Source organism: Arctopsyche grandis, chromosome 9 (assembly GCF_051622035.1).
Source record: "Arctopsyche grandis isolate Sample6627 chromosome 9, ASM5162203v2, whole genome shotgun sequence".
Lineage (NCBI taxonomy): Eukaryota > Metazoa > Arthropoda > Insecta > Trichoptera > Hydropsychidae > Arctopsyche > Arctopsyche grandis.
Window position 1 is genome coordinate 17,431,952 of NC_135363.1, and position 72,089 is coordinate 17,504,040.

The following is a 72,089-nucleotide window of genomic DNA, read 5'->3' on the forward strand; positions in this document are numbered from 1 at the left end:
AAGTAATCATAATCTATGAAACATTTCCTTGATACGATACAAGTTTTCCACTACATTTGTCCGATTGCCATTTTGTCAAACTAAATGATATTTTATACTTATTTTCATAAGTAATTTCTTCATTAAGAGTCTACACACACCTACATATCTAATATATAATTTCGAAAGAGACGTTGCATATACATATATTGTATGTACATATGTATGTGTTATTCGTTCGTAACTTTTTAAATAGGTAAGTTTTTATGACGATATATTTTCTTTTCGATTCAAATAAATTCGCCCCCGGCCCCGGGGGGGACCGAAGGCTCCGGGAGCGCAGGCGCCGGATTCAGGTATACATATAATTTCGAAAGAGACTTAGTATATACATATGTTTGTTTATTTATTTTTATTTATTTATTTAATAAACAGAGAGAAACTTATAGCTAAAACCAAGATAGTAAAATAAATAGTTAAACATAAGCCAATTAAAAGTTTCTTCAAATAGCATAAACTTGAAAAATGGAACTTGCTATGAAGGCCAATAAAAAAGAAAAAAAATAACAATACAAAAAGAAAATAGTGACAAATTTATAAATAATAGTAGAAAGTAATAATAGATTATGTTGAATAACAGTAGAAAATTAATCAAAACGGATTAAGGTAAAAAAAAACAAAACAAAAAAAAGAGAAGAAATAACGGGTTAAAAAAAAAATCTTGCAAATAAGTTCCTAATAGTAATTGAACTATCATGAAATAGGTTTGTTCGTGACAGTCAATTTAATAAAAAAACAAATGAATATTCAAATAAATTTATATAAAATAAAGCTATTCAAATAAATTTAATAAAATGTTTACTATAAGATTAGTCATGTTTAAGCGGTTTATATTACAAATACCGAGTGATGCCGGGTAAAACCACTAGTATATAATAGAATCTCTATACGAAAAATCCGACAAAAAATCAAAATATTTTTTTATACAAAACAATTAGCTTTTAGTTCAACCCTGACTATTTTATTGTTTCGAAATCAAAATATCCTGTATGCTGTGTGTGGGTACGAAGTAACAGCAATAATTTGCGGTGGATCTGCGGTTGCTGGTGTGAGTCGAGCTCTAGTTATCAAGTGGCGGTGAGCAGCGGGGGTTGAGGCAGGATACGGAGTGGGAGTCTGGGGGGGCCAAGCGGGGGGGAAGAAAGAGAAAAATGCGGCGGCGCTCGTTTTATGCGAGCGGCGTCTTGAGGCGGGGCGCTCCGCCACCGTGGGGGGCGCAACAACTTTTTAATTCCATTTTATTTAACTTCTATCATACCAGTCGTGATGAAATACTGCAAAAATTGCAGACAAACTTAAAAAATACTGAAATAACAAAAATTCCAGTATAACAAACTATTTTCACGGTAAAATGTTCTCGTTTTATTATGATTGATTAATTATATGACGAAAAATCCTTAGAAGTTAGTTATAACAAAATGTTATTGTATTAAAAATTTAGAGGTGTTACGTGACAAATTCATCACTAAACAATTTTTTATATTTTAAATTTTATTTTAAAAAATCAATACAACAGAGACTTGAGAAGTAGCCCCAAAGCGTCACTGTGGTTTTAATACAAATATAAGTATACATAAAACAAGAATAACAAAAGTGATAAAAAAATTAAAAGCAAGTAAGAAATATGTATAGTTAAAAACAAATAAATAATAAAGATAATATCGTGCTATGTAGAATGTGTTCGAACAGCTCAACATAACTGGCATAAAAGATATCCAAGGAATGTGCCAGTTGAGTAGTCGGACAGCTCTCGAGAGGGGGGAGTTCATGAGCACGTTTGTTTTAGACCTAATTGGCAACAAGATATCATACTTTCCCAAAACTCTATGATTTTCATGTGTTCTGTTTAACGGCTCGAGAATCTGTATCTTCCTCTTGTTCCAACCACACCATTAAATACGGTCTGTATTAAATTTCTGTGCCACATGTTCAAAGATTTGAATAATTCTATTTAGGCATGCTTATAAGACCAAACTAGTTATTGTATGCCTGATAGCATCTTATTAGATGATAAACCAGTAGAAGTAGTAAATAATTATTTATATTTAAGGTCAAATAATTGACATGTCCGGTATTAAACATGGAGAAGATAAAGAGACGTATGAAATTAGGATGGAGAAAAAGAAAAGAAAAAGATCTTCGGATCAATGCGTTTTGCCAGTAATAAAGCATGGATCTGAAACTTGGACGCCAAGATCCTACACAAAGTCTAATGCACTCAAAGAAGTATGGAACGCTGTATTCTCGGCATAACGAGGAAATATAGGAAGTGAAACACGTGGGTGAAAAGTATGACAAGGGTAGAGGACATAGTGGATAGAGTAAAGATATTGAAATGTCAATGGTCAGGCCACGTGGCTAGAAGAATGGACGAAAGGTGGACAAAAGAAGTGCTAGAATGGCATCCGAGAGAATGCAAAAAGGTAAAAGGAAGACCGCAGAGAAGATGAGTAGACGAAATTAGGAAAATGTGTGGGGTGAGATGGATGAGATGATGACTTGCGCAAAACAGAGACGACTGGAAGCGTGTTGGAGAAGCCTTCATCCAGCAGTGGATGGTGAGTGGCAGTAGATAATGATGATGATAATGATGCTTTACAATGCTATAATGAACAGTACAAACAGGTCAAATTTCGTTCGAGTCTTAATATTATTTTAATAGGGAGTTAACTTGCCCTTTAAGAATTTTTGGTCCTAAATGATGGCTCATGAGATGTATTTAAAGAATAATCTAAGCCTAATTCCAGTTAAATTAATTAAAATTCAAATCATAAAAACACTTTTCTTATATTTTAAACATTCTACGTGCATTATTATTTAATGTATTATATGTGTGTAATATTTATTACAAATAAGTTTGGAGCGCTGTTTAGCATAACGAGGAGAAAAAGGAATCGGAATACATGGGTGAGAAATATGACAAGGGTAGTTGAAATTGTGGAAAGAGTGAAGAGATTGAAATGACAATGGGTGGGTAGAAAAATGAATGAAATAAGTGATCTTTGTTCAATGTGTTTTACAAGGGGTGACGTATGGATGTGAAATTTGGACATTGAACACCAAGATGTTCACCTTTCCAAAAAATAATGGAACGCTGTATCAGCATAACGGGAAGAGATAGGAAACGGAATACGTGGGTGAGAAGTATGATGTATTGGATAGAGTGGAGAGAGTGAAGAGATTTAAATGGTAGTGGGTCAAGTAGGTAGAAGAATGGACGAAAGGTGGACAAAATAAGTGCTAGAATGTTACCCGAGAGAATCTAAGATGGTGCAAGGAAGGCCAAAAGGGAGATGGGTGGATGAAATCAAAAAGATGTTTGAAATGAGATGGATGAGATTTGCAAAAAACAGACGAATGGGACCACGTTGGATATGCCTTCATCCAACAGTGTATAGTGAATAGCTTAAAAAGATGATGATGATGATATAAAAAAATCAACCGAGAACGAGTATATTGCTTAACATTTTTTTATTATTTCATATTCATATTTAACCAGCAACATAGATCAGTGGTTAGCGTGTAATTCTTTCGATTGTGTGGTCACGGCTTCTATCCTTGGCTTTGTTGCGGCCATACCTTGGATATGTGACTCTAGGGTCGATCGTTTCCTTTCAGATTTTGCAAATTTATCTGGTTTCGTTAGAAACGGTTCCAACAAATTAGTAATCCTCTCCTATTTCTCGCAAAATTTGAGTTTACAGTACATCTCATAATTTGTTGATATTTAAAATGCTGCAAAAATTTGTCCATAGATGTCTCTATGATGATTGTAATGTTTGATAATCGATGTTTGTAATTGGATAGTACTTATGTACGATGTTGATAATAGATATCGTGTTGGTAAAAATGGGTGTATGTATACCAAGTTTCTAGGGGATATTTTTTCTAGGGGAGGGGCGATAAAAAAAGTGCTATTAAAATCCAATAAACACACAACCCAATGAAAATAAAAATTAATATTAAAAACAATGTATCGATTCACTTTCTTAATACTATTGAGAATCCGTTTCCGTCCTTGTCGCTCTTACTTCCTAGAATCTAGGAATCACCCAGGTTGCACCTGACACCTGACAAATAACAACTGTTTGGCGTATTGACTGTCCAGCTGTAGGTAATAAAAAGATAACCATTTGTACGCCGCGACAAAAATATTTTAAATTAATATATAATTTTCAAACGGCAATGAAATTTAGAGGGGGGGGGGGGGGCGATTGCTCCCATCGCCCCACCTCTGGATCCGTCCTTAGTGTATACCTGTATATAAATTAAATAAAATATTCCATATAATTTTGTATAATATTACGAAGACAAATTACATATGTCAATGGATGATGAATGGCTGTAGGTAACGATACTGAATGTTTATTAACTTCTTAATAATTAACATATGCCTGGCTATAGAGACGTATTGGAAAAATGAATAAATAAATTTTCTTTAAATAAAGGATCGCCGAAGAGGCACTTGTTGCATTTTTCTATAATTACTGACTTTCATTATAATAGGCTCAATTGATTGACCATTTTTTTTAGATAAAAATGAATGGAAGATCTAAAAAAAAGTTTCCAAGACCAAAAGTGCAGCATCCCTGGCCAAGAAAAGCCGTAGACCGCCCCGTGCCCGCGCGCGCCGCGGCCTCTTCCCGTCTTGGGGCCAACCAACGACGTTCTTTCGGTCGTTTTATCGCCTTCTTCTTCCACACCAAACTGTGTGAAGGGATGGGGGTGGGTGGGTGGACCAGAGGGTGGCCTTCTTCACCCTCCATCCCCCCTGTCACACCGCCCCTCGCGCCCGCAATGAATGTATGGGCGGCTTTCTTTCGCCGCGTCGCGGAGACACGTTCACTTCTTTCTGCCGAGCGTTCTTGACGGCCGCGGTCTAGGGGTTGACGCCGCACCCCACTAGTCACCGAACAAAAAAAATTAACACAAGCATTAACTAATCTAATTAAAAATAAACCAAAAACAATACACGCTACAAATGTTCGCGATCGGTGACGTGCAACTTAGTTGTTGAAGTGTGTTTTGAATTTGGCGCGTTTCGTGCGTGTATGCATACGCGCAGTGAGACCGCGAAAGTTAGCCGTGCGAGTGCCAGTTGATGAAAGTTTATTGTGGCTTTGACGTTTTGTGAATTTCCACCCTACCCCTCACCCCCTCGGAAACTCGATTCACACATGGAGGTAAGGTTTTGTTGCGTGCACTGTGTGATAGTTACATTTCAAAAGTTTCAAACAAAGTTATTACATCCCAACTATTTATTTTTTGCCAACATAAATTTTGTATAAATTCAACAGTCTAAATAATCACTTTAGAACCTCACTTTAACTTGTATATAAAAGTTTTTTAATAATTTTTTATAAAGTTGATTCGTTTACCATTTACAAATACATACATTTATGTAGTTTTGTGTTGTTTTAAATATCTGAACAACAATACTTTTTATACTACAAAAATTAAAAATTTCTATGTCTATCAAATTCGTATGAAAAACATTCAACAAATTTAGCTTTGATAGAAATAAATGAAATGAGTAATTTGTATATTATTTTAGAAATCAAAAATGTATTGAATTTTTAAATTTATTATTTAAATCATTGTGATATTTTATATCTACATATAAATATTTATTTTATTTATTTATTTTATTCTAAACAGACCATTGTGGCATAACAGGAATTCCTAAAGCGCCACAATGGTCAAAAACATAACACAAAAAAAAAACAAAATAACAATTAAACACAAATCAATACAGAACGAAAATAATACACCCATCAATTATACATGATTATATGTTCGAGTTATCTTTCTGATAGGACAATTTTTTTAGAGACGACTTGAAAAAAAATATTTAAGTTTATTTTATATTTAATATTTAAGTTTACCTTCAATTAATTTTTGCCACTAAAAATAAAAAAAGTATTTGATTTTTTATTTTATTATAAATAAATAAATGTTTCTAAAAACCTACAAATTAATACAAAAGTATATTTATTACTATTTTATTTTATTTATAATACAATGAAAAAGTGCCTTGATAGGTTACCTATGTAAATACATACATTCGTCACTTTGAAAAAATGATTTGTTTTTTATTATTATGAAAATGAAGCATGCCATAGATTAAAATTATGTATGTAATAATATCTCTTTACAAACACATTTTTTTTAAATAGATATTTATGTAATACGTAGATGTATTTAATTTAAACGTATTCAACCGATTTGTGTTCTAAATTAATATTTATTTGTATATGAAAATTTAAAAAAATATTTACAATCCTCATGACATCTTAAGCGTATTTTACAAGAGGATTTTGGTGGTTATTAAGTATTTATCGAATTCTCACGGTTTGAGAACGCTTAGCCGCGGCGGCAAAACGTAGCGGTGGCTCAGAGCGCGATAATTTAACTTTCCGACGAAAGTTCGGCGAAAGTTCAACAAGTATGCATTATTGAAACCGCATTCGCCTTAAATCACCCGTAAGAGTAACGACCGGAAGTGTCTGACATTTTATGAAGAATTTAGATGGATTAAGAGCGGCTAATCTGGCAAAAAATCGGACTTCTATAAAATATAACAAATAAAATTTAAATATTTATAATAAGGTCTTACTGTTTAATTAAATGGTTCTTTTTAATAAGTAATACTAATTGTCGCTTAGTCAAAGCACAATAGTGGTATGTCTGCAAGATTTAATAAATCAAAGGGATTGAATATACCTATAGAAACAATAATACTTCATAATTATAAATTATAGCCAAGTTGACTTTCAATTGCAGCTTATATTGACTTTTATATTTTACTGGTTGATATTTAAATGATTTGGATTTGAAATGGAGTTGATACTTGATTGATACTAGTAAATACATAAATACATAAATACATACGTACATTACATTCTACATTGTATTACAAAAAAACAAAAATTTATCAGTATACTCGGATAGAATATGAAAATGCTAAGGAAACTGCGTTAATAACTCTATTTAGAAAAGTCGTGGATCTATAACCAGTGTGTCACAAAAATGAGATATGTTCATACATACATTATTTGTAATCGTGTCAGAAAATGTTATAGTAATATGATAGCAAACATTTAATGGATAGGATGTGACTTCGACGTGTTTAATACATTAAAACTTTCACTGTAAGAAATTAGATCACAAGCAACAATTTCAAATGCAGATTCAATTGCATATGAGATGCACGTTTGACCCCCAGTGCAACCGTTTTGGGGGCGGATTTCACTAGCAACCCTCACCCTAACCCTAACATTAGGTTCAAGCTCATCTGTACGGGGAGTGAGAACAACGAATGAATCATACATAATTCGCTTCATCCCCAAAAAACATCAAATCCAACGGTCTCTCAACATTTTAAAGATTAAGTTGTATTTTAAAATTCATGTAAGTTTTGGAAAAAAAATACATAAGAAACATAGACAAATACGAAAAATTCGATATGCTCTTATGACAGTTAAATACATACGGAATAAGATTTGATTGTGTTTGAATTCATTATCAGGTTGGTTTGATTTTTTTCTCCAGATGATGGTTGGGATGTTGTGTGAATATTCTGTGGTTACATTTGGCTGTGGTGAAATTGAAATTATGAACTCGAATTCAGTTTGGGAATCTGCGAGAGTGCGAATTGTTCGACGGGTGCATTATTTGCCAAAGTTGCAAGCACGTGCTGCCGTTTCATTTCACCAATCAGCTGTTGCAGCTCTGCCACGTGCCATAAGGGGACAAGGGGACATGGCCAAAGGTCGGGGTCGAGGGTCAAGGTGCAAATAGATGTTTCAATCGAGAAATTACATCATAACCATTATAGCACGCACGCCATGAATCTTTCCCCAAAGGCTGAATGAAAATAGTACAACTCAAAGCGAACGTTTGCATAAAGAATATGTCAAACATGTTATTTTCGAGAATACAATTGAAAAGCTGTAAGGATCGTAAACTCGGATTTAGTTCCGAGAAAGGGAAGCTCCCCACAAAGGAAAATCAGTGTCAGTTATTGTGCAAAAGTCATGTCGAATCATTGTTAGTATTCGCGCATTGTGATCGGTACATGGGATTCTGTTCAGAATTTCCGATGTAATAGAGGCGAATGTGGCAAAATGATATCGGTATATATTCGAAGAGGGAATTTGACGTTTGAAATATATGTTGACAGAATGTGAATGTTCAGTCAGACAGATCAAAGACATCGGGGAAAAATACAAGTGCGGGAGTTTCTTTTATCTCAGGTATACAAATTGTGGCATGCGATCTTATTTTTGATTTTTTATGCGAACATAAAATACAGCATAATAATCCAGTAGCAGTAAGCACAGAAATATTGTATTGAAACTAAAAAAAAAAAAAAAACATCAATCGCAATTGTAATTTATCCAAATTCATAATAATAATATCTCTAAGATAATTAAATATGTATTTAATTTATATAATTTTTTTACAGGATTCGTAGCAAATTGAAGAAGCCCGCACAATGTCCACAGTCGTCGGTAGAAATGCATCGCGTTGCAAGACCAAGATGAAATAATCCAAAACGATACGATTGTATAGCAATCGCAAAAGTGTGTTCACAACAAGTTTATAGTGATCTAAAATCATTGTTCGCCACAAAAAAATGCACTTGGCCAGCGAGGTGAGCTCAACAAGCGGTCCCGGTCCGGATGTGGGTCCTCCGCCGGGTACTCTATCTGCCGAGCTGCTGGCCGAGAGGACTCTCGATGGACTCATGGCCGAACATCCCGGTGAATTGGTCAGAACCGGCTGTCCACACGTGGTATGCATATATTTAATTATACTATTACAGACTTGCGGGTATGAAGTTTCATTGAAACTGAGGCCCAATTTTTTTTACGATCATAATTCATTGTAATTCATGCAATTTTGCATTGAAAGGTTTAGTGACGTAGTGACATGACTGTCAACATTATATTCAATGAATTTACGATTGTTATAAAAGGCGTTTAGTCAAATGATTTTTTTATCTCCGAAATTATAATATACATACATAGTATGCATCTAATTTTTCATAATTTTAATATTCCATACATATGTATTAGAGTTTGCATGCAATTTCGGAATGAATTGTTAAAGACTCTCGATATATTTTTAAAGAAAATTTCTTTAAAAATATATCGAGACATAATTTGTAAAATATAAACATTATAAAATATAAAATTTAAGATTATAGTACAAAATCATTATATTTGATATATCAATTTTATACAAATTTGAACTAAGGAACATTTTAATTTATAAAAAAATATATTTCCCACAATGCCATTAGGGTTGCTCCTGAGGGACATATGGTATTAAACTTCGGCAGCATGAAACATGTTTTATGTTGTCGAAGGTTGTCTATTAAATTGCGTTTAAGAGTCCTGCACTCCTATGTTTGGTCGGTGTTGCTGTACGGATGCGAAACGTGGACACTGTTAGTGGAATCCATGAACAGGATAGAGTCCTTTGAAATGTGGTGTTACCGGAGGATGCTAAAGATCTCGTGGAAGGAGCATGTAAGAAAAGAAAGTCCTCCAGCTTCTTCATAAAAAAGAGAGAGCTTCTTGACACGGTGAAGCGCCGTAAGATGGAATACTTTGGCCACATTATTCGCGGCCCCAAATATCGCCTTCTACAAACAATCATAGAAGGGAAAATAGAAGACAATCGGTGGCTTGGGAGAAAGAAGCTCTCTTGGCTCCGGAACATCAGGTCATGGATGGGACTCGGTCTCGAAAAGCTATTTCGGCTTGCCCATGATAGGGAAGAATTCGCACGGGCCATAAACGATGTCTGCCCATGGTAGTCGCCTACGTCTGAATACGGATTCGGCATTAGAAGAAGAAGATGTATACATTTATAGACTTTAAATTTGAAATCAAATCAAATTAGTACTTTCATAGTGGGTAGAATGGTTTTGCCGATTTGATGAGGAACTGTTTCAACAATGAAATCAGATAAATTGGCAAACTTTAATAGGAAATGATCGACTTGGAGCCACATATATCCAAGTCTGCCAGCAGCACTGCAGAAATGCTTCTGAATATATATTTTTTCAATCGAGATTAACCGAGGGCTTGAATCCGGGAACCGGGAATGATTAGCATTAGTGCAACTGCCGAGATGTACATACATACATACAGATATCAATTGCATTTCAATTTTGGGCCAATTATTAATTCCATTAAGTCAGTTACTTTCAAATTAAATGATCAATAACCAAGTTTAATTTAATAGTAGTATTAAAGTATTTAGAATTAAAGCCTACATCAGGTACATTTTATTTGGATTAAATTGATTTTTTTTATTTATTTTAAGTCAAAAGAACCGATTATTTGTTTTCTTTGAATACTTCAATAAACTTCTAGACTTTGTTAATAGTTTTTCTAGCATAGAAACTCTATGTATCCAGAACCGACGAGAAGGGGTGGTGGGGGGGGGGGGAGCTGGGGTAAAATTTCAGGGCCCGGACAACTCGAGGGGCCCCGTTGCGTGACGTCTGACATTCATAAATTGATATTTTATATTATTCTATATAAAAATATGTGTATTTAATTATTATTTTTCGTTTCACGCATTATCTGTGTCCATGTGAAATCGCTCCTGTTATACAATACTTTCTTATTCAATTATTTAAAAAAAAAATAGCAACCAACATATGTACACATATGCAGGTATTTTTTTAATAGTTCTGATAGATTTGTCGCATATTAAAAATATGTATTTATAAGATGTTTTTTTTTGTTTATCATACATAGGGCCTGAAAATATTTTTACCAGGGCCCGTGACTCATCTCAGTGGCCCTGTGTATTACTAAGGGATTTAAACGCGTTCCAATAAAAAGCTTAGCGTTGTCACATGACAACGCTAGCCATACTTCACATAGTATATGTAAATAATAAACATACATATGTATATGATATGTACTTAATTAATAAGCATACTTGAGGATATACTAATTCATTAGCAATACTATTTATATTAAAATCAATGATACGATTATATAGAGTAGTTCAAAATAGGCAAACCCTTTTTACGAAGCAAAATTATATTTTTTTATTTAAAAGTTTTGGACCATTGTGGCATTACAGGAAGAACCTAATGCTCCACAATGGTCTATATCAGGCCTGGGCAAACTGCGGCCCGGTATTTTGGTGCGGCCCGGAAGCAAAATTAAAAAAGTTTACTATTTTCTGATCTAAAAAATTTTTTGTTGATTTGTCAAATGTTTTATCGTTTCTGACATAAGATACAATTCGAATTTGGGCCAAACTAGACTACAAACTTAAATGAGCAATTATCATCAATATTAGAATCGATCACAAGGTACTCGATAGCTCTCGACGAAAGTAATGATCGAAAATATACCGCACAGTAATTAATTTTCATACGCGGATGTAACTCTAAATTTGAAATTATTGAAGAGTTTTTGTCATTTGAATCACTTAAAGATCAAATTTTATCCAGGATAAAATTTGCGAAAATTGTCCTGATTACAATTTAATTATAATTCATTGTATTATATGTACATCAACAAGTATTGTACGAAAATGTGTTAAAAGTTGAAAATGTGATATCTTGTATTATTAAACTTGTAAATTTAATACGTTCGAGTGGCTTGAAACACAGACAATTCATTGCTTTTCTTCAAGTTATTGAATGTGAGTTCACAGATATTATTTATCATAATCATATTCGATGGCTTAGCCTAGGAAAAATACTTCGGCAAGTATGAGATACAAAAGAAGAAATCGTTCTATTTTTAAAAATGAAAAATACTATCGACTTTCCCGAATTAACTGATAATGACTGGCTGTGTGATTTTGCATTTACTTTGGACATCGTGAGACATTTAAATACTTTCAACACAGTGTTCCAAGGGGAAAATTTATATGTCCATGATATGGTGAAAAGTTTGAATGGATTTAAATTAAAAACTACGACTGTTTCTTCAACATTTATCTATTAAACGGGTAGACCACTTTTCAACCATGAAATTGCTGAAGATACCAGAAAATAAATTTGAAGAATATGGTGAAATTATCAACGATTTAAGTTGCGAGTTTCCAATTGCAATATATATTGATAGCGTATCGACAGAGATATATAAATTAAGATTATATATGAAGAAATTTTTACAACGCCCTAATACGGAAAAATTCGACAAACAAGAGATTTTGCTCAAAAAATGCTGGTGGTTTTTTGATCAACCTACATTATGTAAACAAACATTTTCAATCGTGAATATTAATAAAAATTCTTTACAATCAAGCATCACAGATGAAAATTTACAAACATTTTTAAGAATTTCAACTACAAAATTTCCTCCCGAAATTAAAAAAACTGTTAAAGATGTAAAACAGTTTCATTCGTCAAAATAAATCATTTTTTTGTATGAAATTTAAAAAAAAATTATGTTTTAATTCCTTTTACGATAATGAATAATGTATATCTAAAAATAGTATTTTACTTGCGGCCCGCCGCTCATTTTTAATTTCTAATGTGGCCTTTCATCCAAAAAGTTTGCCCAGACCTGGTCTATATAATAAAACAAGAGGTAGAGAAAAACAAAAAATAAATAGATAGAACAAAAAGCAAAAGCAAAAAAATAAGATAAAAAACAACATTTAAACACAATCATAAAAAAAACAGTAAAGTAATAAAATAGCGGATAAATGAAAATTTAAATGAGTGACAAAATACAAAGATAATTCAATAAGTAGTAAAAATACAAAGAAGAGAATGTCTTGCAACTGCAGCCTGTTCCGATAAATAAGAACAAGCTACAAATTAGGGAGAATACAAAAATTACAAAATAAAGCTATGAGAGGTATTTTGAATGGTGGTAGATTAAAAATTATAAGAAGTATGTTAGATGAATTTGGGAGATATTCATAATCATTACACTAGAAATAAGAATAATTTAGTTGTAGGTAGAGTAAGAAAAATAAAGACAGCGGGGGTGTCTTTCACAGGGGTGTGCTAATGTATAACGCCCTCCTTGATTGCATCAGGTCTTCTAAGACCATGGATGCATTCTTGCGAGGAGCGAAGAGACACCTCTGTGAGGGACAGTATATATAAGTTAAATATATAATTTTAGATTTAAGTTATTGAGATGTATTTTTTTTAAATAAGCTAATAGCTAAAAGTATATATAAATAAATAAACAAATACAAAACATCCCTGCGAGGCCCAAATGGAAGAGAGTAGATTAATATTCCACTCATACATTACATTCAAATGAAGAAAATATATTATTTATTTATTTATTTATAGTAGTAGTTTTGGACCATTGTGGCTTTATAAAACCCTTTGAAGCGTTTGCGTGTCTTAGAATCAACTTACTAATTACATTTATTACAGATACAGATTTAAACTATTAACTGTTGTTTTCCCAGGTTTGTACGGTGCTACCACCACACTGGCGGTCGAATAAGACACTTCCGGTTGCGTTCAAAGTGGTCGCACTGGGAGATGTCGGTGACGGAACTGTGGTCACGGTCCGTGCCGGCAACGACGAAAACTACTGCGCCGAGCTGAGGAACTGCACGGCAGTCATGAAGAACCAAGTGGCCAAATTCAATGACTTGAGGTTCGTCGGCAGGAGTGGCAGAGGTCAGTAACACTTTCGCGTGTGTGAAGTGAAAGAAAAGTGGGGTGAGGAGGCGTTTAATTAGTGTGTGTTTTGACCGGTCGCGTGTAAGCGGATACAAAGGTGGAAATTGACCCTAACCTAACCCTCTGAATTGCCGGGGGTCCGTATGGCTTCAGGTCGGTTAGTGTCATCGTCGGCGAGACGATCGCTGTTTTTAATTATAATAACATTTTAATTCGACTCAATCGGCCGGAAAATTTCGATGATACTCGCCGTGATTTTTCGCCGCATTACATACGAACTATAAGTGCGTGTTTACTAATGATTATGGATTTTACGAACGTCGCATAAGCGGATGTAACGAGTGATTAAGATATTATAATGTAGATAAATCAGATAAATATAAATCGGTGTATATCAACAGTTTGAATTATTCACAATACGTACATATGTATATTGTGTAAAGTAATTACATTACAGCAGAGTTGACTAGTGGTTATTTATTTATTTAATTTAATTTATTATTTTATAATAATAATAACAATAAAATGAGCAGTGTGACCTGACAGGTTGCCCCAAAGCGTCACACCAGTTAGCATATATTGCTTTGAACAAAGTGGTCACGCGTTCAAATCCCACTGGTTTCTGATGGCCAGACCTTGGATCTGTGACTCCAGGTTTTATATCAGTTTCCTATCAGAGTTTGCCAATTCATCTGATTTTCATTGAAACGGTTCCAACAAATTGGCAACCTTACCCATTTTCTCGCAAATCGAGTTTTCTGGCCAGGAAGGCGCATTAGGGTTACCTGTCAAGTCATCATCATTAATACTATTAAATTTTTTGATAATCCATTTTGTATATAATTATGTTGTATTAAAATAAGTGTATTCACTTAATAGTACTCGCTGGTGCATAGAAGCAATATAATACACTATACATATATTTAATATCAAAAATGTAAATCGTATGTTCAATAATTAAGAAAACGTAAGTATATTGCTATAAATAATTAGCCAGCAGAATAGCTCGATGGTTACATTAATGTTAACCACCGAGAGTTTTCCAACACATGGGTTGAGATTGATTGAAGAGAATTTAATCGAGTATTTCAGCAATGCTGCTGGTTAGATTTAGATATTTATGACTCCGAATCGCTCTATTCTTAGCAGAGTTTACCAATTTAACTGATTTTCATTGTTGAAACGGCTTCTCATCATATTTGAATATGATTTCATATTTAATCTATAAATTTATAATGTTTAATACCATAGGCGTATATATGTACAAGTTTAATACCATTGTTCTTTATATATTTCATTTTACCATAACAGTTCGTCCCAAATGTATAATGCCCTTCCTGAAGGCATTAGAAGTTCTAATAACATTGATGCTTTCTTGAAGGGTGTTAATGGATACCTTTGTGAAAGATGATTTATAATTTTTTGTTATTATTTTGTTATTTTGTGTTATATGTATTAGCAGTTTGCTATATAAATAAATAAATAAAATAAATAAAGCGACACCTATGGCCAAAAATATTAAACACATTCTACAGTGTAGGTAGGTATACATACATGTGTTTAACAATCAATAAATTCGGGTTTTCGAAAAACAGAAGGAGGATGCCGATTTCGGATCCGTCACAATAATTAAATTAGATAAAATGGAAAGCTCTAATAAAAGCCGGTCGATTTGGATTTAAAAACCCATCCAGATCTTGCTAGCAGAATATATAAGTCGAATAATTACTCGATTCCAGGCGGGATTTGAACACTCGACCTCTCTACTTGAAAACAATGGCTCGACTAATGTACATATACAGTTCATTAATTACAATTGCGAGAATAAAAATATTAAAAATTATATCTCATCTCATTGCTGACTTTTTAAAATATTTTTTGATGAAAGATCAAAAATGCCCATTTAGGGTAAGTGAGGAACATTTAAATATTATATACTGTATTTGAATTAAATATAGTCTTCCACACAATTCCACGAAACACCGTTTGGAAAATGGTGGAATAGATTAAGCGATTGTAACTGTATTGCGGTAATTGGATAACAATTGCGTGCCCGCAAAGATTTAGATATGTTAGTTTGAATGGTTTGTGGTTATACGATTACGGGTCACGAATTTAAGCGAAAACCTCACACGCGATAGGTATACCTTACACTGTAAGGTTTACATAAATGATACATATTTAATTAAATAATAAAATTAAAAAGTAGGTCTTAACGCTTGGAATTTTCAAGAACAATTTATTAGAAGCGCGTCAAAGAACATAAATACCAAACTTCTTCAGCCTCACCGATTGTAATTAAATAGAAAACTTTCACTAATGCGATTCGAATACTTCTATAGATATTTGATATATTCGTATGTATAAGTATTAATAATTGCTATCAACGTATGTATTGTACGGACTGTAAATTAATCCTTTTCATGACACTATCTTTAAATGCACGCGAAGTCTTAGTAATCCGTCTACTCGGTGTCAAGTTCATCGTTTCGTTAATCTCTTAACAATACGCAGTATACACACACATATATAAATTTAAAATATTCGGCTTTCAAATGTTAAAAGGGGTCGCAAACGATACTATATTGTAATTGTATATATTTCGGCGTTTCAATGCGGTATCATAGCACAAACGGAATTGCAAAGTCGGTGAGCATTTTCGCGTCAATCTTCGCGTTGGCCAAGTAGAAAAAGGGGACGGTGCAAAAAAAAAAAGGAGGTGAATAATAAGGGCGGGGTCCCTCTGCAACTTTATCATTAAGCATTTCCGTGATTATTAAAAATTCACCACACGCCACTTTCGTACTTTAGACGTAAACCATGGAGCCTCGGTCCCTTCATCGTTCCCCTTATATTTATTTTTTCTACACAGTATTTACCTTCACGTGCTCCGCGAAAGAAACATCCTTAAAACAAAAGCGCCTAATGGGGGGTAAAAAGAAGGCAAACAGGTACACGGGGCGCAATAAATTTCGCAAATGTTCACCGTCGTAAATCTTGAACGTTTTCACTGTCGATATGCGAATAGCGTTAACCCATTACCGGCTTGGAAAATTCTCGGAAATTCAATCGAAATTGTACACTGACGTACCATTCGATACTATCGGGCAATTTCCGATACTAGCTGCATATTATATTAAAATCGATTTATCACACCCACCATAATTTACACTTATTTCATTTTTCATCACAAGCACACGTACTTCACACGGTTGCTATATAATTTTAAGTGAAGTATTTCCGTTAAAAAATAAAATCCGGAAATTATCGCAAACCAGATGGTTGACTGTACGTAACACTTTTTAAAAAGGCTCGTTACGAGTCTTCGTCCCCTCTGTTGGTTGCCAGTTAAAACGACGACTTTTCACTTTGTGTGCTTCTCATTATTATTCTTATATATATTTTTATCTACTTTTTTTGAGAAGACGTGCTTCAAATGTATAAGAAGATAAAATTAATAAATGATGACCCGCCTACTTGAAAATATATTATGTGTACGAAGTTGTCAGGTGTAAATCATAATATCTCTTATTTTATAAACATTAACTGCTACAATGAAATACTTTTTTTAATAACTAATATAATATGTATATATGAATAAATAAAATTCTCTTTATAGAGATATTTCAAATCGATTATATTTGTTTTTAAGCGAAAATTAATCTAAAATATAAAACAATGAATGTTTGTATGCATTCTGTTGTTTAGAGTCTTTCCGGTTGTTGTTCTTTCTCTGTTTCACCCTCAGAGCCCTCCCTTTTCCCCCTCGCAACCCCTATTTCGCTTGAGTGTCGCGCTTTTTCCATTCTGGATTCATTAACTGTTTAAATTGACAACAATTTCCCGGGTACTTCTTATCTGAAGCGACAGCAATACCGAGAATCCAGCTTCGATATTTACTTTTTCCGCTTTTTCACCCTGGAAAATAGCATTTGTATCCATCAACTCAAACCGAAAAATCTCCGTATATGAGATTCAACATTTTTTTTGTAATTAGCAAACGCGTAAAATAACACAGGCTTTTTTCCGCGAGTGCCTTTAGCAGGATTCATTAAGGGTGCACTGGGGGGTGGTTCTCACCACGATTGAATTTCCACCCTCCCATTCCTATTCTCCCTTTTCCCCGACGGAGGCTTCGCTTCTTTCCGTTTTTAATTATTGAACCACTCATTTCTAATTATTGTTATTAGGGAGCGGGGGTCGGCTCGGGACTAACAGTGGGATTATTTGAATTGAGAGCAAATTGGCCGGCGAAGGGCAAATTGAAAAGTCACAGCAAATTTTCCGGCAGCCGCGCAAAAAACGCGGTGTCGAATTTAAATGAAGCCGACACTCACATTATCGGTTACGTTAAATCTTTAATTAAAAACCTCCACATTCTATCCGATTGGATAATGAGCGAGCTAGGGTTATAAATCGGCGCCGATATATGTACACGCGGAAAATTCGCTGTTTTCCCGGGGTAATATTATGCGTATTTTTCCGACGCACCCTCTCATCCCCTCGCAGCTTATTTTGCGCCGACACTTGCTCTTGACATTTTTGACAAATGTTTTAACGACATGTCGACACACAACCCCGTTCACAGATATGGCAACCCCATGCTGTTTCATAGAATTCAAACATATTACATACACTGTAGATCCATATATTTTTATATATAGTAACAATTAAATACAGCTTTGAATAACAATAACATAAAAAAAGTAATGTATTAAAATATTTATGCACCTATATGTATGTATAACGGACACTAAATATTTTGAAAATAGATTCATTTTGCATTTATTTTTATACATTTTGAAATATCTAATGTGATTTATATGTAAAGAAAAGTTGCCCTGGAGATGAGTTGGCGTCCCGGTACACGATATCAATTTTGCATGCTTCTCTGTTACGACCACACAGAAGGAGCTAGCACACAATCTGTTTGGGTATTTTGCCGAAACCAAAAGCCAAAAGTGCTTCATAAAATATGGAAAATATTCTCCCGCTGTTTGCCTTATCTTCTTATTGCCATTTGTTGGTAGAAACTCCTGAATATGAAAAAGAATACGGAGATGTACAACCATTCCAAGCGTTCGATGTTCGGAGCGTTCAAATCTTCGTCGCATATATAGATATGTATATTCATTTTAATAATTAGCTTGAATTCAATTAAATATTGTCATGCATTAAAAGACTTAATTATATGAGCATTTTTATTAAAATAAATTCAATTATAGAAGTAAAATTCCGCTTGGAAAATCCCTCTCTAGTATAGCCGAGTAATGTGAACGCATATGTCAATTACGTGCAATTTCACGCCGTACTTATTATGGCCAGGTGAAGTGTACTAAATACGAAGGGGCTGGTAAAGCTGAAAGCTGCAAGATGAAAATAATATCCTCTCAATTTCGAACGACTGAATAATTCCTCACAAGCGGTCTTTTATGATGGCGCGGTATCCTGGATACGACTGTATGGGTGAATATTTCTCTCCAAAGGACCGACAAAAGAGATCGTGAAAAAATTCTAAAAGCGAGGAAGGGGCTGCAAAAAGAAAGAGCTCTCTTCTCGAAGTCTTATGAACTTGCCGACGCGGATAGTAAGAAAATATAAAATTCGTTTACGGTGGATGTAATATCGCGAGGCGTAAACGGAAAGATTGTCACGTGCGATTAGAATTTTGAAAGTTTTTTTTTATAGGAAGTTCGAAAGAGAATTTTTAAATCTGGAAATAAAATAAAATGCGAATCTATTAATTCGGCCGTATTTTTCTCTATTTTCCGCATTAAAATGTTAATGTTGGCATTTTCTCAAACCATTTTATGTCGTTCGGGTGGGCCGTTAATCCGGAAGGCTCCTCTTTATGCCGTCATATAATAGCCGAAAATAAGAGGTTCGCCATTCAGTTACGGAGAAGATAAGAAAGCGCCCATTTCTTCCTATTTAAATAAATATGCCGTGGGGGTCGGGGGGGGGGGGGTTGGTTTGGTGTAGAATTTCGGAATGGGGCGACAGTAGGTTGGGGTGGGTAGGAAGTTTGCAAGAACGTGGAGATCGCAAAATGTTCGCGTACCAACATTTTATTCATAGGTTCAAAACTAGAAAGCGAAAAAAACGTTCTCTTTTTGAATAAATATATTTCAAAAATTAAAATAAATATATATAATATACGATAGTCACACATATTATATACATAAATACAGTTGAGAACAAATGTACTAGGCCACTTTTAAAAAATAGTTAACCGAAAATACTCGGGTAAATTTGAGTATAAAGGACAATTTTGTATTTTTTTTAATAAGATGCAACCAAGGTTTAAATAATATAAGAATTGCTAGTAAGATGCGATGCAGATATTGAATGTTTCAAATACCCGAGTATTTTCGGTCAAAGCCATTTTTTATAAGCGGCCTAATATATTTGTCTATTTTCATTTCAATTGAAGTCTTAACCTTTAAAATTTAATGGTTGTTAAATATGTATCACTTGATAAAATTTTGTTTTAGAATCAAAACTTAAACATTCTTACCCACTGAAATATGAACATTGTAGCAAAAATATATCTACATATTATGTACATACATACATACATATATGTAGTGTATGATTGCGTAAGTTCATGCCTGATATTCATAGATGTCGGTATACGTTTTTTAACGGTAAACTAACATGAACTTATGCAATCATATAATACATATATTTTTAATGAAACTACATATATCGCTGCTATTCTGAGATAAAACATTTACCATAAGATTTTTGTCGATCGGATTTGATATAATAAATGTACTATCATTTTCATATGATAGTCAAAATTACTTGTAAATTTCTATGCTTGAAAGGCGAAAATTTTATCATGACTTTAGGTGATGATTTCTTGTTGTAACGTGTTGCTGGAATAAATATTTTTGGCAAAGGATGTCTGAAAAGCATTGTCATAGAAACTTAAAAATATGAGAACGGAACGGAGTTCAAAAGAAGTCAATTAAAATAATAAGTCGAAGCGGTGATCGTGCTACACTTTCGCCATAATGGACGAGTGCCATTTTGCTAAGGGCGCTCGACGAGGGAAAGGGTATTCTTTTGCATAAAGACCGAAACAATCACACCCCTTTATGTAGGAACAGTAGCTACCCCCAAAATGCGCCCCCAAATATGGCATTTTCTTGCCAAATGTTGCGGCCGTTCGCCGCTTTCTTGGCTCGGCTATGGTACATCGTAAAGAGCGACCACCCGTACAAGACAAGAATGACATACGACCGGACCGAAATATACCCGGTTTTCAATTCGGAATTAGATTTTAGACTATCTGTGTGTCTTCGAGGGTTAGAATAGAAAAGAATTTCAACTAGAAAATGCGGCGTTCCGTCACGTATACGGTTTTTTTCCGCGCGAATATCTCATGGAGAATGCCGCGACATTCCACGGACTTCTTTTCCCCCTTTGGGAAATGCCCCGGAGTCCTGAACGTGCCGGAGTGAAAGGGTTTATTTAATTGAATATAAACGCAGCGCACTCGAACAATAAAAATTGCCACGCAATTCAAACAAACCCCTCTTATATCATGTACAAATCGCATAAAATAACCAGTATAATTACTTGGAACAAGTATCATTCACATTCATTCAACTTTTATGTAGTAAAAAGTATTTTTTAATGTGCATACAAATGTATGTACGTATATATTTAATACTTCTTTATTATTGGTTGAGTGATTTGTGTACCATTTTGAATATTTAAAGTCAAACGAGTGCAAGCGGTCGCGAGTAGGTAGGTGTTGGCAATAAAAACTCGCCGAGCGACCCTCAAATATTTCCTTATTTACACCCCCCCGGGAACGGGCGGAAATAAAAAATACATTTCGAAAAATCAATGGCGCATATTCGGCTTTTGATATACGGCTCGGTGTCCCTTCAGAGACGGGCGTAACGGCAAAATTATTCGCAATCTCAGAGGCCTACCGAAAAGCGACACTCGTGAAGGGGCGGGTTTGAATGTTAATAAGCTTGCTGGCATCGCCCACCGCCTCTTGTGACAGGCTAAAAAATGATTTTTGAAAACAAGAAACTTTCAATAATGCATGTGATGCTATATATGAATGAAGATTTCAATTCAATCTGAAATAAAATGGTAATATCGACGCGAGCGACTATGCGACACGCTTTACGGCTTTACACGCTTTTAAATTTTTAAGGTTTTCAAATAAGTACAACTTTAGTGGTAAAAGTCAATTCATATACTATTCTAATTAAGACTAATATATAAATTGATCAATTTGTGAGTATTTGTGAGAATTTCAACCAAATAAAAAATATTACGAACTTAGAGCACAATAATGATCCAAACATAAAGGTAACGTCTTATATGTAGAATATAAAAATGATAATTCTCCATAGTTGTTCTCCAACTAACTGTTAATAATAATCTGTCAAAAATTGCCCTCTGAAATTTCAACGGTTTGCTAAATGGAATTGATACATGATTTAAAATTAAGGTTAAAGGTCCATTTAAATTATTCAGTACTTCAACAGCCTCGCACAACACTGCCCGGAAAAGACTACTTCTATTCATACAATTCAGCATCGTACATTTTCAGCACGTAAATAATTGTTTTGGACGAGTGCAAGGCAAAATCAGAGTACATTACAGAGTGTGAGCATGCGGTGCAATATTCCTTGCGTCGTATCGTCGAAGTATTATTGCCAGAATATGACGATTCCGAAAATATCCATATGCACATGGCAGCACTTTCATTAGTAAGTGTGCATTCGCCACAATAGTCGAAGGAAACCGGTTCTGCTTGATGCGTTTCTGTGAAATGCATTGCTGTATAATATGAAAAGATCGTGTCAGTTCTGTTGTTTCGGAAAATATGAATGTGTTAATATAGAATGTACTTCAGAATATTTTTTGTATTATTGTTTATTTTTAATTGCCGGCTTATGGTTAAACTGGTTAAAACAACGCTTAAATCTTGTAATTTTAAAAATAGTATGTCGTAGTTTTTTGATAAAATGTTGATAGATGAGCAATTTAGTGAATTGTGGATTTATCACTGCCTCAAGAATGCTTGAGTTTGTCTTTTTTTAATTTTCGACACTTGCATAATTCCACTGTTTTGAGGCTGTTGTACAATGCTCTAGTTAGGAGTATCTTGGAATACGCCTCTATGATCTGGAATCCTTCCACTAAATCCCTATCTATCAAACTTGAACTTATCCAAAGACGCTTTCTTCAACTGCTTTATAAGGAGAAATACGGGATTTACCCATATTTATTTCCTTCACAATTCGTCATGGGTATGGTCGGCTACACTTCTCTTGAACACAGGAGGAGTGTTGCCCTCATAAAGTTCTTGTTTTCCATATTTAGAGGCTTTATCTCCTGTCCGTCTATCCTGGCTGAGTTGGGCCTTCATGCTCCGGAGAGTGTGATATGGACCCGCCATCATCCCCTTTTTCACACTCCTCTGGCTAGAACTGTGGCTTATAGTTATTCTCCCATTCCTCGTGGCCTCCGTTTCTTAAATTCACTGGCTGGTGCCATTGACATTTATCACATCTCTCGTCATTTTCGGCACCACTTCCTAAGTTACGGAAGTCGCGACCAATTATAACGGTTGAGTTAGTTTGATCAGTTAACAATTTTTATGTCATGTTTATTTATTTTTCTTTTCTTCTATTTATGTATTTTTACTTGTATTTCATGAACTTTTTTCCTTTTGTCCTTTCTTTATCTTTTTAGCACACTCGTCGCTTTGGAGCAATCTGTTAGACGAGTGTGCTTGATTAATGGATGTATAATAACATAAAATCACAATTGCATTAAAGAACATATATATGTATATGTAGTGACTATGTAGTATTATCCAAAGTTTAAAAATAAAAACAGAACTGCGTACATACCTAACTTGACACAAATTTATCATTATTGTGCTCTAACGATGCGATATATAATTTTATCAAATTTGACATTAAACATATTTTTTTTTGCTTTAGGTAAATCGTTCACACTGACGATAATCCTGTCGACGTCGCCACCTCAAATTGCGACATACTCCAAAGCTATCAAAGTGACAGTGGATGGACCCAGAGAGCCGAGGTCCAAGACAAGACATCAAGGCTTTCACCCGTTCCATTTCGGGCCCAGATTTCACGATCCGCTGATGGGCAGCCTGCCCTTCAAGTTATCCGGTAAGTTTCTTGTAGGATTCGTATGAAAATCTTCCGACATTTACTTCTTCACCCCGGCGACACATCCATTTCCCACGTCACCGACGACGAGGGTTGACACTTTCATTCCGAATGTACCGTACAAGTTGACACGTGGATGTGACAACCTATCATAATCGCAGCTCCTACTATTCTAAGAACAAATCACGCAACACCCCATTAATACAAAATCGAATATTTTATAAGAATACAACCAAAAGAAACAAATATAATATGAATATTGATTGATTGAAGTACATACATATTATAAATGTCGTCGTTAAATTATCAACTCAATTCAGGGTTAAAAATCATCTCAATTTACTCTTTCTAACCACTCTAATATAAACAACAACAAAAAGTAATATATCTGAAAGTAACTGATGCGTGATTGATACCTAGCCGCCAAGGTTTACCTGAAGCTTTCGAGCTTAAATCAATACACTTCCAACTAGTTAGCACTTTCGCATTTGTTATGCGCAAAAGTTTACACGCTCCCATCAACTTTACAATATATTCCCTGTTCAACAGTGAACCAATTCTTAAAGCCTACCGTCTGTCTAAACTTTCATCAGCCTTAACAGAATTACAATTTGATTTTAGATAACACGTGAAAAAAAAAATACGAATTGCTCTGTATACAGTTCAAGTAGAACGTAACAACTCACGGTGTAATATTGTTAGTTTAAAATTTGTTGTATGGGAGGGCGGAAACGGAATATACACCTTACACCATCCCTTGTCACCCTCTAAACATATCAACACTTCTATAAGGCTCCCCCAAGTTCACATCTTAAGTCCAAAGTTAACCCAACCCCCCACAGTACGGCGGCCCGTACGAAAGTCGGCCTCAAAGTGGTGCTCTCTGCTTATATTTCCATTCAATATTACTTACATGCAAGGGTTGCTTTGTAAGTAGCTTCGAAACTTTAATACATCTAATGTATATTAATACGGCACTCTAGCCGAAGCGCTTTCTAAAGATCATTCTCACAAAATTGAAGTGAAGTTTAAGGTTATGCGAACGATAAAGCGAAATTTTCCACATACATATGTATGTATGTGGAAAAATTACACACATAAATGTGATAAAAAAAATAACAAAAACAAATATTAAATATTATATTTTCTATATTTGATAACCTGAGCAACTAAAAACCATATTTTTACTCACCGAAGCGCAGTTCGACCCACTGAATTCGAATATGACAATGGTTTTCGTTGGTGTCCTCTCATTTAATAACTTTAGATAAAAAATAAATATTGGGATAAAAAATCAATGCTAATAAACGTGGTAGAGTGAAAAATTAGTGAGTAATTAATATTACGGAAAAAAATGTGATAAAAAAAGTATATTTTTGACTTTTAAAATTCGCTAGATAATTTATTACAAGTTATTCAAATCAGAAAAATATCTTTATTAATATTAAAATAGAAAAAATATCTGACTATTGATTGCAATAATCACTTTTAGCACAGCAATACTATGTTTTTAATTAAAAACTGCAAAAGCCAAAAATCTGTAAGAATTGCCCATGTTGTATACACTCATATTCGCGTAAACGAAAAAAAACCAACAAAATTCATTGTCATATTTAAATTTAATAAAAATGGATTTGTCTTTGTTCCGATAATATTTTTGGTTGCTCAGTGTAATCAGCTTAAAATATTTAAGACTTTCGGTTAATTGAATATAATAAAAAATTTGTATGGAAAGTTTTACAATGTGGAAATTACGTTCATACTTGAATGCCAGAAATAAGAAAAGGATAAAAGTGCCATTAGATTTTAAGATACATCGGTTTTTGTCAACGCATTGTACAACAATAATATGAGCAATAATATGTACACTATTAAAAACCGATCTTGGGGACTTATCGCTGGCATATAGAACGTGTTCCTGGCATAAAACCGATTTTAGATTTTTTTGCAATTAGGCTCTTTTTTACTTCCGGTATTCACTTATGTTTGTAATGAACATGTTTAGTTAAAATTCGGAAGATGTCTACATAATCGCATTATCTTTTCCCAGACATTAAAAAAGTGATTATTACGTATACATCCATATAAATCGAAAAAAAAATTATATAATACATATTTCACGAGAAGATCCGTTTATTGTACAATTTCGTTTCGAACGCACATCAGAAGTCGCACAAGATGGATGAAGGGTGATGTTGCTTCGGCACCGGGAGAGGCAAGGTCCGTAACTCAATTAAACGCCTTATGGCACCCGAACTGTAACAGGTTCATCCTCATAGCGAAGTATTTTCCAAAGCCGGTGTCAATTTCGATTTAACTACGCCAAACTACGTATGATTTCATAGCATTTAATTGGGGCCTATAAACGCACTAGCGCGCTACGCATCCCCGTCTAATTCGCGGATGATGCGAAATTAACGACGCCTTAAATAAGACTCTCCAGAAATTGTGTCTGCGTGTAATTCGAAATTGCCTAGATAACGAGCGTGTAACTTTCACAATATCGCGAAACGATCCGGATCAGCCGATTGAGTGCGCGACGCGCGACACGCTCGATAAAACTCTAATTATCCGAATGTTCCAATATCATTACACGGGCGAAATTAGGCTGGAGACGAGGCTCGTTAGCTCTGTGCGAATCTGCGATTTACAAATTGAAAAAGTCGGCTTTAAAAAGTGGGTAAATAATGAGCAGAGTGTTGGGTAGCGCGCAATAAAAGGCGGGCATAACAATGCGCCGGGCCCCCGTAACCTCGCTCACACGTTTCGTCAGAACAAAGAGCCGTTTTCCCGAAAGGATTAGCTAACCCTTTCACGGCCCAAAACTTTCGACATGACAAAGTGAAACTGTTAAATGCCAAAGCCTTCTTATTAAGCCTATGATATATCTTAAAGCGTTTGTCTTTTACGTTGCGAGCGGCAGCAAATTTACTTTGCGTTCAAAGTCTATACTGCGGCCAACGCGCACAGACCGCACAATTTAAACTACACACACACATTCTTGAACATGCACTACAATACTATATCGATATACATACATATATATGTATAATCCTTAAATATAAGATTAACGTTAAATTTAAATAAAATATCGATTTTTTCATTGACCATTGTTGCGAAATAGGATTCACTGTATTCCACAGTGGTATGATTTTTTTTAAAAGACAAAGTAGCACTAGATGACAGTCATAATAAATAATACAATCCTTTTGAGAATGCTTGGGTGTAATTTCCTTGAACTTCGGAGAAACTTATCATTAATTTGTTTTGTTCTCCAGCTTCTACGTGGTAATACGTCATGCCCGTTGCTGGAACAGTTGGGACTTTATGTTTCTAATGATTGTATGTATAGATATAATAGTTTGATGGTAGATATAATCGTTTGATGGTTGTACCTCCTGCCCGCACAGTTCTTTATCGGATGGCTTCGATTCCAAGTGCTATCTGACTTCTCAATGAAATCGTTGCTGCTGAGATTGAATGTGATATTTTCCACCTCAGTAGCGTAGCTTATTGGAGATTACTTATTTATATGTCTGGTAACCTGCGCTCATCATTATTTGTATAATTGTTAATAATTTTTGAGTGGAGTTTTGATCCTTTTTTGACCTCGCAGGGATGTTTTGTATTTACGGCTGGATCTTTTATATCGGTGCTGGTTGTCGATGCAAGACATTCCAAATGGATATAGTGAAAAAGATATTTTTACTTTATCTACTATTATTATGATGCTATTGTTTGTTTACTAACCTCTTCTTACTTTCACTTATTATGATTTTAAATTTATTTTTGTCTTTATAAATATATTTTTACTTTTCTTTGTTATATTTTCGACCACTGTGGCGCATTAGGGATTCCTGTAAAGCCCTAATGGTCCAAATTTAAATAAAATTAAAATTATTATCTAATTTAACACTTTCATCTCATAGAGATCATATTTTAAAATATCCTCCCTTAACTTCTACTACTTCTGGCAGGTAAAAAATCTGTTCTGAGAAACCATCTAGCTTCATTTTATTTTACAAAAGTAGTGACAATGTGTATTCAAAACATTAATAATGAAATTTCCATGTACCGAGACATTTTTGAGAATTGGTCACGCCCTGGAGTGTTTCCGGTGATATTTTATCAATGACAGTGATCAATAACGGTGACCTCCATATTTGAAGAAATGTAGGAGAAACTTTTTAAAATAATAATATGTACGAATTAATAATGACATGAAGACACTCCCATTCACAGCTGGAGTTTGCCGAGGCATGCCGTGCCGTATGATTCTGTGTGTCTGCGCCTTAATGAGGCCCGTCGTAATCAAAGCTAATACAATTGTTAAAGCTGTCATGGTCTCGTCTCGGATAATAGTCTATCGACAACTCTCAGATATTGCAGGATGGAGGCAATGGTTCTTCTCGCTGTCCGGGGGATAAGCATCCATTTCCAGCACCACATCTCAAAAGCATTCTTGAACTCGCACCGTCCATGTCTTAACTCGGTGTAGAAGCTTTTTCGTAGATACGGCGATATCTGGCCTTTCCAAATTTTGTTCAGTTTCGACATAGAACTTTTTGCTATGTCGATATGTCGTTTTATTTCAATCTCACAACCTACATCGTCTGATAACGTTGATCCAAGCGATTGTTTTAAAGAAGATAAAGCTTCAAGTTTTAGTATGTTTAGTGTGTTTAAATTTAAGAAAGGGAGGAAGCCTTTCTAAATTTAAATTTAGAAAGGGAGGAAGCATGAAAAATAAATGTATATATTATACATATATAGATAAATACATTCATTAATCAAACATGAAAGTGATATAAATCAAAACAGCAAAAATATTTATATTATTGTTAAAAAATTCCACGAATTCATTCACTTTTTATACATATGTACGTTTTCAGAATTGTGCTTTCTTTTGAAGTAGTTCATCGTACATCGTACGGATGAAAAAAGCTTTAGAGTATCTACAGGGTCGATTCTGCAAATTCTGGCAGACGGAAAGGGATAGTCCTATATGATACCTACACACGTGTATGTGTGTGTTCTGCTACGACAGCTTTTGGAGCGTAACAATTTGTAGCAGGAAAGGTGTCATTAGTTAGGTGTCTTTCACACTGGCTGCTGGCTGCCGGCCCTCACCCCCAACGTCTCGCCAGAATCCTATTTAAGGTTTCGATCATGACTTTAAGCCTTAAACCAAAGACGACTTTTAAAGTATTTAGTATTTTACATTTGTTCAATCACAAAATTTAAGTAATTCATATTGCTAATTTGCTTGCTTCAGTTTAATAAACATGGAAAATAGAAACTTAGTAAAATCTAATATGTATAATTCTCATTTTATAAAGGTCGTCTTCACCCTTAATAGTATCGTTCCGTTGTGCACTTTACAAGCTCAGAGCCAATAAAATGCAAATCCGCCTGTTTTTTTCCCCGTCTTTTCTGATAGGATTATCACAAAACTTAACGGGGGATCCGAAGACAATTTCTTAGAGCGCATTACATTGTTTTCACAAACCCTTTACAATTTTTCAAAGTCAACCCCTTCGGCCATTAAATGAAAAAAATCTCCCCACCCCTTCGATTTCCCGAACGAAGGCTTCGTGCCCTTCGGAAAAACTCTTCGCAGCGAAAAGAAAAGACGACTCGTAAAATTAGCAATAGCTTAGGACAACTAAGCCGACAACTAAGACTCCCAGGGAGGTGGTGGGAGTACTTTAATCCGCATCCGTGGCCTTTTTCTAAATCTCCGTTCGGCGAGAATCCTTCCGAAATCCTTCAGACTTGACACTTGTAAACGGAAGAGGGGGAGGGAGACGAGAAAAAAGTAGCCGTGGATGATGGTGCGCGTTGGAAACCTTTGAACGTTTAAAAATTGTGTCCCTCGCCTTTTGCGAGGGCCGGAAGAGGAAATCAGTCAAGGGGTGAAAAAGAAAGACGTCTCAGAGCGGAAACAAAGGGGAAGCCCAATGAACCCAAGACGGAGCTGCAGCACAATAAGCTACCATTCTCTATCATTTTTAGCCTAGATATACATATATACATATATACGCACATTTTTTCAGCCTTTATACTACCTATATACTTACACTCAAAGATACGATTTAATAATAGAGATTCAACTTCATTACTGGTAATATTAAAAAAGGACAAAAAAAAACAGGTTGATTAAAAAGATCTAATAATATAATACTAAATACTTGCCCTAAAAACTTTTACAATTTTGTATTAAAAATCAATAACCAATAAACTATTGTTACAATTTAACTTATTGCGATCAAAGTAAGTGATTCTTAAATATAATGATAAATCTAAGACCATTCAATAGTACATATTCAATATACATACATATGTACATATTATGTATTGAAGTAAAATATTACAGAATTTCAACAACATTTTCAACTTTTTTCCGTTCGAAAAATACTCATGAAACATTGACCTAACATTCAAAAATGAAATGTTTCAAACATTATCCTACGATAAAAATGAAATGTAACATCTCTAAACGTGTTCTGTTTGTTATGAGGAGCTGCTATATACATACATATTTATGTACTTCCTGAATAAGGCATAAATTGAGACGGTATATTTGAAAGTGGCCATGGGCGCCCGCAGAAAACTTTCTAATGGGGGGGGGGCAAAATATTTTTAGTAATATTTTAATGTAGTTTTAATTTACTGTAGCGTATTTGTATGGTGAACGTCACGTAAAAACTAGTAAGGCATACCTGACACTCGGATAAAACTTTGTAAAAGGTAACAAGTCGATGAAATCTTGGCTACTTTTGTATTCTCGCGTTTTCCAAAAATCAAACCAACTCAAGGCTTCAGTTTCAAAATTATCAATGTGGTATACCTGATTAATAGTAGACATTATATCCATAAACTATTGAAGATTCAGTTTGCACAATTTCGAAGGATGTAGCAACGCTAAGTTAAATTGTGCACTGTTGGCTTCACAAAATCGACTCTCCATTGAGTTAATTAGAGAACTAAGTATGGAATGTAAACTATTTGTCTGAAGTACTCTTTAACACTTATGGTTCCCGGATTACTTCGATGCTTTTGTCTTCCACACTGTCTTGGAATAATCAGTTCAATATCCACTTTCTGTGCGAGTTGTACTGTTTTCTGAAAAATATCCATGAAATAGTTATCGGAATCACCTCGGTGAAGTTTTACTACACTGAGCAGGTTTTGAACTTGTAGTTGGACTTCTGGAAGATGTATGTAGCTCATACAACTAAATATTTGACTATTTTCAATCAATCCAGGGGGGGGGGGGGCAAGTGCCCCCCCTTGCCTGCCCTGCGGGCGCCCATGAAAGTGGTTGAAGTCCAATTTTCAGTTCCAAAAAAACTATTTATTTTTGACGTAATTCACAAATTGTTATCACTTCTTTTAATTCGATTTGTCCAGAATCTCGTATTGGAAAAACAGAATAAACGTATTGCAGGCCACCAGTATTTTTAAATATTGTAAAATTCAAAACATTGTATGTAATGTTTTGCGAGATATTTCTTGAAATGAAGAAAAGCAGACTTACGCCGATTTCAAATATAGCGGCTAAATTATTTTTAAAACACTACGTTATTTACATCTCCTCCTACGTATGTATAGGAGGTTAGATTTGTCTTTTTATTTCACTTACTTACGTACATACGATTATGAAATTAGAATGCTTTCATTAATTCCAGATTGAAACGCATTATAATCAATACGACTATCGCACAGTTTAATTTAATTGAAATGTCTTATGTATATAGCTAGCGGGGTGGTGGGGAGGGACGATTGTCTTGAAAATTCGCATATTCGGCTGCTGGGAGCCCAAAATGAAAACACTATGCGAGACCTAAATGTGTGCGAAATTGTCACTTTGTCGGCGTATTATCATTTCTTTCGCCAGACGGTGCGCATAATATGGGCGTGTTTAAACCCCCGGGGCTCTAGGTTAAAAGGGTTAGAAGCGGGTGGGTTTTCAGGAGGAGTGTGGGTTATACGGGAGGGTGTTGATGAGACCAGGGCCGCTTTATTATTTTAGAGGCACAACGACGAACCTTCATTCTTTCGGGATCGTGTGTAAATCTGGTGCATATTTAACGGGCGGTCAACGTTTACCCTAGTCTACTCAAAGCTAGATACTTTTTGTTGGATAAAGTCCATAATCTTTCTGACAATACGATGTGAGTCTACCTCAAGATCGGCACGCTTCCTATTTAGTCATCATCATTTAGTTTCTCATCCACCAAACCATCCTTTACTAAAGTATCAACATTAATCAATATACAGGTTACTCTCAAGCTTTCAATTGAACTTAAAAAAAAATTCTGAACTTTTAAATACTTAATAAGCTTTGGCTATTTCTACATATATATATATTTGTAAATATATTGATATATTCCTACTCTGCAAATGTTTCACATCTTTAAGGTCTGTTTATACTATCCAGCACTGCACGTCAACAGCTCGGCACAACAATGCACGGAAAACACTAGTTCCGTTCATGATATACAGCACCGACCGTTTTCGGCGCGTTCATGCTTGTTTTGGACGAGTGCAATGCAAAATCGGCTCACATATACATTACAGAGCGTGACGACACGGCGCAATATTGCTTGCGTCATATCGTCGAGTCAATATTGTCACAATATGACGTTTCAGAAAATATTAATATGCACATGGCAACACTTTCGTTAGTACGGGTGCATTTGCCACTATGAAGTCACATCATGCGTGAATATTTCCATAGTGTTCAAAGAAAAACGGTACATGTACTGCTGTATAATATTAATAGATCTTGTCGGTTGCTGCTGCTTCGAATACAACACACACAAATTACGGAACATATAGATGTATCTACGTATATAGAATGTACTAAATAATACTATTAGTACTGTTGTTTACGAAAGAACCTTGAAAAATATCATAAGAAATAGTTTTTGTTTTTGTTTTTGTATTTTTTCTCCGTCCATTCACATTCAAGCTAATTTTAGATTCTATTATTATTTATGACAGTATGTGTATTAAAATTTGTATCATTTCGCTTTATACGTAGTTATTCCAAGATCTTTTTGAGGCTTCAATTGTTTAGACGATTAATCTTTGATGGGACAATGTGGTCAATTTTTGCGTTGATATCTCATAATGAGAACCGGCCCTGAAATTCTAGAGGCGACCCCCTCTACCCCTCTCGCATCCCGTTCCTCAAACACCCTCAGGCCCTTCGCCAAGATCCCGCTTAATTCTAGTTGTTAAAAGGGTGAGAGGTGATTATGCTCAGTCTTAAAGCAGACTATGATTAATGCCGGGACCCGGAGTATGGCGGATGCGAGCCCGTAGTAGGGAGATCTGGGTTGTGTGGGTGGAAAGGGGGACGAAAATAATTTCTAGGATTAAGTTAACCGGGGGTTAACTAGGCTGAACTATATTTTACACGCCTTCCGACGCGACGTTTGCCATAGTTTACCGCGAAAGTTTCCACGACAAACGAAGATAAGAAGCGTCAAGTTACTTTGTGCCGCACACGTACGACGTACGAAACTCAATACAAGTAGACAATTCGGGATAACTTTAAACAGTTGTGTAAATAGCGGTAAGAGGAGTATAATATCAACGGAGACATGATACGAAACGAAATACATACATACATATGCACATACATTTATTTTTTCGAAAATAATATACGAACTAGAATAGACTAGCCAAATTTCCTAGAATGGTATTTGATATTTATAATTATAATAAGTTCATGGAGCATGAAAGATATAATGAGAATTGATTGATGGAATAGTGACTTATTATTATACATATATCTACATGTAGTGGATATTGTATTGTAGATGATCTACGTATATAAATGGTACCCAAGAGATGTGATAGATATTTTCAAATTCAGCAATCGTATGTCTAATTTCTGAGGATCATGATCGTGAAGTTTTTTGCCTGATTAGCTGCTTCCATTTAATTCTGGATTCGGCTATACGGAGGGCTGTCACTATATAATGTAGAAAAGCCTAAACCAGGCTCTCTTCTCCTCTTCGTGCTATGTGACCGAAGACCTGGAGAATGCGTCTCAGACAGATCGTAGACAATCTGTCCTCAATTTTGACTACCTCAAGACTTTCGTACCGCATATCGGTCTATATTATTCTTACATAGCTTGCGCCTTAAACACCACATCTCAAAAGCGTCAATTATTTTTCTATCTGCTACCTTCATTGTCCACGTCTCGGCTCCACATAGAAAGATAGACAGTCAGAGGAAAAAGAAGAATCCTTATGAGACGGATCTCGGTGACGTTTGTAGTAGTTCTGCTTTTCCAAATCTTTGATAGCTATGACAGTGCCGCTTTTTCAAATAGACTTACAAAAAGTATGTATGTATATGTAATACAATAAAGGTGACGATGAACGGTGCATTGACATTGGTTTGATTAATTTTCTCGTCTGCGAGCGTATAAAAAACGGCTGCTGGTTTTTTACTGGCTTAAATTATCGTAAAATCCTGATTTTCTCCATCGAGTTGTGTTGAATGTAAGTAGGGGTGGTTCAGGGGTGGCAATTGCACTCATCTCGCTGAGAAGAAAGGGTTTTGCACTCGTTATCAGCCCCTAACGGTGCACGGCAACTGGGTGGTTATAAAGAGCTAATAGAAAAGGGGATGATTTGAAAAACAATTAACATAAACTGGTATTGAAAGAATTAATCAAACAATCAATAAAACCTATATATTTTATAATATCGGAAAGATATATAATATAAACGTATATATGTATGTATGTACAAGACCTTATCAACTTTTTGTAATGATACAACTTTTTATAAGTTAGTAATAAAATTTTAATAGATTAACATCTTAACGATCCAATATTGTTTTATCTGTAAATAAGTCTCAAAGAAAATCCATTGATTGTTTGTGTGCAAATTTCGTAAACATAAACAAGTTAATGCAAAATGATTTTTCAGAAAGTCATCGACGGATGGGTAGGTACTTCGAAGTACCACCTTAACGTTTTCGCAAGATAAATTTTGAAAGTTTCGTCGAATATTATTTAGATGTTTGAACGGGTGCTCGGGGTAAATGCGTCGATAGCTCTCATTACGCTTCGGGGGAGGCCTAAAATAAATATTGATGTATGGAGGAGAGGCGAGCAGACAAGCTTACCCCGGACGAGCACAAAAGTCTAATCCCAGACAAAGCTTTTATGTTGATGACTGCTTGTATTGTTTAAAAGCTTCACAAAGTGAGAGGAAAAGTAGGGCGAGCACAGAGCGCCAGGCAACTCGCCAGTGAAAAGCCGCTTTTCGGATATTTTCAATTGAAATTTCCCCGACAGCAATACCCTAGTAGTACTTTGCAATATCCGTACCCTTGTACAAATAAATACTCATAAATATATTTTGAATAAATATAGACTCTAATAATAATGGAAATAAATGTAATAACCGAATGAAATAAATTATACCAGCTGTATGAAATTTGCAAATGTATATATGCACTATTTATTATTTTTTTATATTATTTGTTATATTTATATTTTAAATAAAAATAATAGTGTATGTACATACATTCTATATTTTCATACATGTATGTATTGTACGTATACAAAATTGTATCAAGCCATATACAATGCTAGTGAAAATTAGTTTGACTATTGTTAACGAGATGTCACTAGTAAAAGCGATATAACGCACATACATTTTCATTCAAGACGCGAACCTATACACCAATACTGTAATAAACAATATTTTTTTAATTTTATTTAACATTCATTTTTCGTTACAGGAATAGCTCAACAGCTTGCAGGATTGCCAGGACCAGAATGGGGAGCACTAGCCAGACCGGGAGCTCCTGGTCCATTCCTGCCGCCTCCTCCCCACTTCAGCCCTTACGTTTTTGCAGCATTAGACCCAACACCCAGAGCATCCAGCTTACAAGGAGGTCCTTATTCACTTTAATCTCTATTAATTCCTTACAACTATAATAAAACATATGTATATGTATGTATGTATATAATAAATCTGATTTGTTGACAGATATCACCCACCCCGATACTCTAGCACTGGCTTGCAACCCTCACAGTACGACGAGTCCCAGAGCTTCGCCACAATTGGATCTTCTCACGTCTACATCACAACTGTCATCACCTCAAGACGACGATATATCAGTGACGGCATCGTCGAAAGGAAGTCCATTACCAGACGATAGACCTGGAGCCTTTACGACAGTCCTCAAGTCGAAAAGCGACGATCTCAGCCTCATACTAAGCAAGAAGCACGAGTTGATACAGAAAAACCACGAGCTGTCCAACTTCTTCCACCATAAGAATCAAGATTTGAACGCTTTCTTGCACAACGGCAACCAACATGTGGGTCATCCCCATGGAAACTTGTTCAATAATGCCCTTGCAGCTCAGTTGTTCCTCAATACACCTTTACTACAACCACCAAATCAGTGGTTGTATTCTCAACTGTACCAAGGTGGATACGAATGGCCGTGGCTTCAGATGAGGCATCCTTCACTGATGCCAACGAATCCTAGAGCGAATACGTCATCTCCAGATACGATACGAGTCGAGGATTCGAGTCAAGAGAGCGCAAAACAAGAAGAGGCTAGTACAGTGAGCAAATCCAGCTCGGAGCATAAATCTGCTAGCATAAAGAATCCAGAAACGTGTGGTCACAAAACGAGCAGCACTCACGGAATCAATTTGAGCAAAAAGAAGTCGACGACATCCAGCAAATATGATTCGGAAAGTTCAAACGTGAGTTCCAGCAAGAGATCAACGAGTCCTTTGACGGCAAGTGGAAGGACGAAATCCGGAGGAGAGAGGAATACAACCACTCGACATTCTGATGTGTGGCGGCCATATTAAAGTGATTGATAATATACGCATAAAACTATAAATAGTGTAAATAATGTAGAATAAAAACTATTGTTGGACTAAGGGTGTGATTCATTGGTGATTTAATCATGAGAGCAAATTTAAAAATAAAATATATGGCTATATATGTATGTACATATGTACGTACGACAACGTTCTACAAATCGTTTAATTGCGTATTATTTGTAAATATATTTTAAAATGTCGTTGATAAGATTTATTTTTATTTTTGTTGGATTTCGACCCATCTCAATGAAATTTGTTAATTGTTAAATTATTTGTATTTACATACATAGTTATGTTTTAGCACGGGCTATTTGATTGCACAAAAAATAAGCTTTCAGACAATTAAGACAGTAAAATGACAAATTAATACACTAGAGCCGTTTACTTATATAAATATTAGACGAAATTTAATAAATTAAAACATTTATTTAAAAAAATCATTGATTGAAACTGGATTAGAAAACGAAATCCACTCTCCATATACTTGAATTCTGCAACAAATAATTTTTTTATAAATATGAGATTTTTTTATTTATATTAAAAACCGTTGAATATGTTACTTATAAATAGTGTTATATAAGCTATGTACAAATTAAATTAATGTGTGCAATATCAACGTGTAAAAAATTCATTTAAAAGTTTTGAATATTAAATTGTATTTAAAATTTGGTTCAAATTGTATTTGTATATTTTAAAAATAAAATTCACACTACCTCGATTGAAATAATTTGTTCTTTAAAGTTTTTTTGAAAATTTTATGATATGTCTAGAGTGTTCTAAGTGTTTTTTGTACATGAAGTTATATGTATATAATACTTGTTAAACAGTACAGTGCGGTAGTCATAAAAAGAGAAATTTAATAAGTATTATTGAATGTACGTATATTGTATTAAAAATAATTGAATGTTCATCGGTCAATATTATCACAACATGTAAAATTACCATTCGTTTAAATAAATACTATATTATATGTTTTTGGTCAATTAAATTAAATATCATGTATAGTTAAACAATATCGAACTGTTGTGTTCATGTACCATAAAGTAAAAAAAAAGCGCTAAGTCATATACCAAATAAAATAGTATATTATACGCCCCATAATAAATTGTTTCATTTCGCCATGTATTGATCACGAATGCATCTAATTTATTTTGTTGCCACCCTTTTGGATGACTGAGGGGGTTGGGGTAGGGCGAGAGGTACAGAGGGGATAGGCAGGACAACGGGACAGGTGGTTTTACCAGTTTTTGAACAGCATCCATTATTTTATCAAACCACAACTATGGCTCATACCAATTAACCGTGAATATCACGACACATAAAACGTAACAGAAATACTTTTAAAAGGCATTATAAATCCAAATTTACCATTATTATGTTATTAACATTGATTTATATTTTAGATAAATTTACGAGAAACTAAAAATAAAAATAAATTTGGTGCTAATTCATTTTATAATAGCACTGAACAACAAAAATGAATATCAAAGTGAAGTGTGTCCCACTAAATTCAAATATGATAATGATTTTTGTTGGTTTACTTTGGTTTATGAGATTAAAAAATTTAAAAAGTCCTTTTTTTACAGTTGAATTCTGCTCAATGTTGGTATTGAAATCAACAGTAAAAATTTTCCTATTGATTGTGATTTTTATCGCTTTTATATACTCATAATTAATTATCTATTGAATTTTAATATACTTACATCATTAATATTTTTTTTACAGATATTAATGATTAGATATACCAAAAATAATTAAAAACCGTTAGGTTTATAGTTTATTTAGGTTAATGGTTTCAAACGAGGATTTTTTAATTTTTTTTTACCTAAACGTACCAATTCAAGCGATAAATGAATGAACCAACAAAAATCATTATCGTATTTGAATTCAAAAGGTCAAACTTACTAAAGATTGATTTGCTTCGCTCTGTAAACTCAAAAACGAGATTTTTAAGTTGTTCAATGTAATTATGTGTACCTACATATATACGCATATGAACTTAACCGAGATAATCTATACGTACGTATTAAAAAAAAGTAGCATTCACAATGCATCTAAAGGCTATTCTTAGTTTCACTTCGCTAATCGTTTAGGCTACATTCTTCCGATTGGTTTGAAACTTTGTCATTTTGCGTGGTTTGGTCACCGATATAAATTTAAATTGCTTCCGATAGTTCTATGATAAAAAATAATCGTAATAAACACGTTTAAGAGTGTGCCGAGTATTGTTCAAATGTTGTAAATGCATTGTTAAAGGATTTACAACAATGGAACAATGAGCGGCACCTTGGCTATCCTACCTCTACCAGTAGCATTGTTTGTCTTTATTATTTTTCGCCTACAACTTTATCTTTTTCACACTATAACTTATGAAATTTGCATTATATGTAGGTAGGGTTGCCATACGTCCCGTATATAAGGCACATGTCCCGTATTTCTACTCGGTCCCGTATTACAATTTGTCCCGTATTTGTCCCGTTTTCTCCCTAAAACTTTTCTCCAAAAACAGACTGTCGATTTCTTTAACACTGCTGTGGAATACATTGATAAGTGGTCCCAATCATTCAAAAAATTTAAAGCTTTCGATTGGATGACTCTCAAGCAAGTTCCTGAATGGGGGAAATAGAACGAACCGTTGAATATTTGCAAGTAAGGAACATCGATGTTGGAAACAATGAGCTTCTTTTCAACCAGTTCGTATATTTAAAAGATTATTTAAATAAAAATAATACCAACGAAAACTGGGAGACAACGCTGAAATTGAGTATGGAAGAGAAATGGCTGAAGTTTTTTAGAGATACCAAGCATATTGAACATAAGTCATGTTTAATAAAACTATGTGAGTATATATTTGCCATTCCAGCCCACAATGCCAATGTGAGAGAATATTTTCCTTGATGTCAACACAATGGTCGGATGAAAGAAATAAGCTGGCAGTTGAGACAGTTGAGTAATTTTGGTTTGCCAGTATAATTTTAAAATGACTTGCGCTCAATTTTATCATTATGTAAAAGAGGAAAACGATTTAATTTAAAAAGTTAAATCATCGTTAAAATACGATTGGGCTAAAAAATACTAATTTTTTAAAATAAACTATTACCTACCTACTTTTCCATGTTTTATTTATGTAGCACTTAAATGTCCCGTATCAATGCTTTACAATTATGGCAATCCTAATTATAGGCTCTCATTATCTGTCATATATATTTTTTACTTCATTAATTTAACAATTTATATTAAGTGTATGTAACACATTCGATTGAATTTCACTTCCCTTATTTGCACAGTACATACCATATGCGGTATACATGAAAACATGTCCGTTGAAACGCGTGCAATATTGGCCAAAATTTTGTTGAATATAAATATTTAGTAACTGGTCATTTATATACATAGAATCTCGACACGGATATTCATTATTTCGATGCGAAATAAAAACACAGCGGGTTTTAAATAACATTTTTATGTGGTCACCATACGTCGTGAATATTTCAGTACGGTCGAAAGCACGTCGACATATCCGATTCTATATTTGCAATAATGAAAAGTCTTTGTGACAATTTTGAATTCGGGGCTTTTCACCGGTGACGGGGGGGGGGGGAGGGGGAGTGTTTTTCGCTAGTTGCACAGATGAGAGGGAGGATGCTGCGTGTTGGTCGGGTGGGTGCATTCGAGCGCATTGCTATGCACGTGTAAAATATTCATTTCGCGTCCGCCGCCAACATATTTAACCCGGCACACGTCGGGAAAACTATCGGGGTTCGAATTTTAGGGTTGATCGAGTGATCACCCGTTTACATGACAGGCTGACGATCGACCCCACTCGGCTTTCCCATCGCATGAAAATAAAAAAGAAGAAATAAAACCATCGGAAAATACGCGACAATCGAAACGACCGCACGTTTTGTAAATAATAAATTTAGTTTGTCGCGTCACTTTTAGATTCGACTCTCAAGAATCCAATTCGATTGAAATAAATAAATAGGTAATGCACGATAATGATTGCAGTCTGTGTGTAGACGAATAACAAGGTTAATGCAGTGCGCAGTTAAATGCAAATTGACCTAGCATTAGCGGCGTTGCAATGGATGCATTTTTGGACAAACAAGCAGCGGACACGACCTCATTTCGTATTCCGTTGCAATCAAACGTAGGGTCACTAATATACTGAATTGAAAATATACTGAATTTTCACTCAAAAATAAAGTATATAGATTGATTTCAATGATATAATACGGAAATAAAATTGAGATTTTTCGCAGTCGCCCCAATCCGTGTCGCGGGGGAAAAGTCGACCGGTTTTAAATGTATGCTAAAACAATAATGTCTGACGTTTGAAATGTATGCAAAAACAATACAGTGTAACTACCCCATCCATCCCCCTGGAGGTTTACCTTGGAGACGGTGTAAAATTCTCCCCCGCTTTGCCCTGTGGGGTTAAGTTTATCAGCTTTACAAGCGTTTAGCTGCTAGCTCGGTAATAGATTCCAACATACCTGTGATGCAACAACCCCACGGAAGTCTCGTGACTTTATTCGGTGATTCCAAATATGATAAATTATTTTCAAAAATAATATATTTCCGTAAACATATGTGCAATATGAAAATATTTAATTTTCAACAAAATGAGGAAAATTTATTTTTTAATTAAATAAACCGTACTTAATAATTGTCCCCTAAGTCGTACCAAATATCAAATAAACGCCCCTTTTTTAATAGCTAAATACCTAAGGCATAATTAAAGAAATAATTTTATTATGAAAATTATTCAAATTACGTTATACAAAATTAGAAATTTTTTAAAGCAATCTAAATGTAAATTTTTTACTATTCATACTTAAAATTTAAAAATAAAATAGTTTTGTTTTTTTCACTTTTAAATTAGCAAACTCCTTATCAATGATATCGTCAAATTTTAAATCACTCACTAATTTATTTATTACTAATATATTGACAAAAGGCTTGACTCAGAAATGCTCAAATATTTACAGGTCTCAAATCATTTTTTATAATTCTTAATTTGTTGAAACTTCTTTCGGCCGCGACTATTGTCGCTGGCATTGTCAGATATATTCATATATGTACATAGCTTGTATAATACTAATAAAGATTCTTGTAAACACCACTCGCTTAGTACATTCAAAATATCCATATGATGAAAGAGCTCGGTGCTTTATTCTCTAATATTTATTTTATTTGATACTTAAATCATTTCAGATCATTTAGTAACTTATCTTTGTCTATTTCTAGGCATGCCACCGACATTAGAATTCCCTTTTCTTCTAATTCTTCTATTGATAATGAAATTAAGCCTTTACCGATCAAAAAATAGCAATCTGTCGAACGCAGTGAAAGCGTTCTTCAAAATGAATTCATCAGAAACGGTAAACAACGTATTCAAATAAGCTTTTATCCCTCATAAAAAAAAAAAAATTGGTATAATTTTCGGAAATTACTATCGTCAGATTTCGATTCCTCTTTGAGTTAACAAAATCCACAGTTAAAAAAATGACCTGCGTGAACCGTACCAAGGCATTGGAAAATGTCCCATTGCCAATGCCTTGGTACGGTTCTGATTGTCCCCAACGTACATATAAATGCCTTGTCTTTGATTTAAATTAATGAAATAATTTCAGTTTTTGCATGTTCGTAATAAATGTCATTTTATCGGCAATGAAAATGAGAAATTTTCAGGGTCTCATTTATGATGTAAATATGTTAATAAAATACATACATTCATGCAAACATTTCAATGCTTATATATCTGATACGTAGAAAAATTATGAAAACACATACATATATATGTATATGTATGTAATATATGTATATATGTACATACGACATGCAGTGCAGAAGTAAAAAGACGTTGTGGCTCACAGTACCAGAAATAAGTGTACGACACATTTGACAAGGATATCAATCGCTAATTCAAATATCATAATGATTTTTGTTGGTTCCCTCTTGTTTATAAGATTAAAGCGTTTAAGAAAAATGCGCAATTTTTTTGGCTTTTACGGTCTTCAACTAAAAATCTAGTATTTTGTGCTCAAAATGAGTATTGGAATCAATAGTCACATATATTTTCTATTGATTTTAATTTTTAATTTTTTTAAAGTCAAAAATACATACATACATATTAAATTGTGCTAGCCACGGATATTAATGATTGAATAAAATAAAAATAATTTGTTCCGTTATTTTGTTTTTACATTCGTAGGTTTTTTTTTACTCGGACAATATAATATAAGCAATCTAAATATCAGCATGCAAAACCATGGTTTCAATGGAAGCATTAGCCATATTATACTAACACGCCAGTCACCTTAACGAAATATCTGATTACATCCCATTACGATCCCTGTTTTCACTCACATTGTTATTCGTTATTGTGATCAACATCCAAGCAAACCAACCCCCTTCTAATTTGGAAGGGAGAATTTCTTCTGTGTAAAAATATAAATATTTTCACATTCGGTATGTATCATATTATATAGGTATATAGTCAAATTAACGTATTATGTTGCCGAAAAAAAATATAATGTGATAAAGGTAATGGCGTTCGAGCTTTCCCCAAAATATAAAATTATTTTTAAAATTATAAAACGTAATCCGAACACATATGTATTAGCTATAATTTTGAAGTCGTTAAGTCAATTAATATTTCATATACCTACATATATACATACTTATCTAAATATATGTATGATAGATTATGAAATCAAAGTCTTTCGGACTTTGAAGTAAAATTTCAATATTATAATAAAACTGGCTCCAAGTGAAAATCAGCTGGTTTTATGTACATCATCGCACTCCGTTTTTGACGGGTGACTGTGGGCGGCTTGTGGGTGGGTTTGTGGGTGGGTCAGGTGGGCGGTTGCGGGTCACGAGGAGGTGTCGAGGGTAGGAGAAGAGGCCAGTGTCACTTGGTACCCCCCAACCCTCCCTCTCCCCACCTACCCTCTCGCTTTGTTTTTCATTAAAGAGCCGCCTTCAGCAGCCTGTGAAATCAGCATTAGGCTGCGAACAAAACGCTCTTATATGCCGCACTAAAAAAAGTATTACAGTTTTTTAATCTATTTTGTAAGTATAGACAAAGAGTTTCTATTTTATTTGAAAACAGTTTCGTTTCAATAATATTTCTAAACACGATTTAATACGTTTTCTATCTTTAGAAGAATGCAAAATACATATACTATTAACATATTGTATTAATTACATATTTCTAGACATGTATGTATGTCATATCAAAGTTTAATAAATAAGGTTCCCTGCTTAAATAATTAAAATATAATATGTGTGCATGTTTATGGATTTATAATAAATATATGAATTTTGTTGAATAGGTTTGAGAATTCAAATACACATGCATATGTAAAAGATACTATTTTTTAGATTGAAAGCTTTGTGGATTTTGAAATCTGTCAATTCTCTGTGATTTAGGGATACGGAAGACTCATAAAGAGTCTTTCATAGCCCTGTATAGTTAAACTGTAGGATTATTATTAAATGCAAACACATACCGGTGATCTAACATTGGATGGAGAGGTGTTAGAAAGAGTAAAAAGATTCAAATACCTGGGTACCTGGCTGAACTAAGAGATGGACACAGATGAAGATCTAAGAATCCGCATCGTGATGGCTAGAACAGCATTTATCAAAATGAAGGCGGCGCTTACAAACAAGCATCTCAATCTTCGTACGCGGTTGAGATTCGCAAAGAGCTACGTCTGGACAGTATTAGTACACGGATGTGAGACGTGGACTTTGAAGACCAAGACGATCAGCCGCATCGAAGTTTTTGAGATGTGGGACTACAGGCGTATGCTGAAGATTTCGTAGACCAAAAATATATCAAAAGAAGCTGTCCTCGGCATGATAGGGAGAGGCAGGGAACTTGTGTCTATCATTAAGCGGAGAAAGATGGAGTACCTCGGACACATGATACGGGGTCCAAAATACGAATTTCTCCGTTTGATAACCATGGGGAAAATAGAAGGAAAAAAATGGATTGGCAAGAAAAAGTTATCTTGGATTCGAAACATGCGCATGTGGACCGATATGAGCGCCGAAGAGCTATTCCGAGCCGCCGAAGACCGATGCGGATATCTTCAAATAATTGACGAGGTGGTCGCCAACGTCCGGATGCGGACAAGTCATTAAGAAGAAGAAGATTATTAAATACGTATCAAAAATAAGGTCTAAGGTCTAATATGTTTAATAATTTGAACTAGATACAAAAATATTCAATTAATGACAAATAAAAAACTTAATTTTTTACCAACTCAACACAATATAAGCAATGATTAATTCTATCGAGATCCATCTTCTAAGTTTTGATAATCATTATATTATATTAAATATATTGACCTTGAATTCTGAGATAAAGTGAACTTCACGAATGAACTAGTATGTATGTACATACATACATACATATAATACAAGTTTAATTCGAGGGGAAAAAGTGCACTTACGAGAAATACTAATTTTCATGATATATTTTTTCGAATAAATATTTAAAATGGAGTCCATTATAAATCTGCATATATAATGTAGATGCTGTGAATCTGATAAAACGACGCCAGGCGTCTCACATCGCTAAGTACAGAGCGTCGGCTGGTGGCGGCCCTGCCAAGAGAGGGGAGGTACACCACTTCTACGAAGTTTCCCTATCGTTTCTCATTCGCTTCTACCGTGAGAGCAGCAGAAACTTTTTCACCGGGATGTACCCTCACCGACTGAGGTTACCATGGGGACACACAACTACCCGCAGACTTGTGGGCACGGATTGGGAACGCGGATAAATATTTTTATATTAACCGCTCACTGTATGTTTATACGTATGTACATACATAGATATAATAATATAAATTGGAAATGTGTATTTACACCATTGTGTATACACCATTTTTAGACCATTACAAATGACGTGACCCAACGGGTGAATGGATTATTCCCCACAAGAGGATTGTCCACACAATTATTGCCTGTGGTTTTCCATATGTTTTATGATTACTTTTATTGTTTTTTTTTTTTTGCTATTGGTTTCAATTTACATATTATTAGTTTTATCAGTGTGGGATCCTTAGGTGAACTACACTCGTGTGGGGAATACATATAATCATAATCACACCGCTGTACAAAACGTATGGATTTTCAAACCAATCAATATTTATAATATTTGAACCTTAATAATAACATTTAAAAATACCAAGATGAAAATATTATCAAGTTGAGAAACAATTAAATCCACTGAAAATATAATTTATAAACAAATTTGATAAACCAATTAAAATATCTTCTTTTAAAGTATACCTATACATAAATATGGACTTTTGTTCGCTATGGTAAGTTTTCAATTAGAACCAGAAAAAATGATAAACATACTATCTTATTGTGCTCTAACTTTAGACTGTTGAAGTAGAATGCGAAAGTTAGAAAGAAAATTTTATAAGTTTTTCATCCACCCGTGTAATGCTGGGCAATTTGGCTACTATTTTCATAACAAAAAGTTACAGTTCAATGGAATTTTAAGGTTTTTAACACTAACAAATAAAAATAAAAAAAATCATTGAATTGATCCCTTTCATTGTTTCTTTTTTGCTATAAATTCCTATTGTTTGATTTTTTTTTAGTATCACATGCATACATGTATAATTATCAGTAACGTGTCATGAAAATCTCTCTGTTTTTACCGCACAGCCTTACTTACAGGATATAACGGTACTCGTTATGACATCACCTAGTCCTCTTGCATCCTGCTCACGCACACGTAAGTAAGGCTGTACGATAAAAACGGGGAGATTTTTACGACACGCCAATGGTACACATATACATACATACATATATCCCATATCTACCATTATTTATAGCTTTTTTTCATTGTTGTTATTCATTTTTAGAAAAATTTTTGGTGTAATTATTAGACGAATATGTAACATACGTTTTTTTAATAAATCGCGTATATTAAAATGTTTCAAGATTATTAAACTTTATATCCTTCAATAAAATAAATGTTAATACATATATACATAGGTAGTTATTGTTCTAAAATTTATTTCAAAGAAATCTGTTTTTATCATATTTGGTAAGGCGAAAATGAACTAATTAATTTATTATCATTTTTGATACTTAATTCATAATAGACTTAATTAATTTATTTTAATCTGTAGGATTTTTTCATTTGAGTTTTTCCACAATTGAAGCAGCAACGTTTATCCCAAAATAAAATAAGCTCAATGACTTTTGGCAGAACATTATGTATGGATATATGTATGTATAAAATAGCACTAATCCTGCGTACACTATCCTGAATAGTTTTTTTTAGAAACAATTATACATATAAAAAAATCAAATCCGGATTCTTTTAAAGTGTCGACGCGTTACAAAAGCGACGACATACATACAATATAAAGCCACCCACCCTTATTGCTGGAACTACTCTCTTTGGCTGCCACTGCCGCCGCTCATTCGAAATGAGGATACACAAGACAAGAGTGTCAGATGTCTCCGGCAACTAGGCGTAAGAAATTATAGAGTTCAAGTGGTGGCGTGAAGGCGTAGATGGAGGGAATTCGGGGAACCCTACAGAGGCAGATGGAGGTTGGTAGTGGAGATGGGGGTTGGTTCACTATCCCACCCAACCCTTCCAACCCACCCACCCCCATTTTGGGAGCTGTAAGTGGAGCCGCTTTCTCTTTCTGGGCCGCCGAAAATTTTGGCAATTTGCTCCACACCCTCTGATAAATTTTCCAGGGTATTAGCGTTAATGCTGAAACGCTAAACATGTAGCGCGCACGCGACGCACAACTCTGAATGTTTAATCCTAACAACACATTCAATATGGAGATAAGCAACCCGCTTAAAAAATATATCAACATTAAAGCAATACTAACACTATAGCTTTCCAATTCCACGCGTTTGTACGAATGTCGACTATTTTCCCCTTTATTTTATAACACAGCAAAAAAAATAAAAAAAACATGTTTGAATACTAATATGCTATATGAGTGTGTACTTTTGTAAAAAGTTTCTTTGACTAAAATTATTCTATTATTATGGATTTCACGTCTATATTTTGATATTTAAGTAAATATCTACGTATATACATATGTATATAATATGCGTATTAGTATTTTTTTTAATATTGAATAAATCGAATTTAACGTTCTGCAATTTATTCTGAATCTTGATGAGTCTTTATTCGCGCGAAGTCAAGGCTCGAAAATGTCACCTCAGCTTAACAGGTTGTATTCAAGTGCGTTGGAGCACCTGGTATAGGGAGCGGTTACCATGGGGCCCGCAATTGTGGGGGGTTTGTGGGTGGTTTTGGGGAGAGGTTGTGGGAGGGTGGTTGGCGATTCGGAAGACACAAAATGGAAGGTGGCGGCTCATTACTGAGCTTGTGGAAGAAACGAGATCAAATTAGAACACAAAAACGACTACAATACACGCTCGATAAGACGAAAATTTTAATTTATTTTTATACAAAATATATTCGTATATACGTAGGATATATGTATATATGTAAATATCGTATTCATGATACATTTCGATTTCATGATGTTTTTTGGAAAATTAAAATTTTTCAGGTCTCGAACACCACTATGAATCCTATCACAATTAAACTTTTAATATTACGAATTAATAAAAAAAAAAGCGAAATGAATTATAAAAACTTTTGATGCTAAGCCTCGAAAGGATTTTGTCGGGAAACGTCCGGTATATTGAATTGAAAGTTTATTTCTATATACATAGATATAAATATCAGTTTCATATATTTTAGTAAAGTCAACAATTTTTTAGGTGTTCTTAAATAAAAAAAACGGTTAGTAACCAAATAAAAAAAAATGATAAGTGAGTATTCATAAAAGCGGTCAGTAAAAAACATTAAACTGTCAGAAAATAATATAAACGTTCAGTAAAAAACAATATTTTACCACATATGTATGTATGCTGAATGATCTGATCAATAACCATATCGTGATACCATTATCTCAATATGGTTTAAACACGACTGTTCTACATATGTATATACTTGATCAAGAGTAATTTCGGTATTTCGGTACATGTTTTTTTTAAATACTTTCATTTAATTTGTGGATATTTGTATCTTATTTTTTGCTTGTAATATTTCGTGTATTTTTTTAGAGGAATGCTCAAATCGTTCAGTAATTTGATCTCTGTTTTCATGTTTTCTGATTATCTTAAAGACACATCATCAAATTATTCATTCGAGTGTCCTTCTTTTGAATTAGACTATTAAATTTAAATACTAATGCATCATTTCATTTTCAAACATACTTAACAATGGATACAGACAGTAATATGCCATTTTGATATATTATTGATAACTTATTTACATATTTAATTGACCGAAAGAGAGAATTAGTAACTGACCATTTAAACACAGGTTTTTAGTAAAAGAGGACATGAATTAAATTTGATGAATATATGCCAAGTTAATAACTTATTTTATTTCGGCCATATTTTTTTTCATTGTTTGTTGAACAATGTATCTTCACGACGTTATTCTATCAATATCTTTATAATATATTTTTTTAAATAAATATATCAGAAGTAGGACTATTTTATTTTAAAAAAGGTAAAAATAAGTGATTCCTTGAAACTTCTAAGTATGTAAAATTGAAAATTAATATATTCTCTTAATGTTTGATACGATTTTGGTTAAAATCCGCTTATCGGTTATACATATTTTCTCTGATATTTTAATAAACAATCGACTAAAAGGAGTTTTGAAATTTCAACTAAGTGGAAGCTTTCATAAAAATACATGGAAAATTTTCTATTATTGCTTCTGCGAATTTTGCTGTTGATCGTTTGTATAATGAAATGTTCCCGTCGAATGCCACCGGTAACCTTAACCGTAGTTGCAACAGCCATCCGCCTCAGTAAACCGACAAATATCTTTGCTAATTGCTCAAAGGAAGAAATTACTGACGGCGTTCCCTTGCTAGACCTGAAGAAGGGGGCGGCCGAAACCCGCCACGATTTACACTATGCACTTACCCAAGATAGAAATTCAAAATCAAAAATTTACTCACTTAAAAATTTAAAATGAATTTACCATCAGAATAGCTAAGGACAAAATTTGATTAACTCATTTTTCTAGAATATTATTAAATATTAACAATTGAGTTTAATATGATTAATTTGCCTAGAATTCTAGCTACGGAACATTAATTTACGAATGGAAAATATGTGCACACAAATATTGATTAAGGTAATATTATATAATGAAAATAATTCGCATGTGCTTAATTTGATATACAGAGAATTTTTATTACAGACTACACCCACATTTTAAACTTTTCCGCTTTACGATAATATTTTTACTTTCGTTGTATTCGAAGATTTTCTTAGTGATGCGTGAAATTTATTGAATTTGATCTTTATTTGCGATAAATATCGCAGGAAAATTTACGAGCGTGTTTTTTTTTGTCACGAGTACCGACGATTTTTCGAAAGTGCCACGTTTCGTGAATTAAAAGGAAATAATTTCAAATGCGCGCGTAAAGTGTGAGAGCACACACAGAGAAAGGGCGATAAATCTGCCGTTTTAAAAAATATTCAAACGTCAAAAATTAACCGTAAATAACGGTCGTAATCCGCGCAGCGTCGGAGATTTAATCCCGTTTATCGCGACCTTCGTCGGGGCCGCGCCCCGTAATCTCATTATGGGATTTCTTCCCCTCCTTTTTGCAATGTAAATACGGCCAATCTTAGACGAACAATTCCTAATCAAAAAATTGAAGTTTCAATAAAGGCCATCATTAATTTTCTGTTCGGGCTAAGACTGGGGGGAGGAAGCGGGCCGCATCAAAAGTTGAAGGGGCGAGCGAAACCTACTTATAGATACAGATAGCGCATCGTCAACTTCACAATTGATTCGTTTAAATCAAACATAAGATTAAAAAAAAATTAATTATCCAAGAAATATAACATGTGTTACAATAAAACATCATTAATCAATGAATGTAAATTTGAAAATTTTGTATGCTTTAAATTGCCAATAAAACGATGGAAATGTATGCGTATATATACATATATTACATTCCAAGTGTTCATTCCGGTTCATTGATGAACATACTAGTTTGTTCATACACGAATGATTGGTTTTAGTTTAAGTGCTAATAGTCAAAAGCAATCTTATCAAATAGACTGTCTTATCAAATAAGCCGTCCGAACCTTTAAATGTCAAAACGCCGAGTATTTAAAAGGAAAATTTTATGGAAACTACATTACAACGATGCTATAATTCTATTTTCAGCATTTTTTAAATATTGCAACAGAGAGTAAGCATACATACATAATGGGAGAATGGGACAAACGATTGGGAATACTAAAACTTATGCCTAATAGTACGTGCATAAAACTATAGTTCGTCAATTTGGTCTTTTATGTACACTATAACTGGTCAGATTGGTTCATGTATAAAAAATTAGAATATTCATGAACGAATGACATTTATACTTGAACTATAACATACATATGAGCCGTTATATTTGAAAATGGCGGAAGTCCAATTTTCAAATTGTTATCACTTATTTTAATTCGATATGTCCACAATCTCGGTAAAGTAGAATACATTTATCACAGGCTATCAGTATCTTTAAATATATATTATATGTTTTGCGAGATATTTCTCGAAATTCAGAAAATTGGATTTATGTCACCTTCAATTATAACGGCTCATATATACAAGTAAAAAACTAACAAATTATCAATGGAAATAATAGCATCAAATAAAAGTATGATCATCATCCAAATTTTCACAATTAAATTCTAAATCTACATATAAATGAAATCTAATAGTCACCATTAAAAATAAAAGTATTATTCTAGTACTTACTAGGCTCATTCAAATTGATCAAAGAATATCTGAATATAATATAATATATCAAATTTTATATAAACATTCTAAGAAGCACATATGTATATACATATGTATAAAACATCTCCAATTCAGTTCCCGTCATACACATTCTTAATCAAAAAAATGGCAATGGGATCATTCAGCTTTCTCCTAGTAATACTTATCTTATCTATAAATATGCTGTCAAAAATAATTAAAATTTCCTTAGCCGATTTTCATTTGTTTATTTTTTAATAAAATTTAAAATTCACAATAAAACAATTCAAATTCATGCAGAATTCGACACCGTTAGGTGGAATTTTTCAATTCAGATCTCAAAGGATTAATAGAAGAACAAAAAAAGGGTCTTTCTCCTTCCGAAGGTTGTACTTATAAACAAATCTATTTCGGTTGATCACAAAAAAGGCAAAGTGGCAATATAGTCTGTGTGTGTGTGTGGGTGTATGAGGGTTCGTCTGTATGTTGTAAGGTGTCGGTGGGCCTGACTGCAGACGGCCCTGGGTGGGTGAGGGCGGTTGCCGCCCTTGGGCGCGTCGTAATTTGAACAAATGAGCACCGGCTACCAAACCAAATTAGATTTCCTGCGAACGGACGTCCTACGGGGGAGAAATCCACCCACCCGCCCACCCACCCACCCATCGCACAGACGCTACGTATCGAAACGACGACAACCGCCATTCCCACCCCAACGCCTCCCGATTTGACACCCTCCGACACACATTACCCTTAAACTGCACTTTGAATATTCAACATTGGAAAATACATCATCGACTACACTACTTGGTGCTATCAAAATAATCGAATCATGTTGAATTCTTCCCATATGTTTAAGAATACTTGTGTCGTACTTCATATTATAGGTACATATATAATTCAAAGATTCACTACAGCTAAATTCTTAATGATTATAAATTTTAAATCGATCGTCTTCTGCCAAAGTTCGTCAGTATTATCTGAAGATCGTTGAGACGGATCCAAATAAAATTAGCAGCAGCAAAAATTCAACATATCCATTCATACTTCACTCTTTCTTCTCCAAAAGGCAAACAGGAAACCATTGAAAATAAAATTTTCCGTGTTTGACATGGAAAAATCCGCTTCGCTTAGAATCAAGTAAAATTATTTCGATGAAGTAATTTAAGCGAAAAGTAAACGATGAAGCGATAAATCACATCGTGCTAAAAATATGTGATTCCCGTGAGTGGGGAGAAAAGTTAACTAGATTACGGGACACTCTTACCGTCTACCGTTTGACGATTCGTTTAACCGAATTAACCAGAGTGGTCTATTCTTTTATCCGACGAGAATTAGCGCCAGCTTCGGAATAATTCATTTTGGAAGATGGAAGAAAACAACGAAAGTCCTTTTTGATTTACGTAATACGTTTGCCATGCCGAGACACCGAAGCGTATTCAACGCGACTACTGTTGTTGAAAATGTTATTTAAATGACGTCCCCTTTAATTCAATAGCACTTAAGATAACTTTTAATCGACAATAAGGCAATATTTTATACGATATACATACATACTAACTGTTTTCAATTTGTAGCGAGAATGTAAATGCGAAGGAATGAAGATGAAAAAGTAGAGAAAACGATGCATGTGTATGAAAGTTCAAGCCGTCATTTACTTTTCATAAAACAAAAAAAAACAACAGTTTACTATTGATTTTAGTTTCTTGCATATTTCACAAAAATTTTTGAATTTCCTTTTTTTTTTGGACAAAAAAGATGATGAAATTGCGAATGTTCAAATATGTATATGCATATGTTATAGTGGAATTATAACAGCAGTGACATTATAATTGCACCGAAGTTTTAGTGAATTCATATCCAATTACACATTCACCGGGTATATGTAGTTATATTTTCACATCGGAAATTACATATTAACTGGCCCCTATTAGTGAAATTATTATTAAAACAGTTGAATGATAGTGAAATACCAACTATAGATTATTTTATAAAATACGATTAATTGATATTAAATACATACTATGAAAATTAACTTTCTGATTACGACGACCCAAATGACACTTTCAAATTCACCCCAAACTGAATGAAACACATATTATCGTCGAAATAATTATGTATTTCATAAAGTAAACTTAAATCTGAAAAACACATTTTTCGCTATTCGCATAGTGCATTTAGCGCTCGAATTAAAAATTAACTGACGTTGAGAAATGAATTTGTATTTCTATTGTTACATCCGTGCTCACAACCCAATTTCACAACAATAACAATTTCACTGTAACTTTTATACATATGTAGTATCAGTCAAAACTATACTGATTTTCATAGATGCAAAATACAAACATGAGAATTCCTGAATACCGAACATACGAGTCGCACTTATAATCGATCATAATGAGAAAGTTGATACCATCAAGCGACAGATCAATCTTAAAAAAATAAATCTCAGATTATCGTTGAACATTACCTATAATTAGCGTCCGTTGATTGAGTGTCGAGTTGAGTCGCTGTGATATATGTCACTGGGGTTGTTGTCTCGAGTCCAAACAGCGATTAGGGGGTGTTGTTTGTCCGAGGGCGGTAAGTCAGGTGCTGCAAACACACCTGCACACCTCGATCCACTTCCAATCTTGTTTACCGAACGGGTCAGAGGTGGTAAACTCAAACACATGGCGTGCCACGCGCGTGACGAGGTGTCGCAAACGTGACACACAACACCTACCTATGCATAACACAAAACGAAACATTAATAGATCGTAGTCCAGCATAAGTACATATTTTCGTTATGCAGATGAATCAAACTGTTAGATTAAGAAAATTTACCATTCGCGTAAAACAGAATGTATGAAAATAGTACTTAAAACTAAATTGTTGAAACGATAATTGATGCGCATTACTAACTGATAGTGTTAATGTAACGACTATTGTATGGCCAGTTTATTGTACTTTATTGTTTACCCTTCTTTAGAATGATTTGGTTTTGATTATTAAATGCTTTTTATTATTGCTAAATTATGTTCACAATACATCTTACATCTATTTAAATAGCTACTGATCTACTGATCATTTTCTATTTTACAATTTTAATTTAATTTTGTTAGTAATCATAGTATTATATTATTCTGATGTAAATGTACAGCATAATAGGAAAAATAGCTCAAAAACCTATTTACAATTCTCATAAATGCTCATAATACATCTAATACATGATATTAATTAAGGACTCTCTTAAGTCGACGATCTAAATTTTAATATGGTTGAGCCAAGGAAAATGTATGTAAATACCACAGTGATATTTTGACATAATACGTAATTGAGATAGTTGGAATCGAACTCTAATTGCATCTACTAGTGACATGTGTATTAAATAACGCACAATATAGCTGAAATGCACAGCGTGTTACGCTACAGTTTGTGTTATTAATTAAACCCTGACAAGATTATGTTCCTAGTCATAAATCAATATCTGGATATTTCCTGTTTATCCACGATTCAATGTTGGCAAAACGACCGGATGTGCACTGACGCTCAAAATGCCACACAATTCATATGTAAAACAAAGTTTTAATTATATTATAATAGTATATAAATAACAAAATAATAATTCGACGTCTAATCCGCAGAATTGCGCTTCTTTGAAAGAAAAATCCAAGTTGCTCGTTAGCGCTCCGAGTTTAATTTTTTTTATCTTGTGATATTTTCCCTGTAGCAGCACGGACTAGACTCGTCGAGAAAACGAAATAATATAAAAAGTTAAGTTCTCGTACGAAACTCGCCTTTAACGAGATTATTGCTCGACGGTGGTTCTCAAACGGCAGGCCGCCTCTGCAAATACAATAAGGCAATGCCGCTCACCCACCCCCCTGCAGCCCCTCGTCTACATCGCCTGATCAATCATACTGTAGTCAGCTTGAAGAGTGAGAGAGGAAAGGGGTGAAATTTTCCTGCGAAGCCTCCCTAGTCATATTGGCTGCACTGATCTGACAAGCCCCGAGGCTGTTCATAAAGAAAATAGCAATTAAACCGACAGCCAGAGTATTGCTGGAGAGGCACCCCTTTAATAAAATTAAAAATAAATTACAAATACATAAGTATGTCTTAAACCAATACATAAATATATTTCAGATGCACAACATACATACAGTCTCTTTTATGTCAAATGTTATATTAAAATATCAAAAGTGCGAAACTTCATATTTATGGTGTCGTGTAAAAATAGCTGACTACAATAGCCTCTTTATGTTCAATGATAACACTCATCTTAGAAGTTACTCTCTCAGACTCCCAAAAACAAAAATCGGACAAATTGATAAGACATTCCTTCTTTTCAAACAGAGTGGTTTAAGTTTGGAATAGTGTTCCCAACTATGTAGTAAATTTTGAAAACCTTAAGAGGGCTGGACCCCAGCGCCTTGTCCATACAAACGTATTCGACTTCTCCCTTTCTCAATTATGGCACTAGATAAATTATTTTTTTTATATGCTATGGATATCCAGCCCTCTTAATATAATATTAAAAAAAAACGCTAGATGTCTTTCTTAAACTTGAAGGGTTTTTACAATTCTTCTTTTCAAATATCTTCATTTCTTTCTGTATTTTCGTTTTATTTTAGTTATCATTTTACTGTTTTATTTTTTTTATCTTTTGTATTTTCTTATATTTCGTTATTTGTTTACTTTTTCCTCTCTTATTTTTATTTTATTATTTTTCTGATTTAATTTATATATATATATATATATATATATATATATATATATATATATATATATATATATATATAAATATATATATATACATATATGTATATATATATATATATATATATATATATATATATATATATATATATATATATATATATATAAATATATATATATACATATATGTATATGTCAAACCCCTTGGATTTATCGGCTTTGTCACCCTCCCAAGTATATTAAATAAATAACGCCAACACTACCAATTTTAAATTAAAACCATTCTTAATTATTGTTACTACACACCTAATGGTAAGAACATACTAAAAAGTGTGGCATGGCACGTTTGGTTGCACTTCAGATGTGATAGGCGTGTCGTCATGTCGTTGTTAATTCGTACGATATTATTCCGAAAAGTTTTTCCTACATTTCTTCAAATATGAAAATCACCGTTATCGACCACTGTCAATACAAGAATAAAATATCACCGAAAACTCTCCAGGGGATGAGTTTGGAGAAGGATTGCTATAGTATAGATTAAGCGTGCTATAGGTTTTTTTTGCTATAAAAAAGCACCTACCGCGTACCACTCCGTGTCTACACCTTCAGACCATTTCCAGATACATACATATGTACAGTCTCAATTTCATCGTGCAAAGCAAAAAAAAGGCTAATTTTAGAATTTAAAGATCTCTAACATTTGATATATGTACATAGTTGCATGGCCCTTAAGATGGGTTCCTGAGATCGGAGTGAAAGACTCTATTGTTGTTCTGTCGAGGAGCTACCTCCAAATAAAGCACGGAATATTTATACACACCGTGTACTCTCAGCACAAAGATATCATTAGTCGATGGATCGAGAGACCTTATTGGCTGTTGCATGCAGCTTATTCATACGCCAAGAATTTTTTGGTAAGAATGCGTGATCAGGTGATCAGTGCTAGAAAACCAGTGGTCGACGAGCATCAATCACCTATTCTATACGTTATAATATTGATGATTCATTCGCATCATATACTTAAGAACACTCGTTATTTAAGTCATTACATAATAATGTCAGACACTAAGTGAATTTCATACGATATACTACTAATTCACAGTGAACAGTAACAGATCGAAAAAGTCACATGTTGAGGGTTGAAAATGAGAGTACGGGAATGAGAATGGGGATGGGTGGGTGGGTGGTTTCGGGTGGACAGAACAAAAGTGCAATTGGCGAACGGAGCGGGGATGGCGGCGTCACTTTGGTAACCGGATTTTCGCCAATAAAAAGACAATAAGAATTATGTCGGACGAAGAGACGGCGAGAACAAATAAAAAACAGACATAAAATCGGCGGGGGGGGCCACGACCCGGTCTCAAACCGGAAACACGACCGAAACTTTGCGGAGCTCGCTCGAACCGCTTTTTCGTGCACTTAGCTGCCTTTTTATTGCGCGTGGATCTCCGCGTGTTTTTGTTTTATCTATCGTGAAATGTCCCGCGACATCCATCACTAGGTATATACATACATATATATGGGGTTGAATGAAGACTACGCAGCCCCAATGTTTCTGATTTTCATAAAAAAAAATATAGTTATCAAGACAAATGTCAAATTTGTAGTACATACATATGTGTGTATTGATATAGTAATATTTTATCATTTTATATTAAATTAAATTTTAATTGGATTGTACATAAATAAGTTTTAAATTAGCATACTGGGAGAGCAGTTTCAAAATATCAAAATATTTTTTAATTTAGATGAATAAGCTACGTCTTATGTTGAAAATGTACAACTTGTGTAAGTATAGATCTACGTAGATCAGATTTTTTCTAATCAAAAGTGAAATTTCTCAATACTAAATAATTACTGTATTGAGATACATTCTTCTATTCATCAAAACTAGAATTTTAAAAAGGACGTTGTATCTATAGAAAAGGTCCAACGAAGAATTACAATCATGCCTTCCAAACTTAAACCACTTTCATATAATATGAGATTGAAGAGAATGAATCTATCCACTTTGGACACGAGAAGAATGAGACGTAATTTGATTGAAGTCTATAACATTATACATAACCATTATAATTGTTCTATGATAAATTTTCGTAAGTTAAACAATAACACACATCTGAAAGCTAATACTTTCAGATTCCAAAAAGATATTTACTTTAAAATAATTAGAGTATCCTTCTTTTCAAGTAGAGAGGTTAAATTTTGGAATACTCTATCCAATAATTTTTTAAAAAGAAACTCGATAATTTCGTTAAAATAAATGGGGTTTTCTAGTTCTTCCGTTTTTGTACACATTTTCTCTTTTTTTTTTATTGTTTATTTAATTTTCCTCTATTTTAAGATTTTCGGTTTTCTTTGTATTTGATTTTTTTCTTTTTCATCTACATATATATTGATATTTGTATTCGTGTATGTATAACTGTACGTATTAACAAAACTCCTTGGGTCCATCGCTATGCCGCCTTTCCCAAGTATTCTTAAATAAATAAAAAATCTATCACTTTCTCTTGTCTTTTGAGAAACCATTCAGTAAAAAAATTAATTAACATAATACATAAGTGTTAATTCCGGATCGTTTATGAACATACTAGTTTATTCATACATGAACTATTTTATTTTAATAGCCAAAAGCTATCTTCAAATAGACTGACCAGATGTCGCATGAAACTTTTAGTTGTTAAAACGCCAGGTATTTATAAGGGAAATTCTATGAAAAACATATTACAATTTTGCTATTATTCCCATTTACGCTAATATTAAAATTGCAACCCAGGGTACGCATATACATATATGTATATGTATATACACATAGAAGATGGGACAATGGATTGAGAATTCTTAAACTTATGCCCAATAGTTTGGGCATGAACAAATTATTTATGCATGTATATATATAGTTCGTTTCTCAATTTGTTTTTGTGTACAGTATAATATTACTGGCCAGATTGTTTCGTATATGAACAAACTAGTATGTTCATGAATGAAATAAATGTACACTTGGACTATAGCAACTCAATTTTTCCATGCAAATGAATCATTCGAAGTCAATGTCGACAGTTGGATCGAATCAAGTAATTTTGGTGATAACTATCGTTCGTTTGTGCACATATTGTTGTCGTATTGACCGTTCCCGACGCGGGATAATATTAATTTTGACAATCATTTGCAGAGAGTGTCGATCGCCGAACGCAATTTAGCATGTTAACCCTCCGGCTGCCGGCCAGTGGTTCCTCAAACAAAGAAACCGACCCCTCCACCATCGCCAGAGGGCTGAGGGACGAAAGAGGAGAAAGAGAGATTGGAAGAGAGGATGAAAGAGGAATAGAGAGAGCAGGAGAGGAAAAGGGAGGTTCGGGGCTAGTACTGAGCAGCATAAATTAACCGCATGAAAGAGTTCAGAATTTCTACTTTCGGTCGGGCGGGTTTTGTGCTCTGAGGAAGCGCACTGTTATTATTACCGTAACTCCTACAAGCCTTTGATTTATGCGGGCTCGGTAGAAATCTCTTTGAGAGCGTTTGTTTTATTTTCAAATACACACACCTACTCACCCACCTACTTATATACAATGTATAATAAACACATTTTATCTAAATACACGTGTAATGCCTTCAATGTATTTGGAGTAAACAAAAAGTTTATCGCGATTACCTGTGCGTACAGTTTGATTGCGATGTCTTAAGGTCTAAAACGTTTCATATATGTACATACATATGTAGTTCGTAAGCATTGTATTATGTAGTACTACTATTTACATAACAAGAGATTACATTATTATACGACTATGGATTCTTATGAACATATTATACATATACTCGTAATCTATAGGGATTACAATATTTAAATAATGATATTATATAACCTTTTCCGCCCTGTACATACATACATAAATAGTTAATAATACATTTAAAGTTGAACTGACCTCTCAAATCTTTAAATTTGAAGTATTATAATAATTTTATGAAGACAGCACATATTTTAACACGATTTAGATAATTCCTGATTTATTCAACATTATATAATATGTTGAGTAATTGTGAGCTTAGAAAAAGTCTAACGAAAAATTACAAAAATGCCTTCTGAACTTAAATCACTTTCTAACGATATGAGATTGAAAAGAATTAATATTTCTACATTGGCGATGAGAAGAATGAGAAGTGATATAATTGAAATGTATAAATTTATAAATTACCATTACCTCCAAACCTCCAAACTTTCAACAAAAACACTCATCTGAGAGGTTATACTCTCAGACTTCAAAAATATATTTACTACAAAATAATTAGAGAATCATTTTGTTTTCAAATACAGTGACTAAAATGAGTTATTGTAGTTCTTCCTTTTTCAGTTTATTGTTTTTTATTTTATTTTCATAATTTAACTGTATATTTTAATTTTAATTTTCTCCATTTTGAGTTTTCTTGTTTTTTTGCATATTTCAGTTTTTTTTATATTTGTATTATAACTTTATGTAAATAATAACAAACCAATTTGGGTCTATTGGCTATGCCATCTTTCCCAAGAATTCTTAAATAAATAAATTATAGAAATGTATTCGAATTTCGACGACACTATTTCATCATGTAAAACTTATGGTCTCCTCGGCAGATAATAGAAACTCTCGACACATTGATTTGATAAAAACGTTGGTGATTTGAATCGTTTTAATGATTAAGTCAAATAAAATCTGTATTAAATATCATCAATAACCGTAGAAAAACTATTATACATTCGAGAATATGAATTTAGTTTTTTTAGCATACAAATTCTCCCGGCTGAATTATTACATTATTTGGCTTGTTAAATTAGATTCTGAATTTAAATGATTTTACAAAAAACATTATGAAATATATATGCACATATATACATATATAATTCATGAGAAAAATTTGCGCAACTCATTACACGAGTTTATCAGCAATCGCAGTGTGACTCGGCTAAATCGCGATATAAGCTCTCGTTCGATCATGACTTAGCCGACTGGCGAGAGCAACAATGGAACGTCGAAAAGGATCTCGTATCATCGACACTTAAAAAGAAAACGTATTTTCATGGGACAGAGAGAACAAGATCGGGAAAACACGCTTCATCAACGTCACGTTGACAATGGGTATCGCGCGTTGGGCGTCGCAACGTATGCAATATCGGACGTGGGAGTGTGTGTGTATTTTCCTTTGAGCTTTTTCAGAAAAGATAATGAGATTCATGCTAGGGGTGATTGATGCGCACACCCCTTCCACCCCCAACCCCCAGGGGGTGGAGTGGATGTTTTTAATTTAGAGCCCATGACGAGCATATGCCACACGCAGTATCGATTCGACTCGGACGCGGGGGATGGCGTGTTGCTATTATCGCCAACTGCTAAACCAACCGACAAATCGCATCAATTATGCTAAAAAGTAAACTCGAAATTCATTACATGATGCACTCATTCACGTTGGATAAACGAACGAAAAAAAATCACGTGCAAACAAAAAGGGTGACGAAATGAGATCGTCAAAAGAGCAACAGGTATAAAAAGTTGACACCGTGACACCTACATACATACATATGAATAAAAATCATAATCGGAGTATTCAATGATTCACTTTTCTCGCGCTTAATCATGCGGAAAATACATACAGTTGAAATTATAAGATTGTACTGTAATATTTCGAAGCATCTACGAGTGCACATAAGCACAAAAAGGATCCGACCCATCGCATCGCTTTCTACGTTATTAATAGAGTGTGCTCAAATTTTAGTCGAAACTTCGAGAGTGTAAAATCGATGTCGTGAACACTCGACAGTTGTGTGTAGAGCACTCGAAAGCTCCGGTCAAACGAACCGGATATCAGATCTGTACCGGATACGCTTCCCAGAGAGAGAGAGAGAGTGCTCACGATTACCTCGGACAAAACCGGAATATTTGCAGAGGTCTTCCCTCGAACAATGTACACGTAGAATATTCCGGGGCACCATTCTAGAGACCATATTTTTTGTTGTACATATGTATATGTAAGTAGGCACATACATATAAGTCGGTATCCCTCTTTCCGGCTTTCGGAACGCGCTTCGTAAATCAATACTATTTAATAATAAATCAACCGAGAGGGCATCGAATCGCGACGAACCTACCTATAAAAAACGGAATTATACGAATGTCGAAGGGGTTGTAACGAGGGGCGAGTCAGGGGGGGAGGGGTCGTAAAGGCCACTCGGCGCTTATAAGAAGTGGTCAATTGATGGGGATGGGTCAGTACAAGAATGATTGGCTATTGGTTCAAGAGGACATCGATGTGTACGACTTGTACGACTGCACTTGGGGGATCAATTTCTTGTAAATCTATTATGAGTGCAATTTCAATTATAATACAGGGATGTATTGAATATTTTTCGGAATTTATTTTTATTAATATATAAATTTTGGTAATATTTTTGAAGCAACATTAATAATATGAAATTACACTCTATCTTTTTTTCTAATTATAATCAAATCTACAATTTATTCCATAACGAGAAAAATCTTGGCAGGTAAATCTCGTTGAATAGATAACGTCATATTAATAGGAATTACAAAAATATCGACATTTGTCATTACCAACATATAAGTATCGGTAATACCGGTACATGTCAGCTTTGATTTATTAAGTGCAATCTATTTAATGAGTTACTAATAAAATATGAAATATGAAACAATTAAGAAATGAAACTGTCGGGTAATCATTGAGTATTTCAATAAATTATTTACAAGTTTTTGCGTTTTCCTTTTTTTGAATAATTTTTGTGCTGAAGCGATGGTTTTAGCTTTTAAATATTAGATATATGAACATATGTATATTCAAAAAATTGTCAAGCGAAAAAAGTAGGTTTCCGAAAAAATCGGAATGCCATAATGTTTCTCATTGTTAACAATCAGTTATAATTTATAAATCAATAAATGTACGTATTCGTATGTATTCGAAATATATGTATGTATTCGAAATATATGTATGGATTCGAAATATATGTATGTATTCGAAATATATGTATGGATTCGAAATATATGTATGTATTCGAAATATATGTATGTATTCGAAATATATGTATGTATTCGAAAATAGTTTCAGGTATAACTACAATATTTTTGTCATAATTTTTCTTTGATTTCAAATTTATGATACATTTAGCGGTTCCTTTGAATAGCAGGTTGGAAAGGATGCTGAGTGTTGACTCATTCTTCAACTAATCCATACAAACTCACCGTTTATTTAACCGTAGTTTATTTGATAATATCGGTAGTACCGAAGGTTAAATTTTGACAAAAAAACGCCAGAACCGGTTTCCATCGTACCGGTATTGGAATCCCTTGTCATGTACTGTTTTCATTGATATTACTTGTATAAATATTTTAAGCCTAGTTACAAATCATATGTAATTATGTATGTGCCGACTATAATGAGATTCAAATAAGTCAATTACATGAAAAAAATCCTTCATAAAAGTGACTTTCATAATTTTATATGACCTTTGAATTATTCGTTGTCATTAGGAATTCGCTTGAATTCGCTTGAATGGCGCTTTAGGAATTCCTGTTATGCCACAATGGTCTGTTTAAAATAAATAAATAAATAAATATTATTACTGCTCGATCGATAGAAGAAGGTTATAGAAAATTATGTTAGTTACTTTTTAAACAATCTTTTACACTGAAATAATTTATTCTACTTTATTAATACATACATTTTCAATTTACATTATTTTTCAATTTAATGTCAACCGAATGAACTTTACGGAATAATATTTATTTGAAAATTGATCCCACTATTATTTTGATTAAACAAAACTTCCAATCGAAAAACATCATAAAATTTCCAATTACCATTAGAGTACGGTACCCAAAAGCCACGGAACATCAAAAACCAAAGACCGCGCACTTTGCCCGTATATTCAAGATCCACAAACAGATTTTCAGTGGTATCCTTTTCTTATACGAAAATCCAAACACAATATATTCGGATTCGCACACGAATGAAATCAATAAATTATCCCGAGCATGGCATGGCGTACAGCGGCGCGTAAACATCGTCCCCACGGCCAAGAAAGTAATTTCGGCGACGTCTTCGTATCTCATATTTAGTTTCTCTAATAGAAAATGCGCAAGAGACCCTCCGCCACCCCCAGACCACCCAATTCCGACTCTGGAAAAGATAACTTTCACGGTTTTCCGTGTGTCTGTTTACACGCTGTCCGTCTGTCAGTGTGCGTGGCGCACGCGCCATACTTTCCACCGTAGCACAAGTTTGTCTGGATGTAATCTACTAATGGAATGCTCACTCACCCAGGCCAATAATATAGATTAACCCATTATTTCAAACGGCGCGGGTGGATTGGATACGTATAGGTATCTCTAGTGTGTGTACATAAAGTAGACATCAAATATATATACATACATGCGTATAATATATTAATGACCGGAATTAACCGGATAATATTGCCGAATCGCATTTATGGGCTTCCGTTTTAAACAATGCACATATGTACGTGTGTACATGTGTATATAAATAAATAAGATATGTATGTATGTATGTATGTTGCACTGTTGAAGATTGTTGCAGATGTTGGTGCGGGCAGTTTGGGGTCCTTAATTTGGCCAACGGCTATTACGGTCGCAGGTGGCGCCGGCTATGGAGGCTCGTTTGGGGACTTCGTCCCCATTCTACTCGTTCTAAAACTATTTCCCATTCACTATTATACCCCTATCGATACAAGTCCCTTTAGAGTGCTTTATTTTCTTCCTGGTTTAAAATTTGGTTCTTTGTAAAGTGTAATTCCGAGTCGATTAGATCGACAAAATGTACGAAATCAGCTATGGATATAAAATCAACGAAAAGGTTTTTCAATCAAAAGTGAATGATGGAAAATTAAGGAATTTTCAGAAATTAGGCGTTAAAATCAAATAGTTTGAAGTTCGATTTACGATTTACTTGAATGATTCATTCGATTCATGCTATGCTAAAAATCTGTGCTATATTGTTTTGATATTTTTACTACCTGCAATGTTTAAATTTATTTTTTTCTTTCTTGACCATCTTATTTTTTCAGATGGCAACGAAGAACTATTGCAAAAAATTTTAAGCTATACATCAATAAAATATCTTAAACTTAAGATTATTATTAATTTAAAAAATCTCAATTTTTCAAACGGTTCAAGATTTTCAGTTTTATTTTTAAGAAATTACAAACATCCTAAATATCTACCGTATGATTTTTCTTTCAATTTTCTCTATCATAAATAATAATTGTCTATTGCGTGCGTGCGTGTCAAGTACGCGTGAATCTTTGTTTACATGCTCCGTTCCTCTTTCTCCCCTTGGAATCGGATATCGTGGAAAGAGACGTGGTATATCACTTCGTTTACATGATCGGCCGATAAAAACAAAATAATTTATTTTCAAAAATATTTATAAAATTATAAATTATTAATAAGTGATTAATTCTGTTGATCCGAATTGCAATATTTTATCGAGAGCACAATGATGTGCACACAGGCCACTAGTTTACATATATATATATATATATATATATATATATATATATATATATATATATATATATATATATATATATATATATATATATATATATATATATGTATATATATATATATATATATATATAAAGAAAATATAAAACACGTACGTTTATCATAAATACGTAATAATCATATCAAATAGATACAAAAAAAATGAAATTGATCCTTTTGTTCAATTCAAATTTATGGCCCTACATTTCAAACAAGAAATCATCATTATTAGACAAACATTGCGAGATTATATCAGTCACAAGAAGTCTGTAATGGTTTGATTAAAATTTAAACGCCAATCCGACCTATTCAACGATACAACGATTAAGAGACACTACACAAATAATAGCAGTTTATCATAAATACAGCAACTGCATGAACAGATTCAGTTAAGCTTGAACCATGTAACTTTCACGTATTTTATTAGATAATAACTATCCTCACCTACAACTATCCTCGTCATAAGATATCGGTCGGTCGAACTGAACGTGACCATCACAGACGATGCCAATAAAAACCATACGACACCATCAGAATATCCTATAACGACCACGCGTACATACATACGTACATACATATATCATACAAGCGACTTGACAAACATAAGTGCCGTCCGAATAATGCGTAAGGGATGTAACCCCTGAGGCGTCTTCGAAATGGATGTTAAGGCTCCTTCTATTTCCTGGACATAACATGTAAAACATCTTTATGCAAACACTCCCGAGTCCACCCTCATCCATATCGGATACTTATTCTCAAAGTCGAGGCCCCCAATACACGAACAGGGATACCCCTAGCTTAGACCGTGGGAGTGTATATCTGTTAGTAAGTACATATATGTACATGTATGTATGTGTGCAATGTGGAGAAAGGTGGTGCTCTCACCGCGCCATGAATACTAACCAGTGGGAAATCCGACCAGAGGACGCCAATATGGAGATGTCCTCCGACGGGAGAAGCTTTGAATAGATTTCGGCTACACTCTCTCAAACTATCGCATAATTAAAGCCCTTGCATTCGATATACATATTTTGGTCATTTTAAAACCAACGACGATCCATTAAAACTGCTTTGAAGCTGGACTCCGCGGTCAGACCACATGGAAAAGTAGTGGTGTTTTATTGAAATTTAATTTTTATAAATACCATGCGTCTACAAGGTGGCTTCAATGTAGTAAATTATACATATACGGGAATGAGAAAATTAAGGACTCAAATTATTTTTGCTTTCCCTCATACGGTGGATAAAAAAGCAATTATAAAATAATACACGACAATAACTAAGGATATCACTGAGTCCTTATAAAAAAAAAATAGATGTGAGTTATATCATGTGACCAACCCATGACTTTATCTATGTATGTATTTGAGGAATATAAGAAGTTATAAAAAACAATATTTGATAATGACGTAAATACACACACGCATACATACCGGCTATGAAAACATTTTCGATACAAATTTGAGCACTAATGTAGGAAAACTCACACAAGACAAAAGTACTACTTCTGTTTATCAAATTTTGTTAAAAAAATATATAACTTAATATTAGAATAAATATTTTAATCATTAATAATTAAGAAGATAGAAATAATTTGAAAGGTCAAAATAAAATAATGGAATATTGTTTTTAAAAAAATTACTACTTACGGTTTACCAATTTTATCCAAAACCTTATCAACTCTAAGTTGGTACATAAAAAAAAATAAATATAAATTTTCAGCTCGAAACGTTCAGTAGTGTAGAAATAAAAATCGTTTGGTTACATGTTTGACTTTTTTTAAAGAAAAAATACGAGAATTATACTAAAATTTTCTCGTGAAGAGTACACAAATTTAAAGGGTCGAAAAAAATATTAGAAGAAAAAGTGAGCAAGAGTAAACTGCTACTTCCGGTTGCTGGGTCTTCACCAAATTTGATATTTTACTTGATGTTAAGCTGAAACAACTCTCGAGTAAAAGTACTACTTCCGGTTTGTGTAAAAATATCTGATTATGTAGTTTATTATACCTCTTACAGGTAAAAAAAAATTCTGTCCAATTTGCTGAGTAGTTTAGGACAACACACATACATACATTATTTCTAGACCATGAAAACGTGATCAGTGATCGATTCTGAGTTCGAATAAGTCAATTTTTTGCATTATCACAAAACTTCACTTATTGTTATTATGTACGTGAATAGATTTATTAGTAATATAATATTTATTATTATTAATATTTATTTATTAATATTTAAGAGTAATAATGTATTAGTGAAGTAAAAATATATATGAGAGATAATGAGAGCCTATCATGCAAATTTTATAAGATATAGTGTGAAAAAGATAGTTACAGGCGTTTAAACAATTAAAATTTGACAAAACGAGTGGGGGACGGAAAGTCAAACAAACAAGGCTATTGGCCCTTGGCAAAAAGTTAGTTGTCACCGTGTCCAAAATTACATACATGAACATTTCATTTCACTATCAATGAAGCATCAATTGACATCTCTATCGGAGGCCAAACCTCCCAAAATGGTCAAAGCGATGGGAAAACCTTAGGAAGGAATTTGGTGAAACTAATAAAAACCTTGTAAAAAGCCGCTTAGATTCATTGTTCGATTTAAGAGCCCTTTAATCCCGGGTATCGAATTAGGTATGCATTCACCAATATCAAAAGTGTATATATCTTCACAGCAACTATCAATAAAATTATCTACGTATGTACATACCTACATACATATACATACACAAAGAGCGGATATTTCAAAAAAATATGTAGGTCAATGCCACTCCCATTTCCAGTCTCTTTAGATCTTTTGTCTTTTTCTTCGTACCTTTACAACCATCAGGTCACCTCCAAAATCAATAAACTCGCAAGTCCTTTAAGGTCATTTATTACATTCCAGAGAATAAGAAATTATTTATCAAGCCGGTTAAATTAATTCTACACATTTTAATAAACTAAGTTATTTAATAGGTTTCGTATTTTAGTATGAGACAATTTTTTGATTAAAAAACGAATAATTAAAACGATTAATATCAAGAACTATCATTTGATATTATATAATATAAACACATGTTTGTATGCATGTATGTACATATGTAAATATATAATATAAATACAAAATAGGAATATCAGTTAAATATATTATGTACAAAAATACACGATGCATTTGCAAGTTAAAAACGTCAAAGCAGAACACTATACAGTATAAATTTGTCCATAAATATACATATATGTATGCGAAAATAGGTGTGTCCGGTGCTGCATCTGATCGGAAAACACTTTGCGAGTAAGTCGATACTTTGGCAAGAGGGAAATCGCTAGAGATATAATAAGATTTAGACGTCGCTGAAAGAGAAAGAATGTTACAGACAGACGGGGTGGCCAAATGGTGTCCTCCCACGGTCAGAAAACTTCCACAACGACCGCAGATTCCCAACATTCAATATTACATGATAAAAATATGACAAAAATGCCAGATAATTGCACTGCTATAGAGCGTGGTATATTTGATATTACGAATAAGCAAAGGCCGTCAATTGTGTGGATTCATATGTATTCTAAAGTAGGAAAAGACGGAACACTATTTAAGAGATCTTCATATTGCTACATATGTACATGACTGATTCTAATAAAAACTTGTATATATCGGTATGGATGTACTACTCATTATATTTTACAATATATCCATGTCTAAATTGCCTCACCCTACGCGATAACAATTTAAAAACAATGTCACGATATAAAAAAAAAATTTTTTTTTTTAGGAATTCCAAAGCTGCTACGCAAAGAGCAAGAGGGTCATTTGAGAATTGCGAAAAATTTGCAATGGTCCGAGTGAACGAAAAAAAATCTATTTATACGTTGGTGTGTCGGTGTATCGCTCCCCTTCCGGGGCTCATAAATTTTAATTTGGTAGCGCCCGGAAACTTTTTTATTCCCGCTGCTGAAGATGAGGCTTTTAATTAAGGTTATGAGTGGGTCCTGAACCTAACCCCCTACCCCTATACCACCACACACCCCGACAGGGTGTAGAACACCCTCTACGCCCACAATCAAGGGGCTGTGAAAGGCCTGCACCGCACCAAAAAAATAAATAAAGCAAATCGCTGCATTCCAACGCGAAAACACTCATAACATACACGCTTAGCTTCACAATAAAATTAAAATGTACTATATATTAGATATGAATACGCATATAAGCATATTAACGAGAAACCTATAAAAGCAGTGATTTTTTTATTAACAGACAAACTGGCAGACTCTCTTTAAAATGAAACGATCATCATACATATGTATAATATCGCTATTCTGTCTGTGTATCTGTCTGTCTGTTTGTCTGTCTGACATAACGCTCGCCCTACTATAATAGTCGTTTCGATTCGACATACATATGCTCGTCACAGCTAAACCACTAAACCAACAAAACATATAATACGAATAATGTATACAGGTATAGGCTGAGAATTTACCGCCATCTATTGAAAATTTATTTAATTAAGTCATTTTTCTATCGGTGTTTTATATTGTTTAAATTATGTAGGTAGGTAGGTTGTTTTTACCTTTTTTTTCATATTAAACAACTAGATATATTTAAAAGGTATTTTAAAAAAAATCGACCAAGTGCGGATCAAACACAGGACTGACATATTTCTTAAATTTTTTTATTTATTTAATAACATAATATGCCAACACCCATGCGATGATATGTCATCGGGTACAACACACTAGTAAGTAATATAATAGTAGACTCCGTATTGAATTTTATTATTTAATTTTTCATAAATATTTGTACGTATGTATGTACATATATGTATGTATGTGTATCCATAAATAGAAGAGAATGTGTATCTGCTGGAAATTGATAATATGTAAGTAGCAACGCGAACGATATAATAATACACTTGTATGGAATGTTAATTATGACGTGGTGCGCTCCCGCTGGGGTCCAGAACACCCCTACCACGGCACGCCCCGGATCGCACCTGTCACGCCCAGAGCCGCCAGGAATTCGCGGGGTCCAATCGACCCCAGCATGACAATCGCATCACATCACAACGGCGTTTTCATTAACTGGAAATATTCGATCAGATCGGCAAACTAGACTCCATGACTAGGTAAATACATATGTATGTATGTATTATACCGACATATATAATTGGTTGAAAGTCACTTCCTAAAATTGAGCCACAATCAAAGGATAATAATTATAAGTGCACGTAAGCTATATTCAATTTCAATATAAATATTGATCTTGATATCGAATTATAGAAATTACAATTCGGACAAAACCGAACATTTTAATAAGGTTAATTTTACATCTGTTTATATGCAAATCATCACTTACAACCATTCAGCATCCATTTCTGGATGAAGACCTCTCTAACACACTACCATTCATCTCTACATATTTTGAGCAACTCTTATCCATCTCATCAGTCATCACACACGTTTTTCTTATTGTATCCATCCATCTCCCTTGTGGCTTTCCTTCCGCTTCCTTCCATGACGTAAAAACTACCCGTTTTAATCGCACAGCCTTAATTACGTGCATGCGAGGCAGATGTAAGGTGACATTATATCGAGTCTCCTTGTATCCTGCTCGTGCACGCGTACATAAACAAGGCTGTGCGACAAAAACAGAGACATTTCCACGGCACGCTTCTTTTATGTATGTACATATAAGTATATACGTATGTATAAGTGACCAATTGACTTAAAAGTATGTGTGCATAAATATATAATATCATAATATTTAAAGCCGTATACGCCTTAAAATCCTATTTTCAACACTAGCAAATATACCCGGCATTGCCCCAATATATTTTATTTTATTTTTAAAAAATCAATACCACAGAGACTTGACAGGTTGCCCCAAAGCGTCAATGTGATTATAGTACAAATAATAAAAATCATAAAAAACATCATAAATAAAAAAAAACATCATAAAAAAATAATAAAAATCAAGTAAGAAATATGTACACAAAATAAAAACAAAGAAATAAGATTGAAAAATTATATCGTGCTATTTAGGATGTGTTCCACCAACTCAATATAACTGGAAATTACCTATCAAAAATATAATAAAACCATCAGTTTCAGCACTTGGATTAGACGATCACTACTGGATACAAAACCCTAATATAACATTGTCAGGAACAAATGACCTTCCATTCCTGCCCATCTTTACTTTATATATATATATATATATATATATATATATATATATATATATATATATATATA

At 33.9% G+C, this 72,089-nt stretch overlaps 1 protein-coding gene across 1 annotated transcript; it reads left to right on the forward strand.

The window, feature by feature from the left end:
* Nucleotides 1-8,677: 8,677 nt before the first annotated feature.
* RunxB (RUNX family transcription factor Runt related B) lies at nt 8,678-37,842 on the forward strand. The gene is made up of 5 exons (XM_077438780.1): nt 8,678-8,836; nt 13,462-13,678; nt 23,668-23,862; nt 35,641-35,796; nt 35,892-37,842. Exons 1-5 carry the CDS (start codon nt 8,678-8,680, stop codon nt 36,728-36,730), a joined length of 1,566 nt encoding a protein of 521 aa, XP_077294906.1. The 3' UTR covers nt 36,731-37,842.
* The last annotated feature ends 34,247 nt before the right edge of the window (nt 37,843-72,089 follow it).

Excerpts from the sequence above, each read along its gene's own strand:
- RunxB (XM_077438780.1), top strand. The coding sequence starts at position 8,678 with ATGCACTTGGCCAGCGAGGTGAGCTCAACAAGCGGTCCCGGTCCGGAT. Across the intron at positions 23,863-35,640 it reads CCTGCCCTTCAAGTTATCCG|GAATAGCTCAACAGCTTGCA; the intron begins GTAAGTTTCTTG and ends TTTTCGTTACAG. Across the intron at positions 35,797-35,891 it reads AGCATCCAGCTTACAAGGAG|ATATCACCCACCCCGATACT; the intron begins GTCCTTATTCAC and ends ATTTGTTGACAG.